Source organism: Pinus tabuliformis, chromosome 3_1, assembly GCF_031772625.1.
Source record: "Pinus tabuliformis cultivar Carrire ecotype Pingquan chromosome 3_1, CPIR1, whole genome shotgun sequence".
In the NCBI taxonomy this organism is placed as follows: domain Eukaryota; kingdom Viridiplantae; phylum Streptophyta; class Pinopsida; order Pinales; family Pinaceae; genus Pinus; species Pinus tabuliformis.
Window position 1 is genome coordinate 461,293,961 of NC_142301.1, and position 72,089 is coordinate 461,366,049.

At 38.8% G+C, this 72,089-nt stretch overlaps 1 pseudogene; it reads right to left on the reverse strand.

The window, feature by feature from the left end:
• Window positions 1-43,675: 43,675 nt before the first annotated feature.
• LOC149187737 (E3 ubiquitin-protein ligase RING1-like) lies at window positions 43,676-44,343 on the reverse strand (annotated as a pseudogene).
• Window positions 44,344-72,089: the final 27,746 nt, after the last annotated feature.

A 72,089-nucleotide genomic window follows, 5' to 3' on the forward strand; every position in this document is an offset into this window, starting at 1 on the left:
TTAGTTATAATATGTGTGTGAACTTGAGTAATTCTATGTAACAGAAGTTGCATATGCAGAATCAGAGGCGAAATACAGAGAAGAATGACAGAGAGGTGTTATGGCTTTGTACACACCAACAGTACAGGAGGAAGCCTTTAATGTTACAGTGGAGGTGAAGGAAGCATAAAGGTGCGAGCGGATTTAAGGAGGAGTTGTGACGCAGTACAACTAAAGACCAAAACCCTAGAAGAAACCTGAAACCACATGAACACTAAGAAACGACCTAAACGCGAAGTAGGCAGAAAAGAATGAGAACCGTCAGATCTTTTAGATCAACGAATATGAATGGTGGAAGCAGAATGGCGGAGGACTAGACCGTGGGGATAAGAGAGCGCGGAAGTTCTTGATTGAGGTTGAAGGCTCGCAATCGACCTTAGCCGTCGATCACAAACTCAAATACTTATGTGAAGTCAACTACGGGGGTTGAGTGTTTGGAAATCCCTGTGTCAGGCGAAGGGCCGCAGACCGTTGGATCATTGTTGATATTGACCGTTGGATTGATATTGCATCGCATCATTCATGAGTGAATGAACTGTGGCTTTATAAATTTCCATATGCGATGTGCAATGATTAGGGTGATTAAGTGGTGTGCATGTTTCTCGTGCAATATCATTAATTACCGTTATATCAAGTGTGCCTTGATCAAATGGTGGAGGATCAATGATTAGTTTCGTTGATCGGGTGAAACATCGACCGTCGGATTAATGAGGAGATCAATAGTGGAGAATTAATCAAATAAATTCTTTGAAAAAAGGCGAAAATCAATGTGGAAAGTCAACGCGGGAGCAATTGCTATTCAATCAGGTGCTTTTCAATTGCTGTTCAATCGGGCGCTGTTCAATTGCTGTTCAATTGTAAGTGCTGTTCAATTGTTATTCAATTGGGCGCTGCTCAATTGCTGTTCAATTGCAAGTGTTGTTCAATTTCTTTTCAATCGGTGCTATTCAATCCTGCATCATCTTACGTCATTTTTAGGTGAGCCTCGGGAAATGTGCCAAAGCCGTGGAAAAAGTGGAAAGGTAAGGTTAAAATCGATTTATGTATATTTCTATAATAAAGAGGATTAAGGGAAATTAACCATGGTATGATTAGTGTTGAGTAAATCCGAGACCAAAGTAAGAGGGTATGGTTAATGTGCACGAGTTTAAGAATTAACGAAAGTTTATGAGGTTGAACAAGATTCCGCTAGAGAGGTTAATTAAGAATTAGACTATTGAAGAGTCTTTGAAACATTTCTGCATGAGATTTTATTTAGGGGCCTTAAGCCGTAATTCATGGAGGTTTGACCAGGCAAGTCATTGAAATTCCTGGGATGAATGAAATTATGCATTTAATATGCATATTGTGGGGATTTGTTGGCTTAGCCGACATCATTTGGTATCAGAGCAGAATTATGGTTGAGACATTTGGTAATGCAGCACAAAGAAATCCTGTGTGAAAATTTCTTTGTGAAAATTTAGAACATAGTTATGTGTTAAGATGTGTATGCAGACAAGAAGAGATCAAATTCTAATTTGACAAACAATAGGCACACAGAGATAAATTATAACAGAATATTGGGAGAACTTACAGATGTAAGGAAACAAAAAACAATCCATTCAAAGTGTAGGTGAATGGTAGAACAAGATCGTGCAGAGGTATTGTTGCAGCTCACAAAGGCAATTCCATAGAGGATGTGGGTAGAATTGAGGGATAAAAGAAGCGGGTAAAAGTTTTTGAATGAAAGCATAATGTGGAAGAACCTTGAGGAATTTCAACAGAGGTTGGATAAAGAGGACAGTTGTGTTCTTAGAAGATGTAGATGAGTTGAAACCTAGAAGGAGTAGAGAGAAGCGCTCAAAGGAGGTTCCAGGGATAACGAACCAAGAGCTTTCCAAAAGACCAAGTAAAGAGGAAATCTTGGTGGGATAAGTGGCAATAGGTAGGACTTGCTGTTGCAGAGGCTTTAATGCAGCTCATAGTGAATGAGTGAGGAACTCATAGAGATGGAGAAGAAGATGACTAGTGATAGTCATAGTGGAGGTTCTGAGGGAAACCACAATAGAAGAAAAGTGAAGAAGGAGAATGCCAAGGCAAATGGCGAGAGGATGAGTCAAGCAAAGTTTGACAAGGAGATGGATGTGATAAGAGAAGAACTCAATGTGTTAACAATGCTGCTAGAGGAAAGTCAAAGACTAGGTTGGGTGTTGAGGAAGAAGCTAATGAAGTGGCATAAGTTACAGAGAAGGGTATGATAGAAGCAAGTAAAGTGGTTGATGGAAAAACTCAGAGAAGCTGAGTTGGAAATGGAAGTGTCCATTTGTGAACTAGAGCAGGGTGAAGTTCTGGGTGAAGATGAAGACTTGAAGACTGAAACTTCAAGTGAGACCAAAGGGTCAAATGATTTTAAAACTGATAATATGTGTATGTTTGCAGATGAAACATGCGAAGAAGGACAATTTCTTGATATTGTCGTAAAGGAGGAAGAAGATAGGCATAATCTAAATTTTGTTATGAAAGAAGAAGTAGAGAAGGATATCAAGCAATCAAGTGAAGGACCTGATGAGATTGAAGAGAAGACCATTGAAATAATTTTATGTCATGTAGAGGACTTGGAACAACATGAGGACTTGGTGATTGAATCATCAAATGAGATAATGAAGTCTTGTGGTTTTACAACTGACAAGTTGTGTGTGAATGCATGTATTGCAGAAGACAAACCATCTTATGGAATTGTCTTGAATCAAGCTGAAATTTGCCAAGTAAAGTATGATGATGATTGTCTTTCAAATGAAGATCAAGTTGAGTTATTACAGTAGAAGGAGTTCATAAATTCCTTGCTTAGTGGAAGAAATATCTTCAGTAGAGATGACATAGTTACGTCTTATGATAAGGAATTTGCTATTGATGAGGACAAAGAGGAATTGATTTTCTTAAATGGTCAAAGGGAGAGTGATGGACAAACATCTAAAACTATCACAGAGATGGAGGATTAGAATTTTATTCTAATCAAGAATGAAGAAGTAGTGTCAACAAGAAGTTATACATGTGACAGAGAAGAAGATAGCGAGGATTGTACAGAGCTTTTAGAAGAAATTCCAAGTGACATGGCAAATTTATGGCATGAGTTAAGTCTTTTGGAGAAAAGGATAGAAAACCAAAAAGTAAGTATTTAGGTTGTAAAATCAGAACTGAATGAGAATGAAGAAGTTTACTATAGTGGACAAGGACATGAATACATTATTAAAATGGATGGTGTGGAGGAGAGACTAGCTGATAGTCTTGTGAATTTTGTTGAGAATTCAAATCAGCATACTGATGTGCTGACAGAGGAGGAAGAATCAGAGCAACATACTAATGTTTTTCCAAAGGAAGAAAAGGCACAAAAGCCTTATGATTTTTATTTTTATAATTGTTTGGTGGGTGTAGGTTTAGTTGCAGATGCTGGAGAAAATTTGGCATAGGTGAGCAGCCAAATAAAAATGAAAGAGGAAGATTTTGTGGAAGTATTTAATCCATGGAACATAGATGTTCAATTGCTGGAGAGAATGCTGGAAAATCAGGATTCAATACAGAAAGAGATAATCATGAAAGAGGGTAAGGATGAAAGGGAGGCAGAACCAGTAAGAATGGCAGAACAAGTAAGAATGAGAGAACAAGTAAAAATAAGCAAAGAAAAAGTAAGCGTAGGAGAAAGAGTAAGTGATAGAATTCGACAACTTCAAAGTGAAGAACAAAAGTTTGAAGAGTTAGTAGACATCAGCAATGACCTGAAACAAAGAGAAAGAGGTAACAATAAGTGGCAAAGTATGGACCAGCCAAAGGATGTGCTGGAAATGGAAACTGAAAAATTATGGCAGTTGATGATGAAGCAATCCATATGGAGAAGATTGATAACAACTGGAAGGATGATCAATCAGAACTTGAAATTGAATGATAAGGAGAGGAAAATAAAATATAAGACAATAGACATACAACAACAATAAAGGCACAGAGTATTCAGACAACTACAAACTAAAGTTTGGGACCCTGGAAGTTTTCTATCAACATATGAAGACACATGATCAGGAGATCATGAACATTTTCTGCTTTGGGATTCTGATGCAGGAGCATTCAACTCAACAATATCATTGTATTTTAGTAGACATAGGGGGTCTTGTATTTTAAGGCATTTGGTTTCCTAATTATTTAGTTCATGTAATATTTTGAGTGATTTACATGAGACATTTAGAATATGAGTTAATCAAATATTGTGAGGATATTTGTAAATGTTCTCGAATGTAGGAGAACATGAGAGAATTAGGATAGTGGAGAGATTGAGAGATTTGAGAATTAATTGCAAATCTTAGATTAGGGGTTAGTTCATGATTTTGTGGATTAGAAAGGATCCTTAGAGATAAGGAAGAGATTTTATGGTTTTGTTGAGAAGTTTATGGATCTAAACCAGGAATTGGTTGTAGAATCCTTTTGTATAAATGTAAGCCTAAAAGGCATAGTAAGGGATTAGCTAGTTAGTTAGGAATTAGAGTGTGAAGAGTTTGATTGTAAGCCTACGGGCAGATTATGAAACAGAGGCCACTGATATTGGAAATCAGGTTGCAAAGAAGAAACTATGTAAATACCTGTTTATTAATACAAACAACTCAATTCTGAGTTTATGTGTGTGTATGGAGTAATTTAGTTATAATCTATGTGTGAACTAGAGTAGTTATATGTAACAGAAGTTGCATATGCAGAATCAGAGGCAAAATATAGAGAAGAGTGACAAAGGGGTGTTATGACTTTGTACACACCAACAGTATAGGAGGAAGCCTTTAATGTTACAGTGGAGGTGAAGGAAGCATAAAGGTGCGAGCGGATTTAAGGAGGAGTTGCGATGCAGTACAACTAAAGACCAGAACCCTGAAGCCACAAGAACACTAAGAAATGGCCTAAACGTGAAGTAGGCAGAAAAGAATGAGAACTGTCAGATCTTTTAGATCAATAGATATGAATGGTGGAAGCAGAATGGCGGAGGAGTAGACCGTGGGGATAGGAGAGCGCGAAAGTTCTTGATCGTGGTTGAAGGCCCGCAATCGACCTTAGTTGTCGATCGCAAATTCAAACACTTATGTGAAGTCAACTACGAGAGTTGAGTGTTTGGAAATCCATGTGTCAGTCGAAGGGCCGCAGACTGTTGGATCATTGCTGATATTGATCGTTGCATTGATATCACATCACATCATTCGTGAGTGAATGAATCGTGGCTTAAGAAATTGCGATACACGATGTGTGATGATTGGGGTGATTAAGTGTCATGCAAGTTTCTCATGCGATATCGTTAATGACCATTAGATCAAGCGTGCCTTGATCAAATGGTGAAGGATCAATGATTAGTTTCGTTGATCATGTGAAACATCGACCGTCGGATTAATGAGGAGATCAACGGTGGAGAATTAATCAGATAAAGTATGTGAAAAAAGGGGAAATTCAACGTGGGAGCAATTGCTATTCAATTTCCGTTCAATCAGGTGTTGTTCAATTGTTGTTCAATCGGGCGCTCTTCAATTGCAAGTGTTGTTCAATTGGGCATTGTTCAATTGTTGTTCAATCAGGCGCTGTTCAATTGTTGTTCAATCGGTGCTGTTCAATTGCTGTTCAATCGGTGCTGTTCAATCCTGTGTCATCTTGCGTCATTTTTAGGTGAGCCTCGGGAAATGTGCCAAAGCCGTGGAAAAAGTGGAAATGTAAAGTTAAAAGTGATTTATGTATATTTATATAATAAAGCGGATTAAGGGAAATTAACCATGCTATGACTAGTGTTGAGTAAATCCAAGACGAGAGTAAGAGGGTATGGTTAATATGTGCGAGTTTAAGAATTAACAAAAGTTTATGAGGTTGAACAAGATTCCGTTGGAGAGGTTAATTAAGAATTAGACTATTGAATAGTCTTCGAAACATTTCCGCATGAGATTTTATTTAGGGGCCTTAAGCTGTAATTCATGAAGGTTTGACCAGGCATGTCAATGAAACTCATGGGATGAATGAAATTATGCATTTTATATGCATACTGTGGGGATTTGTCGGCTTAGCCGGTGTCAATGAGGAATTGCTCCTAGGGTTACAAACAACAAAAAAGATTACTATCGAATGCTTAGCAGTCTATGGAGATTCTGAAATGGTCGTAAGGTAGATAAAAAATAAATGCCAGGCCAAACACCCCAGGCTAAAAAACGTACCAAAATGAAGTGTGGGACTTAATTGACAATTTCTTCCTGGCATTTAACATCCAGTTTCTACCCGGGGAAGAAAACAAGATGGCTGACTCTCTTGCGGTAGCTGCAAGCACTTTCAGGACCCTATAGAATCCACTCCTTAGATATGAGATAGAAATCAGACACATGCCTTCAATACCTAATAATTTCAAACACTGGCAGGTATTCGAAGATGACGAGTAGGTCAAAAGATTCATAGAAGTCGTTGGGGAGTTTTCCCACTCCACTATCGATCAAGAAGAATAAGAAGCAGAATAAGAAGCTACTCTATGGAAAGACATAGTGGTTGGGCAAAAAGTTTTGCGATTAAAAGGGAACACCATCCCTCGTGGACTTGTTACACTTGAAAGAATTTTCAATAAAGATGACATAGCATCCAAACAAATGGCCCCAAAGAAGGATGAGCAAGTAGAGGAATACAACTTCGGATCAAAGGAGGAACCCTAGATGATCATGCTGTCCAAAGAAATCCCCTTGTAATATAGACAAAGGTATTTAGATCTATTCAAAACTTACAAAGATGTATTTTCTTGGTATTATAATGATTTGAAATCATTTGATGCAAATATTATTCAACATAAAGTTCCTTTTGTAGAAATTTTGAATAATATGACACATATTCACAGAGATTATCCTGATCATACAATTATAAGCAGAACATGTATAATACATAATCTCCTCTACGTTGATCATCAATATACAGAAGCAGAAGCATTCACAGGCGCACATAGAAGCATCAATAAAACTCATTAACACAGTATGTATCCCAGGGAAAGCATCTCGCTAAAAACCCCACACTATCTGTATATTATATTGATTGAATCATGTAACAATACACATCATAATACTTCTCACAAGTATCTCCACCTGTTACACACAATACAGCTCAGATCTAATCTCCAAATCTATTCCACTGCTTGCCTGCCTCTCCAGCTCAATACCTGCTCAAGAACTGATGAAAATGGCTTCCCAAACTCGTATTTCACCTGCAAAATAGTCACTCACACTTTGATGGACGTGAGCACAAGCTATAATGTGGGCAAATACGTGAGCAAACTCTTTGGCATACTCAATCCCTTTATTGTGCAAGATCTGGTGCACAACTATAGTCACAACTGATAGCAATCTGATCCTCTAACACTTGTCCCTGCTGAACTGAACATGCACTGACATGCAACTGAGTTAGCTGATGTATTCTATAGTTGTATTATGAGTTAATAACTTGTGAATTAATTAATAACTAATTCACCCAACTCATCTCTAGTCTATTGATCAGTTAGACTAAATACAACCAGTTTAACAAAGCTAAACTGAACACAACTCCATCAACTCCACAATCAACTCCACCAAACTCAACTGATTGAGTTCTAACTGAAGTCATGCATGCAAATATTAGGCATCCCATAGGTAACCACGTATTTCCCTCTGGGATTTGCATGTACCACATCTGTAGCTCATCCTGAAGTGCTCCAAGAGAATAAGATCAAGTTTATAGTCCAAATATTATTATGAGACAATAATATTTGACTTTTCTATTTTTGACAGCCAGTCTAAAAATAGACTTTGATCACTCACACTGTGATCACTCACACTTTCATCAAAAATAGAAGTCCATCTATTTTTCCCAACTTGACCAATCATCCATAAACAGCAACCTGCAATCCATAGACATGATCCATATGTCTAAAAATAGACATAGTCTAAAAATAGACTTGCGCCAAAAATAGCCTGCGGGCCCACTTAGTGAAGGCGACTCTTTTCACTAAGCTCCATCATCTTGTTGCACTCTCAACAAGCATTCCTTGTTGCACACTTTTCAACACCTTTGAAGGGTGGGATAAACCCATGCAAATAGAAACTCAGACAAATAAACCCACTCTTACTCCCGTCCATTGAAAAGGTGTTAAGGAAGTTGCTGCAAGCCAAGATCATAGTCCCTCTAAGATACTCTGAGTGGGTAGCTAATCCGGTCCCTGTTCGTAAAAAGAGTGGAGAGATAAGGTTATGCATTGATCCGGATTTAAACAGGAACGCAATAGATTACAGAGATAACCATAAATACCGAGATGCGATAACCATAAAAACAGAGATGCAGCGGAAATAATACTTCATTTCATTACTGTAAAATACTAAAATATGCTTACAAATAGAAATATCCCAGCTAGGGCGATGGTAGCTTATCTCTGAGAAGAGATGTGTCGGCTACATGCCTCTGAACTGTTTCGAACTGTCTTACAATGAGGCTCGAAGGCCTATTTATTGTTGAGAAACAATGAAAAACCCTTCACATCCCGAAACCTAACCCTAGAAGATGAAACGCCAAATTGTGGGCCCCGTTTGGGTAAATTGGTACATCAATTTCCCGGGGTCGTAGCTTTGGCATACGATCTCCGTTTGACGCGTACGATAGCTCGTTAGAAAGATCTATCCGAGTACTACCACTTTGGGAGGCAACATCGGTCCATGGACCCATGTTGCCCCAGATTCCCAAAAAAACGTCGTTTAGGGCCTCAAAACGGCTCCGGAAGTTCAGGACCCGAAAAACTGCCAAAAATAGTAAGTTGTGCTACAATTAAGGAAACTGAAAATGCTGAGAAAGACAATGGTGGGGGTCCAGGTGGACTTGGCAGGTGGCCACCAATATCCACCTGGATCATTCCTCCCCCCTTAGGAAGCAATGGTCCCCATTGCGTTGAGCTCCTCCATGAGATGAGGAAACTTCTGCTGAACTTGTTCCCTGGTGAGCCACTTGCCCTGCTGAAGGAGTTGGCCTGCTTTGATAACTCGATACAATTGGATATTCTGTTGGCGAGTGTTCTTGATCTGTGTGTCCATGATCCGATCAGTTGCAACTTGTTCCATGCAATCTGGATTTAATTCTGTGGGTTTGAGCTGTTCTGCAATGTCGGATGTCTCTAGCAATGGTGGAAAGTATGGCCGAAGGCGGTCCACATTGAACACTGGGTGCAGGCCAAGGAATGGGGGAATGCTGAGCTCAAATGCATTGTCTCCCGTCACCTTAGTAATGGTGTAAGGACCATATCGGAGTGGTCTCAATTTCCGATAGGCTCCAGTAAGGCGTTCCTTTTGCAAATTCAACCAGGCTTTGTCGCCCACCTGAAACTTGTGTGGCACCTGGTGTTGATCATGTCGCTGCTTGTACTTGGCATTTGATTTCTCAAGAATGTCATGGACCTGCTGGCGAATGTGTTGGATGCGCTCAATGAAGCTGGTGGCCTTATCTGTTTCGGACTGGACATGAGCTGAATTCATGTGAGTAGCTGCAAGTGGTATGGCCACATCAATGGGGCATAGTGGCTGGAATCCCAAACCCACCTGAAAAGGGCTATGGCCAGTGGAGCTGTGAAGAGCTCGGTTGTAGCTGTGCTGAACATAGGGGAGGCTCTCGTCCCATGTGCGTGGATGCTTTGAGTTATACATGCGCAGAATGTGCACAATCATCCTGTTGACAACCTCTGTCTGGCCATCAGTTTGAGGATGGAAGGCTGTGGACTTCGTGAGTTTGGTGTCCAGCATTGACCAGAGACTGGACCAAAATGTGCTGAGAAACTGACTGTCCCGATCTGAGATGATAGATTGTGGGATCCCAAAGTGCACCCACACTCGTTCAAAGAAGAGTTTAGCAGAGGCTTCTGCTGTGATATTCTTCTTGCAGGCCATCATAATGGCCATCTTCGAGAACCTGTCGACGACCACAAAAACACAATCATTTCCATGCTTAGTGGAAGGAAGGCCTGACATGTAATCCATGGAGATGGATTCCCAAGGTCGACTAGGGGTAGGCAATGGGGTATAGAGGTCGTGCTTCTTAATGGTCGGTTTGGCAATGGCACAGGCAGTACATGATCGAATGTACTTCCCAACATCCTGTCGAAGATTCGGCCAATAGAAATAATTTTGCAGTACTGCCACTGTTTTCTCGACCCCGAAATGCCCAGCAGCCCGACTGTAGTGTGCTTCCCAAATCATCTTGGCACGCTCGCTTGAAGGAACACAAAGGTGACCGAGGTGGCATAATAGGGCATCCTGGAGGTGAAAATATGCAACATGCCGACCCTCCAAGAGTGTCTGGTATGTGTGGCCGAATTCTGGGTCGCTTTTGTAGAGAAGTGGCCAGTCAGAAGTCTCGTGCCCACAAGAGTTGAGCACGGTGGTTAGCGCCATGATCGGTGGCCGACTGAGGCAATCTGCAACATTATTGGTGCTGCCCTTTTTATACTTGATGTTCAAGTGAAACTGTTGCAGGTATGTAGACCACTTCTGATGGCGATCATTCTGCAATTTCCCTTGGGTCTGTATGAACTGCAGAGGTCGGTGGTCTGTGTGGATGACCGTTTCCTTCCCCAAAATGTAATGCTTCCATTGTCGGCAGGCCTGTACAATCGAATACATCTCTTTATCATAAGTGGGGTACTTCCGGACTATGTCTGAAAGTGTTTCACTGTGATATGCCACTGGATGTCCATGTTGAGTAAGGACTGCGCCAATAGCATAGTCAGAGGCATCTGTCTCGACCTCAAATGGTTGTTGTAAATCTGGTAACGCGAGCACTGGTGCCGTGCAGAGGCGATCCTTCAACTCCCTGAATGCCTTCTGTTGAGATTCAGACCAAAAGAATTTTTCTTTCGCCCCGCCCTTGGTGACTTGACTCAAGGGCCAAGAAATATGAGAAAACCCCAACACAAACCTGCGGTAGAAGTTGGCAAGACCTAGAAAGCCGCGGAGCTCTGTTAGAGTGGTTGGAGAGGGCCAATCCCGAATGACTTGGATCTTGGCTGGATTGACATGCACCCCCTGTTCATCAATGATGTATCCCAGATACTGAACCTGGGTCATGCCAAAAGTGCATTTCTCCAAATTGGCACATAGCTTGTGTTGCCGCAGTGTTTGGAGAACCTGTCGGATGTGGTGGAGGTGCTCTTCCCAACTCTGGCTAAAGATCAGAATGTCATCCAAGTATACTACTACAAAGGAGTTGGTGAATGGTCGCAAGATGTCATCCATTAGCCTCATAAAGGTTGCAGGAGCATTCGTCAATCCGAAAGGCATGACCAACCATTCGAAGAGGCCCTCCTTGGATTTGAAGGCAGTCTTCCACACATCGGAGGGTTCGATTGGTACCTGGTGATATCCTGACTTCAGATCGATCTTGCTGAAATATTTCGCCCCCTTTAGTTGGTCTAGGAGGTCATCAATCCGCGGGATCGGGTACCTATTACGGACAATGATCTTGTTCAGTGCCCGATAGTCAATACAGAGTCTCCACGTCCCATCCTTCTTCTGTACCAACACGATCGGGCTCCCACAAGGCGATGAACTCGGACGGATGTGACCTTTCTGCAGGAGCTCCTGAATCTGCCTCCTGATTTCATCGTTCTCCAGAACGGAGCGCCGATAAATTGGTCCATTGGGTAGCGGCGCACCTGGGGTCAGATCGATGGAGTGCTTGACTTGACAGTGCAGAGGAACCCCTGCCGGGGAGGTGAAGATGTCCTCGTACTCCTCCACAACCTTGTCCATCTGTAGTTGTCGTGCAGAGGGACCCCGTTTGGAGGCCGCGACCACTGTCTTCTTCTTTCCTTGAGGGCGTATCATCAGGAAAACAAATTTCTTGGTTTTGGAAATGATCTTACTGCATTGTTTTGCAGTAATCAAAGAGATGGTGGCAGGTGGTGCTACCTCTGGTATCCTGAACAACTTATTTCCCAATGTAATAATAACAGCACGGGGCCTTGATTCATACACAGCATGTCGCTTCCACAAGTATGGTTGTCCTAGTAATACATCACAAACTTCAAGGGGAGGAATGTCACACAATACCTCATCCGTGAAGGGCTTGATGTTGTATGGAAGGCGACACTGCTGGCTCACGCGAAGATCTCGTCCTTGGTGAAGCCACCCAATGGTGTATGGTTGTGGATGTGCTGTGGTCGGTAAGCCCAACCGCTTCACGACCTCTGCCGAAATGAGGTTCTTTTGACTCTCGCTATCAACAATGAACTGTATCGGGGAGCCCTTTACCCACATCTGGGAGTGGAAGAGACGCTCCTCCTCCTCTGGATCTTCGGGTTCATTTTTCTGGATCTTTGTGGTAGCAACAGTGGCACTGGGATCCGCATCAATGATCTGCTTCCCTTTTTCATACCCCTTATCGGGTTCTGACTCAGAGTCGGAACATGCATCTGATTCTGAAACCTTTAGCTCAGCCACCAGTGACTGCTTGGCCCGACACTCACTTGTGTTGTGAGTGGAGCTCTTATGGAACTCGCACCATTTTCCAGTGTCCTTTCTCGGCTTCGGGGCGCTGTTCTTTGCTTGCAGCTTCGGCTGGTTGTCTTGGGCTGTCCCGCCTTGGCTTTGTCCTTTGTTCTGTGGTTTAGGGGCACCTTTCCCCTGCTTTGGATTCGCAGATCCAAAGTCTCGCTTCTTTTGTTTAAACTTCTGCTCGACCTTGACGGCATATCGGTATGCTGCGCCGAGCGAGGGGATGTTTAGGAACTGTATTTCTTCTTGGATGTACTTGTGTAGGCAGCCACGGTATTTGAGTATCAAATGTTGCTCCGAATCCTTGATACCCAACTTTGTGCGAAGGGTATGGAAAAGATTGGTGAACTCTGGCACGTCTTGGTCCCTTCCCTGCCGCAGTGTGGTCCACTTTATGTATTCATCCTCATAGCTTCCGACAGGGTAGTACTGCTCCTTGATGGCATCCCGGAACGAATCCCAGGTAGGTGCGGCTGAAAATAGTGAGCCAGTACTTTCATCCTTCTGCTCGCAATAGGTTTCCCACCAGTCCTTGACGTGGGGGGCTGCTTTGAGAAGGGCAAAAACAATCTTTTCCCGACTCGAAAATTCATGAACAGAAAAATAAGGCTCTAGCAGATTTAACCATTTATCTACGGCATCTGCGTCTATCTGACCCTCGAATATGGGGATTTCAAAATTAACTTGTACCTTAAAGGGTGTGGCGTTTCCAGAGTAGCTGCTGGAAGCGGATGCATTGCTTCTGGGTAGCCGCTGAAGGATCTGGGCAAAGCTGTCCATCATCGCGTTCCGTTGTCGCTCGAGGGCTTCTTCAAGCAAGATTTTGATGGGATCTCCTGCCCCCTCGTCTTTCTTCTCGTCCGCCATGGGAGGCCGTCGGGATTTGCGAGGCTGGTCTTGCAAAGGTTCAACCAGTTCAAGCCCTAACTCCTTATATCCCGACCTTGTTGGGGACATGCAAAGAAAAACAGAGAAAAAGCAGACTGCTCTGATACCACTGATCCAGATTTAAACAGGAACACAATAGATTACAGAGATAACCATAAATACCGAGATGCGATAACCATAAAAATAGAGATGCAGCGGAAATAATACTTCATTTCATTACTGTAAAATACTAAAATATGCTTACAAATAGAAATATCCCAGCTAGGGCGATGGTAGCTTATCTCTGAGAAGAGATGTGTCGGCTACATGCCTCTGAACTGTTTCAAACTGTCTTACAGTGAGGCTCGAAGGCCTATTTATTGTTGAGAAACAATGAAAAACCCTTCACATCCCGAAACCTAACCCTAGAAGATGAAACGCCAAATTGTGGGCCCCGTTTGGGTAAATTGGTACATCAATTTCCCGGGGTCGTAGCTTTGGCATACGATCTCCGTTTGACGCGTACGATAGCTCGTTAGAAAGATCTATTCGAGTACTACCACTTTGGGAGGCAACATCGGTCCATGGACCCATGTTGCCCCAGATTCCCAAAAAAACGTCGTTTAGGGCCTCAAAACGGCTCCGGAAGTTCAGGACCCGAAAAACTGCCAAAAATAGTAAGTTGTGCTACAATTAAGGAAACTGAAAATGCTGAGAAAGACAATGGTGGGGGTCCAGGTGGACTTGGCAGGTGGCCACCAATATCCACCTGGATCATGCATGGACTTCAAAAATTTAAACAGGGCGTCTCTAAAAGATAACTACCCTCTGCTCAAGATGGATAATATATTGCAGAAGGTAGTAGGTGCAACCAGAATGTACATGATGGATGGTTTCTCAGGATATAACCAAGTGGCGGTCCACCCCGAAGACCAGAGAAAGACTGCTTTCACCACCCCGTGGGGAACCTTCATGTACACACACATGCCGTTCGGGTTGATAAATGCAGGGGCCACATTTCAGAGAGCAATGGACATAACCTTCATGGGTGAGCAAGAGAAATTTGTGGTAGTCTACTTAGATGAAATCACAGTCTTTTCTAAGACTGATGAAGAACACATCCTCCATTTAAAACTCACTTTCAAGAAGTGCAAAAGGTATGGCCTCTCTTTGAATCTGAAGAAATATCAGTTCGCCCTGAGTGAGGGGAAGCTGCTTGGACACATAGTAGCGCAGGAAGGAGTAAAGATTGATCCTAAATGAGTCAAAGCCATCAGCCTTATTCCCCTGCCCAAAAATAAGAAAGAAGTCCAAGCCTTTTTAGGGAGGATAAATTTCTTAAGGTGATTCATACCCAACTATGCTGAGATAGCTAAAGGTATCATAGATATCCTCAAGAAGGAGAACGAAGTTAAGTGGAGCTCCGTCCCCCATGATTCTGTCACAAGGATCAAAGAAACTTTGGCTAAGGCCCCAGTGCTAGTCAACCCTGATTATTCAATGCGCTTCTACATATTTTCTTTCACCTCTCGACATACCATTGCTGCTGTGCTGTTACAGAAAAATAAAGAAGGTTATGAGCAGGCCATTGCCTTTTTCAACCAAGTCTTAAGGGACGATGAGTTGAAGTATGCTATATTAGAGAAACATGCTTATGCACTGGTCAAGGCGCTGAAGTCATTCTGTATGTATGTACTACAATCCAAAATCACAACATTTGTTTGAACGACTGCAATCAAAGAAATTCTGGTGCAAGGAAACAACGAAGGAAAGAGGGGCAAATGGATAGCTAAAATACAGGAATATGAATTGGAAATCAAGCCTACCAAGCTCATCAAAGGCCAAGTGTTGGCCAAGATTTTGTTTGTATCCAACTGCCAAGCTCTAGGGATAAGCCTGATCACAGAGGAGGGTAGTCCAGAGGATGAACAGAGCAGAATTAAAATGGATGAATAGAAGATCTATGCCAAGTATGAGGGATCACCCAGGTATAAGAACATTGTTCATTACCTCTTGTTTCTAAGATGCCTGTTGGGACTGGATAGATCAAAATACTGGAGTCTGAGATTGCAGGAACATAAATACATTATATCCAACAGATTGCTCTATTGGAAGGACCTGATTGGGGTATTACTACTACATTTTGTTGAGGGAGAAACCCATGAAGTGATTGAGGATTTCCATGGGGGAGTCTGTGGAGGACACTACAATTGGAAGGCAACAACACACAAAATCCTCAAGGAAGGATTTTACTGGCCCATGTTGTTTGGAGATGTTTATTGTAAGGTCAGGTCATGCCAAAAATTCCACGTGTTTGTTGAAAGAAATTTTTTTGCTCCTCTCCCCCTGATTCCTGTGCATGTAGAGGAGCCCTTGAGACAGCGGGGATTGGAATACATTGAAGAAATCAACCCACCTTCTAGCGGCCAACACAAATGGATTTTAATAGCCACTTACTATTTCACCAAGTGGGTAGAGGTTATCCCAGCTATGAATGATACCGATTCAGTGGTGATCAAATTCATGGAGGAGAACATACTGTCCCACTTTGGGTGTCCTTTTAAAATCATCACTGATAATGCACAGGTCTTTAAATCTGCCAAGTTCAACAACTTTTGCCAAAAATTCAACATCATTGTTGGACACTCCACTACATACTACCCTCAAGGGAATGAATTGACTGAGTCTTCTAATAAAACTATGATGAGAGTTCTAAAGAAGACCATCACTGAAAATCAAAGGAACTTGGACTCTCAACTAAAGTTTGCTCTGTGGGCTAACCATGTAACACCCAAAAGATCCATTGGGAAATCTCCTTTTGAGCTAGTATATGGCAAGGCTGTTGTCTTCCCTATCCAATTAGCAATGCTAGTAGCTAAGTTGTTGCAAGAAATCGAGGAAGAGCCTAACACCTTGACTAGAAAAATAAATCAATGGGTGGAGCTTCATGAGAACAGAGAGCAGGTGGGGACCAAAATGTTAAACCACCAATAAAGGATGAAATCTCTATTTGATAAGAAGGCTAAGGACATATCTCTTCAGCAAGGAGATTTAGTTCTCAGGTGGGATGTCAGACGAGAAGACAAAGGCAAACATGTAAAGTTTGATCCCCTATGGTTCGGCCCCTTCAGGATTGTAGAAGAAATGGGAAGTAACACTCACATGCTTGAAAAATTGGATGGTGAACTGTTGGAACTTCCTATAAATGGTCAGTTCCTAAAATTTTATTTTCAAAATTAGAGATATCTGTCTCTTGCTCATTGTAAATATCTGGTGTGCGTGTTAAAATTGTTATTTGATTTTTTCAGTTTATTCTCAGAAAAGTCCTTTTTCACAGAATTATATTTTGTTTAAGGGTAACTCCATGCCCAATGGAAGGAAAGGCTACTAGTCTGCAGGTCCTCAGCTCCTTGCCAACAAGACACTGTCCCTAGTTGGAGCCAACGTTGTCACTCACTGCATTGTGGGTTTCATTTCGTTAAGGTTGCTCGAGAGCAGTGAATTTAAAGCTATTTTTCCGGCCATAAAAGCCATCAAAGCTTAACCAGACCCTACCCATTGCCAAGTTCTCAGAAAAATCTTTCTAACGATATATGGAAGTCCAAAAATGGACTCCTAGAGCAGAAGATAAATAATTTTGAAGATTACCTTGGAAAAGCCCAGTTGATAGAAAAAAATGACTAAGTATAGAAGACAAATCGTAATCAGAGGTTTGATGCTGATTGTAATCACAAATCAGGCTTGCTGGCAAGTAAGGAGCACTAGTGGAATTAGAAATAGCGATCCTCTGATTGCCGATATCACATATCGACAGTCGATGGATCAGGGCTCAATATTCATCGATGATCAGTGGGGTTTGAAGCCCAAAACTGCACAGGGGGCTGATATTGCGATGCACTGTTAAAGTTTCGGGGAAGGGCTGAAAAAGTTAACAAAGGAAATGATCGACAAAACCAAGGTGGGCGACCCCCTTTCTCTCTCCTCCACATGGCATCGACGATCAACAAGGTTTCAACTTAAAAAGACTTGCAAACTGCCGATATTGTGATAAAGCGGTGCATCACTCGGGGGTCAAGAAAATTGAATACAAAGGAAAGCGTGAAAAAACAGGGCTCGACGGGACTCTTTCTCTCTCCTCCAGGGGGCCACGTGGTAGCCTCTGATTGGTCCACCGAGCTGACAGGGCAGTTGAAGTCAACGATGATGTGGCAAGTACAGATGATGGCGTGATGGTGGACACGTGTCACTCATTTTTGGCCTTTTCAGGGGTCCAATGGGGCTGTTTTCAGGTGCCACGTGGCACCACTCACAAGTTGACACATGGCAGTGATGACATCAGTAATGATGTCACCCATCACAATCGGTGATCTCAAAACGTAAAGCTTTCTCTTCTGCTAAATCTCCTTCCTGGCTGCAATTGCGATAAGAAAAAGGCCCCCTCGGATGTAATGTTCCATAGGCTATATTCCATAAATATCTCACGTCCAGACTGCCGGCCTGCACTAAGGAAAAAAGTAAAGGGGTCTCCCTCTCTGTGGTTGCGATTGCGATAACAAACGAATAAGGCCCCTGCACAACTGTTGAGACCCTTAACACTAAGAGGATTAAGCCCTTGGTTCCAGGCCCTGATCATATGCGAAAAGTTACAAAAGGGGATGAAAGCATAGGGGCTAAGGAGAAAATTAAAGTGCCCGCTTGTTTTCTTCCATTTTTAGTGTTTATAGGCCCATGACTGAGAGATTTGGCTGTCACACTTTAGCAAGGCACGGATAGTACAGGATAGAGGGAAAAAGGGCGTGATGGGTTGGCATTAAGGTAGACAGTGACCAGGAACCAACCAAGAGAGGATTAACCATGACTTAGTAGGAACACGCCAGGACCAAAGGCCAACAAAGAAGAGTGGCATGAAGATTATTCCAGGATTAATTCTGTTTTGTTGTTTTTATCACTGTATTATTATTCTGTTTTGCTTTCAAGAAAGGAATCTCCTTGTTGTAATAGTTAGAGGATTCACGTTGAGACACCCATCCATAAAAGAAACTGTATCTTCAGCCTGAAAAATATTTTCTGTAACTGATTTTCTTGCCCTCCCTCTCATTATAAAAGGGAGGAAGAAAGGTTATGAATTCTCAGAAAAAATTGTATGTGCTTCTAAAGTTGTATGGATTCCAGATCTACATCTTTGTTAATATGAATGAAACAATGGTGATTCCCATGTGCGAGTATTATAGTATGTTGTTTCTCTGTTAAACTTCCATTATGTTTGCACTTCCTCTCTAATTTCAAGCAATTGTAGCTGCTAGAAATATCTCTTATATTCTTATAGATTAATTGGTGTTAACTAGTTAATACATATGTCTGTATGCAAGTCTGGGATTTTATCTTTAAATGTGCGCTTCCTGAAATCATAACATTCACTCTTCTTACATCCATCTTGTCTATCTTTAGCTCAGATAAGTATATAACTCTTGATGTTTCAAGCTCTATGTGATGAGTTATTATTCTCTTTCTCTTCTTTCATTATTCTGCAAAATATGATTAAACTGTAAGTCCTTGATTACTTGGCCTCCACTTGTTTTTCCCTTATTATTGTGAGTTGTATATGTGAGAGAATACCAGAAATACATGGCTTATATCCTTGGATGAAGGAACCAACCCATGCTGTTATGTGTGTATTTATATATTTGTAATTACTATGTGTAGAATATGCATATGATGCCTTCGATTTCTTGAGGATGATATGAGATACATAGAATTTAGATGTGCCCAGGCACTGGTCTTGTAAGCAATCCAAGGTTGTCTCTAGGAGAGACAAAGTCAACCATGACATGAAAGCATTCTATCTCATCCTACCAACAATACGTGGTAGCAACAAAAAACCCTTAACATCTTCTTGCAATAAACTCAAGTCAAATATATGCATCACAATCTCCTCGACAATAAACACAATGCCCACAATTTCACTCTCACTAGCAACATATGCAACTAGCTCATTAATAATGGTAGTTATCCATGGCATATCATGAGCCCAAATAACCATCAATCTGGAACAAATTTATGCCTCGAGATAATACAAAAAACTACATATTAACTCATACAAAACTATGAGGAAGCACATAATCCATGCAAAACCAAGGAACATACTCATGCAACAAACCAATCTCAAATAAGCACATAACACGGGGAACATATAAAGCTCCTCCAAACAATGTCTTTCTCTTCTTGTTCTAGCAAGGAACCATGATGCAATCGATAAACTACTGAAACACTGGAAGCATATGAGATGCTCCTCTTGGACATGTGCCATCTCCATACACTCTCCACACCTTGGAAAACTCTCTCATACTCACATCTGTTGGACACCTAATCCTCTATGGGTTAGTGTGGAAGCCGAATAGACTAAGGAAGTCCAAGAGACCTTGGGATGTGGAACCCAACGGTCGCACCATGTACTATAAATGTATATGTTTTGTTAATAATAAATGTACTCTCATGTTTTATCTTTCCTATTTGTCCTTTCCATGAGTGTGTTTAACATGTTATCAGAGCGGGTACCTTCCTAACTTGCTCAATCTTGTGTGAGCCACTAGTTTTGTGGCATTAGTGTGCATTTCAGCTCTACCATCTATTGTTTGTTGTCATTCTCAGCTTGGCATGAAAAATGATCCTCCTCATTGTGCACCTACTCTAATGCTCTAAATTCTATCTAAAAACCTTGGCACCCCTCAGAACTATATTTTTAGTATGCTATTCCTATGCATGCGCTGCTGTGTCCTGTCAGATAACAATTCACGCCTTTGAAACAGTCCATCGACCAACCCATGATCGACATTTACAAATGTCTGCAACAACTCCTTACATGTGTTGGTTCATATGCGTTGGTTGAATGCTACGTATATGCTGGTTAAAGCATTCAGGTGGACTGGTTAAGCGTTTCTTCTTGCATCTGGTTAGCTCCCTTTACAGGACTGTTTAAGAGGTTGTTATATGATGGTTACATTATGAGCTACAATAAAATGGCGATTTGAATGATCATGAAGTTCATTAGGACAATTATTATTGCAAACCCTGGTGCATCGAGCGTTACTTCTTCTGGAATCGTTGGAACGTTTGCTAGAACTTGCGACACCTACCACATTGTAAAACTTGGCTCTCAAACTGCGGTTTTTCCTATCAAAGTATTCTCAAATATCTGAACAAGAGCGCTTAATAGCTGCACCTTGGACCCACTGTTGTTAGAACGCTACCTTTTTGACTTCTTTCAGTTGATCCCTGTTTCCATAATGGAAAAGTCCGAACCTATAGCTAAAGCTTCGCTTGCTGCATCCTTGCGCAAATATATTTATACCACCAGGCATACCACCATGGAGGGGAAATACCTGGCTCACCCACTCGCTTGATTAGAAATTTGGAGGAATCCCATCCTTGTTAAAAAAATTAAAAATAGATATATATAGCACACCTTCTCCAGACATTTTTCACTGAGAGGCTTCAGAACCTTGTTATATATCCCAATGAATGCATGAATAAATTCTTAACTCATCCAGCCTTGGTACTCTATCTACAGCCTTGAAACTTGTAAAACCCCTTACCTACTTGTCCCAACACGGCTTGTTTAGCATTCTTGTCAAGTAGAAACTCATAGCCTCTGTCTCGGGTTTCCTCGGTGCAATTCGAATTGATGCTCTCCAACAAGTTTTCTGAGGCACGTAATTTGGCACACAAGACAACCCCTCAGAGTTGTGAATGCCGAAGATGGAGAAAGGTCTTGCATCAGTGCACCACTCCTCCTGCATTGCCAACATTACAGCTCCTGATTCCTGGCTCTCCAGTTCTCCTCCATTGATACGCTGCTCCGATGCTATTGCTATTGCTGTCTAGAGCCTATGCGTGAGAGCCTCCTCTCCTGTGCAAATGAGAGGTTGAAGGTTCTATCATAGATGTTATTGAATTTCCAAAGACAACTACAACACAATGTTCTCTGACAAAAACACCATCAAGAGTTGATCCAAAGCAGCTTCTAGAACTTTTCTATTCCTTTGAGAAGTTTACTGACTAGTGAAGCAGTTTAAGCTGGTTTCATAGTTTATAGTTTTTGTTCTTAATAGTACAGATGGGTATTTTTGGCATATCATTGTGCTGGGCTTGGTAACAACAATCCACACATCCACGCATAATGTTTGCTAGTGAGATTTATCTTACAATGGCAGTGCATATTTTGTTGGTTAGTTTTAGCTTCTACTCTGATTAATTGAAGAAAGGAAGCTCAAATCAGATCCTGATGTACTGTTACAAGCAATTTTGGAAGGTATCAATGTCATGAATATGTTAACAATTGGAACAACTTATGCCATTCTAAACTCATATTTCTAGAACAAATGAGGTATATAAAATGCTCTCTGCTATTGTGAAAATGTGCTTGAAATAACTGTTCTTGGACAAAAGATCAATAGTTTCATTTCGTGGAGAAAAGATGATTATTTCCTGTAAGGGCTGATAGAGACACCACAAGAGGCACTTATCAGTGATGGCCTCCTGAATGTGCTAAGTTTTTGTACTTAGGATGCGTGTTTTTTGAGTGCTGCCATTCACTACAGTCTTGCTTATTTTATATGATGAAATTGATGATATTGTAAGCACTTTTTTTGTAAAAACTTGTAACAAAGTTTCACCCCCAGGGTTTCGGGAGTGAGCACTTCATCATCTTCCATTTCAAAATTGGCAAATGTAAGGCGCTTCTTATGTGCTTTCAGCTTTGCAGTTTATGAGATTATGCACAGGTTTGTAAGCCACCTTATATGTGAAAAATTGGGCTAGACTGGGAAAGGACTGGTGCAACCAATATCTTGTGCAGTGAAATTCTTATTTATGGACATCATGTTTAGTTTAGCAGAAGAGTTATAACATGTGGGGTTTTCGAGATTTGAACTAATTTGGAGAGTGGAGACCATTGAGAGCTTCTTTGTCTTAGCATTCTATTAGAGTTTGGAGTGCGTTGAGATCTTCATTGTTTTACTATTTTCTGAGGTTAAAAATGGCTCCAATTGGTGCAATATTAGAGTTACTGGACAATCTAATACTCTCTACTATGGATAATACAGCCAAAATCAGCAAGGATTTTCTCACGATATTCATAGTTGTTTACAAGATGTACATGAAAAGATTGATTTTTTACAGCTTGAATCTTAGCTTCAGCAAGAAGAATTAAAACAGAGGAATCATCATTCTGAACCTGTTTCTATTTAGAACATTGAGACAACAACCCATCAGCAGCAAGTCAATAATGTTACAGTTCATTCAGATTTAGTACCCAATAAAGCAGCAAGGTTACATGCAGATGCAAAAGTTCAGCTTGCACTTCCCAAGCCCATCATCAAACCTTGGGACAAACACAGAACTGGTCTTGGATATGATAAGGACTTGTCCTTCCATATTCCAGACTACTTAAAGCCCATTCAGTTTTAGAGTGCTGGATTCCTTCATGACAATTCACCTCCAGCTGTTCCAGATTCTGACTCCCTTCCACATCAACAGATTGTGAAATGCCAACACTATGATCGAGTTGGCCATCTGAAAGATCACTATTTTGATCATCATCCATGTAAGAAATGTCATAAAACCACCCATTCTTCACACAGATGCTTCAGAAACAAGCCTACTGCAAGAACAAAGATTCATCTTGGATGGATCGCTTCTTGGCAATGGACATCAACAACCAAGAAGATATTCCAGTCACATGTCAAAACTTGTTCTAGAGTATTGAACAGTCTTGCAGTTGAGTTTTCTCCATCATCTCACCTTGTATCTGATAGGGGGGGAAATGATGGTCATCTATAAGCTTCAAAGCCACTTCAAGCGAGCTTGAGCCACAACCTGCCATACCAGATTCAGAGTTGTAGCCAGAGACAAAGATGCCCCTGAGCATGCCTTCAGTTGGTAATTTGGGACACTTCCTCTAATAGAAGACTTCAGCTTCTTGCCAGTTTCGGAAGAGTTCCAGGAATAGAATTGGGGACACTTCCTCTAGCAGAAGACTTCATCTTCTTGCCAGTTTTGGAAGAGTTCCAGGAATTGCATTAAGCATTCCAGAGTTGGTGGTAATCCTTAAACCATCACAGGTTGAGACCTCCCTTTTCAGGTTGAGATTCTCCCTTTTATGTGGGGTGAGACCTCCCTTTATTGGTTGAAGGTTTCCCTCTTCAAAACATCAGGAGCACTTCCTCTAGCAGAAGACTTGAGCTTCATGCAAAACTTGGAAGAGTTCAGGGAACTACCCTAAGCGTTCCAGTGTTGGTGGTCATCTTTAAACCATCGCCCTTTATACCAACATTTCAGAGAGCACATTCAGCCTAGTGATGCCATGCATTTTTTGCACATTTTGTATTACAGCTCTCTTCTTGGACTCATACATAACCCTTCGGAATAAGGGGGTAATGTTGGACACCTAATCCTCTATGGGTTAGAGTGGAAGCTGAATAGACTAAGGAAGTCCAAGAGACCTTGGCATGTGGAACCCAACGATCACACCATGTACTATAAATGTATATGTTTTGTTAATAATAAATGTACTCTCATGTTTTATCTTTCCTATTTGTCCTTTCCATGTATGTGTTTAACAACATCACAAATTCCCGATCACAATAACTCATGAAACACCCCCCTGAACTCATGCATAATCTTCCTAATATGTAGATTTATCTTCATCCAAAATTTCTGATATGGATGCACCTCCAATGGTCTAAATGCAACTCAAGATGTGACCATATGCTCCCCTTGATACCATGCAAGCCTCAATTTTTTGTGGGAGCCTCTTGTTGTTCCTTTCTCCTCCAAAATTTGGTGGATTTTTCTTTGACATGTACAATAATTTATTTCTCCTCTTGTGGATGGCCTTGCATTATTTTATCCCTTTGATTGGATCACCTGTAACACCTGTACAACTTGAACTCTTTAGCCTGATAGACAATATTGTCACACACATAGCACCTTATGTGACCAAAGAACAGAGGAATATATCCATATCTTATGTTGATATGTTTTTTACTCCTTGCATATGCCCTATAGTCAATAGTCCTATGGAAAAAATCATTGCATGAGAAATATTAACCATAAACATGACTATTATATCTGACTATTGATGATATTCGTGATGGAGGTAATCTTCATTACATTCTTTCTTGAGGGTGCTTTTCCTTTGAATGCTCCTTTGGTCTAGAGGACTTTAACTCTTTACTTCTACAATTTTCTGTTATAAGTCCACATTTTTGACATCTAAAACACCTGACATTTCTCATTATGGGAGAAACATATTTTCCTGGTGAATGAATCATTCTTGGCTCATTCTTTTGCTCCTTTCCTTGCTGTTGGTCTCGCTAACGACTTTCCTTTTTCATGCTACTACTGGTTGCTGCAACATTTTCTGATTTGCTTGTAGTTGCTTGAGCACCAGATCTAGTCATCTCTAATTATTCTCTTACAGAGTAAACCTTGGAATTCATTCTTTGACATTGATCTTCCATTTCCTTATACTTCTTCCACATTACTTCTTCGATTTTCCTCTCTTCTTCCAGCTGAGTTTTCAAATATGAAATTTCTGTCGTGAAATTTTACTCTCTTCCTTCAAGAATTTGAACCAATTTCCTCAAATCTATATTTTCAAAAGAGACTTTTGTATTACACCCAATGCTGAGATAAGTTGAGTTTGGTCTTCAAATGGTCTCTCCTTTTCTTCAATAATGCTACTAATTTCTTCTCCCAAAGGGTTACCTCCACTTCAATTTGAAATATCAATCTCAATCTATTGATTAGCATCTTCTAACCCACCAATCTCAAGAGCACCATCATCATTGCATGTGCAAGACAAATCTAATAATTCTTCACCATTATTGACCAACAAAAACAAGGGTTCTTATGAATCTTGAATTTTGTTGACAAGTTTTCTGCTCTTCTTCTTTTGAGACATCTTCTTCTTATTCTTGTCCACGGTCCACGATCTACTCTTAATCAATTAAGCTTTAGTGGAGAGAAAAGACTGTTATAACACTTGTTAGAAATGTAGATCACTACCCGGGGGGGGGTGAATCAATAGTGATGGCACTTATAGAAATTTAAAACCTTTTTCAAAATCACTAAAACACCATACACATCATAACATCAATAGATAAATGCATAATAAAATCAACACATAAGAGCAATGATAAACATCACGACAAAATTGCAAAAGGAGACACAATTATTTCTGGTGGAAACCCTCAAGGGGAGAAAAACCACCCATTGTTGTTGTCCTATTTCTTATTCTCTTATTCTTATAAATCAAATATTTTAATTCTTTCAGCTGACCACCACTAGATAGCATCCACTACCCTCATGAACAATATTGTTGGCGACCATCAACAAGGAAGTCTCTACTCACATGACTTTGTAGGCCACCACCTACTGGAAGCCACCACTCCCAATAAGCCTTGCCCGACGCCTAATGGAATATCTAGCCACCAATGGATGAAGATACCACTCCCAATATACTGTTTTACCGAGCAGCACCAACAAGGAGCCACCACCCATATCTTGTTCAACAACCACTGGATGTAGGCATCCACCTCCTCAAACTCACGGAGCCACACTTTGATTCATTTTGAAATTAGACTCCAAGGAGAACTTCACATCTCAACAACAACAAATCAATCCTCTACAAAATAATAAATCTATCCAAAAATAATCTCTACATACAAAACAACAGTATGATGAATACACTAGAAACAACCATACAAAAAATGATCTTCAATCAATCCTTTCTCTATGTCCTCGCTCTCTACATAAAGTTATAATTAAAACACACTTCTCCTACCTTTTGCTACTTCTGTAAACTGCGTTAGATATTTTCCATAATGTCCCTCATAGCTTGTACACTCTTTTCTTCTCTCACACTCAATCAACCAACAATGTCTGTTAACACCAGAAAATCATACACATGTTTTCACAATCCAGAAGACGATAAAAGGTGTCCAACAGAATGCACAGGGGAAGATTTTCCAGCTGAATACATCATGAAGTTTAAAAAAGTTAATTTCTCGTAAGGCCCAAAGTTTACAAAGATAAAAAGTGGATGTCGCCGCGACTATTTATTCGATAGCCGCGTGTGCGCAGAATATCCTTCAAAAGCCGTGTGGTCGGAAAAATGGATGACTGAGTGATTTAGGACCACTCCACACACTTGGAGCCGATTCTTTGACATGACCTGAGTCCAAGACAACTGAATTTGAGTCGCCCTGAAGATATGCAACCCTCAATGGAATCATTTTGTCCTACTCATGTGTCATTATCATGAATGAATCAAGAGGGGGAAGATGGATGCAAAAATTCATATAAACAGGCCATGGGAGAGCCAAAATATGAGACATTATTATGCTATCCAAATTTATATCGGAGCAAATCACCATTCCACTGTTGAAGCCAAATAAGGGAAGAACACTAGCATGTTGGCCATATTTCTTTTAAGGAATCCATCATCTTAGTGAGAAAATATGAATCCACCATTGGACAATCTTCATACTTCTTTGAGAGAGAGGAGAAACTTGCAAAGAGATTGAGGAAAAGCACCCCTTTGCTGAGGATTTTTGAGCACCGTAGCTCAAATAATTCTCTTCAAGTGTCTACGATTCATCTATTGTATTCAACCTCTACTACCAAAAGTCAATAAAGGGAGTTTTTTCCATTATTTTATTGACTTGTTTGCTCCATTGAGCATTGTTTGTGTATTTACCTCTTTGTTTTAGTTTATGTTTATGTATGCATTGTTTCCACTATTTACAATGTTGTGTTTATCTAAGTCTATCCACTAACAACACCAATTATGTCTGTGATCCTTTGTAGGGAACACTCAACTGTTAAGGAGGTGTCTTTTGGTACACCATTGCCACAAAAACACTACAACAATGCCACCAACCAAAACTCCTCAAAGCAATTTCTAATATATAAATTACTAGAGTGATTAAGACAATAATTACAAAGGAGTACCGAGCTCAACAAATTTGTTCATACACTCATGAATTGGTTCAATATTTTGAACATTTCTCCTCCTTGACCTAATCCTCCATGATCTTCATTAAATGAAAGAGATTATCAACTTTAGCTATCTTCTAGATGATTTCTTCGAACTTCTTGACCAATTACCCAGTGAAAAATCTAAATAAATGCCCTTGAAAATAACCCGAGTACGTGCATAATTCGAGAAATGCCACTTACAGGATGTAACACAACCCTGACACACAAAACCTGCGTTATAACACACTTAATAAGTTGATACATGTGTTATGGATATACCACACTTTATGCCTTAAAACCCATGTTATAAAGTAGTTAATGCCTCAATACCTGCATTGTAACACACTTCAAACCTCCAAACCTACGTTACCTCATCAATGCATCCTTTTTGCCAACTGCTCAGCTTCAGGACTTCTAGAACTTGTTCATAAACCTCTTCAAGCACCTCCTGAACCTATAGAACCTCTACAAACCCATATCAAGTGTATGATAATCATGACAAGGCCTCCAAACATGTTCTCTGAAAGCATCAAGACATCAACATAAGCCTCCACCTTGTCCGGAACCTTTCAATTCTCCTGCAACATTTCTGCAATCACAACAAGTGAGATATAATCAAGGTTGACATCAACACAAGACAAACTCTTCTAAGGTCCTTTTGACATCAATTCCAATACTACAATGCCAACATGCTCCTTCTTTGGCATTGATGTCAACCTCAACCCGATCTCCATAACTTTGAGGTTGATCTAATTTCCATACTGTATCCATCCTCTCTCCATTTTCGCTCTCCCTTTGAAATCAATGGCAAAGGGAAATACCAACATTGAAGAACAATTCCAACAATCTGAGGGAAGAGAGTCTTTGTATTACACCCAATGCTGAGATAAGCTAAGTTTGATCTTCAACTAGTTTTCTTCAATAATGCTACTAATTTCTTCTCTAAAGGGGTTACCTCCACTTCTATCCAAAATATCAATCTCAATGGATTGATTACCATTATCTAACCCATCAATCTCAAGAGCATAATCATCACTAGTGCATGTGCAAGAGGAATCTAGCAATTCTTCACCACTCTTGACCAACAAAAAGAGGGGTTCTTATGAATATGAAATTTTCTTAACAAGTTTGCTACTCTTCTTATTTTGATACATATTCTTCTTATTTTGGTCCATGGTCCACGATATATTCTTAAGCGGTTAAGCTTCAGTGGAGAGAACCAACTCTTAAACAACTTGTTAGAAATGTAGATCACTAATTGTGGGGGGGGGGGGGGGGGAGGACGGTGAATCAATTGTGATGGAACTTATAGAACTTTATTTTTATTTTCCCAAATCACTAAAAAACCATACATATCATAACATCATTAGATAAATGTAGCATAAAATCAACACATAAGATCCATGATAAACATCAAGACAAACTTGCATAAGGAGACACAAGTATTTCTGGTGGAAACCCTTAAGGGGAGAAAAGCCACCCACTTCTGTTGTGCTACTTCTCGTTCTCTTATTATTATAAATCAAATCTTTAAATTTTTTAGCTGTTCAACACCAGTTAGGGGCAGTTATTTTTGTTAGGGTAGAAAGAAGTAGAAAGTTGATAATGAAGAATATTTTTAAAATCAAAATTATTCTTTCACCATAATATTATAAAAAAAGTGAATATTATATTTAAACTAAAAACTCTATATTTTTGTGAAAGGTTGTAAAAGACTATAAACATAATATTATATAAAAAGTGAATATTATATTTAAACTAAAAACTGTATATTTTTGTAAAAGGTTGTAAAAGACTATAAACATAATATTATATAAAAAGTGAATATTATATTTAAACTAAAACCTGTATATTTTTGTGAAAGGTTGTAAAAGACTATAAACATAATATTTTAGCATTAATATGAAATTCAATTATATAAAAATATTGATTATATATATATATATATATATATATATATATATCTTTTTCTTCTTTTTTTTGTTCGGTTTGTAAAATGAATTTTATTGATCAATCAGAAATAAAATGCATCACAACCGTAGATCATCTTAAATACGGATCCAACATGAGCTAAGAGGGATCTAATTTCTTCACATGCAATTTTTTTAAAGAGTCGACATTATTTAAATGTTTTGCATACTTATTTAATTTTTTATTTTTATTTTTAGATTTTTTTTTTGACCGAGATGAGCAAAATTTCAACTTTGATGATGCACCATAGTGGTACACATCATACTAGGCTGTAGAATGAGCCTCTCGACTTAAGCATGACTTTTTTTTTTGGCACAAAGTGCAATGAATTTTTTCGTGGCACAATGTGTAATATATTGATAGGAACATTGTTGATATGTATGAGACTTAGAATAGAAAAGGAGGCATAGAGGAATACATAAGAAACAATTGCAAAAGAGAATCACCCAAATTGGGGAAAAACCTCAGAGAAACCTTTCTTTCCTTTCTTTTTCAAAACCTTGTCTCAACCTTCCAAAGGCGGCTTTATCAAAGTGATATCAAGATTATTATTCCATGCTAAAGGATAATCCTTTTTAGAGGCCGAAGAAGCCGACTCATGAGCTTGCTTCAATGTGCTTGAATAAGCATTATTATTCACTGTCTCTATGCTTGCCAAAGGAGCATGGTTCACAATAGGATCCTTACGAGACTTTTGAGTAGTTGAAGTATGAACCTTGTCCAATAAATGCATTTCATCGTCAGATCCTTCATCATCGTTGTTTGAAACTGAGGAAGCCTCGCCCTCCCTAGGCGACCGTTCACAGGGCTTCCAAATTTTAACTCTAGAATTTCAAATGTCCTACTTATGGTGAGATTTGAATTGAGAATTTTTTATTTATTTAAATGACATGTTTGATGATAAAATCGACAACAAAAAGAAGTATTCTCTTAGTCTGGAACCTCGATCCAATGAAAATCACCTATTTTTTAAATTGATTTGGTTTGGTAGCCCTTTACTGATATCAATTTCAACACAGATTCTGCCATAGGGTGTAAATGGCAAACTACCCATGGGAAGTATCAATTGCAAGGAAACAACCTAGGGAGTGTCCAATGCCTTGAAAGATTGAGTAATGCCACAAATGAACATACATATTAGGAAGCCAAATCCATATTGGCAGCTTGGTAATCACTGTTATAGAAGGGTTAAAATCTAAAAACTTGAGGGTTAGGAACAATCTAACATTGCTCCAAAACCAGAGCCCTTTAGAAAAGAATTTCTAGTAATCATCCGATTAAGCAAATGCCACAATGAAAAAATCTTTAAAACAGAAAATAACCTTGCAACTCTTGATCCATGAAGAATGGATCCATTGGTAACGATCGATTTAATAGAATTATAAACCATTAAAACAAAAGATTAGAACTGAGTGTGCATATATATGATAGAGGTTATCAAAAATAGGATGAGATATTTCTAAAAAGAAAACTTCCTTAGATTTTTCAAAATGAACGGTCTAACTTTCATGTCAACGGAATATTCTTGATGTCATAGAGCCTTTGATTGCTCGGATTTCACAAAGTCCTTGGCTCTTGCGCGTTACATAGACATTTAATTTAATAATTAAATGGAAACGAATCGCTTCTCTTCCTTTGCCAAAGTGGTCGCTGCTTCAATCCATGAAGATAAGCCGAAGAAGTGTCGGTTGTTTAATATTTTGCGATGAACTCTCTTCAATGTTTTAGTGGCTAAAAATTACTTTATTCTGGAATGCCAGTTAGACTTAGAATTTGGGTTACAATTACTATTTCTTCAAAGATAAATGTAGGTTTATGTGTAGTTTTTTCAAAGATGAGAGTCTTTGATTTTGTTTTTTTCATTTTTTTTGAAATAAGAAATTTTTGGAATCATACATTCAAGATTTTGTTAAATATTGTATCATCACATTTCGAGGGGAAAAAGAATTTTTGAAATTAGGCATTTAGATTTTGTCAAATATTATATTACCACATGTCCACCACATGTTTATAGAAAAAACATATATATATTTTTTAATTTTTTAAAATTTAATTTATATTTTTAATTGTGAAATTTAATACTTTGATATAATTATTATTATTATTTAATTTAAGTCCACTCTCAAACCAAATATCAAATTAGTATATAAAACTCTGAGATAAAAATATACATACTCTAATATCAAATTAGTATATAAAACTCTGAGATAAAAATATACATACTCTATTTTGGTTATAAATTTTTAAATTTATAACTTATTGTAAAAAAACACGCTCTTAATCATTATAAATCCTATACATCTAACTTATATCAACCACTTATCAAGCACCTTTATGTGCTTACCTAATACGTATGCATGCTGTAAACAAATAATCAACGATATGTTTTGTAATGAATAATCTCTTGTTTCCTCTGTTCTCTGTACTGTAATTAGTTCTGGTTTTACTGAAGAAGAAAACGACATCGAGGACAACGTTGAAGGATGGAATTGCCTTTCAATTCGCAAATTTTATTGCAGAAGAGATTGATAATGTCAAACGATGGTGGTGCTGACGAAAAATTTATTGAAGGCAAATGAATGCTAATGTTCTGCCTGTCAGTGATAGTTGTGCGCGCAGTTATATGTAGGAAAATCCTATTAGGATTTTCCAGGTAGGATTTTCCGTTATATGTATGTCCAGGAATGAAATCTTAATGGCGACGAACATTATAAATAGATAGAGATAGGAATGAAATCTTAATGGCCACGAAAGCTATAAAATAGACGGCGATTGTTTACTGGGTCGAATGACAGCTTCTACGTGATGCACTCCGTTACGTAAATAATACAAATGGTTTCAGAATGTTGACTTGGCAGCATCCTCAGTAAAGTAGTTACGTACTTAAAACTGATTCCCGATACCGCCATCAATTCTGCGGCGTAGGGAGGGCGGCAAGGGATTAAATATATGGATAATAAATTGTTGAATTATTAGGAATGGGATTAAATAATTGGATAAGGTATTGTTAAATTATTATTTTAATTGTAATGAAAACAACTGATAATGATAGTGTTACTTAAAATATGATTTGATTATAGATTAATATGAGTTTAGTTTATAGCAAATGGTTTTTTTGGTTGGGGAACGGTGAATTATCGTATTAAGTTGTATGTAATGAAAGTTTTTAATTTTTTTTTTGAAATTTTTATAAATTAGTAAAATTGTATTAGTAAATATGGTTAATAATCGTTTTCATTATTTATATTCTTATTAATTTTATAAATAAAACTAATATATTTATTGATATTAATATTAGTATTATTTATAATAAAAAGATTAATTTCATATTAATATATATATATATTTTTTTTTCTGAATAAAGACTAATTCTATTAAGAAAAGAAATATGGTACAATCAGAGCTTTTTGAGAAGCGAAGCTAAAGAGCAAGGGAGCCGGAAATGATATGATATCAACCTCGGTCCCAAAGAGCAACCACGGCATAAGCAAAAGATGACAGAGAGGACAAGAGGAACAAGCTGGTCTAGGGAGTCTACCCAGCATGGGCAGAATCTTCCAATCTACATTTTTTACCTTTCTTTTTACTGACTTTGACCCAACCATTTGGATCTGGCTGGACCGAAACTACTTGCAGATTGTTCTGTGCTAAAGGAGGAGATTCCTTGTCTGAATCTGAAGGCGAAGACACATGTGAACGTTTCTGCGAGAACAGAGGCACAGAATGATCCTCGGTGCGGGCTGAGGGTGCGTCCTTCGGTTGCTCCAAATTCTCCTCTTCCACTTCAATGTCCTCCTCATCAGAGCTAGAGGACTCTATGTCATCCATAGGGGGAATATCACACGGTTTCCAACTCTTGGATTTGGATTTACGAGTGATATTCTTCTTTTTGTCAAAGAACGATGCACATGAGTTCTGGAGATGCCCCGTCTGATGGCAATGGCGACACCTGAAGGATGTGTTCTCATAGTCCAAAGTTTGCGTCCAATGGAAGTCCCCGACTTTGAGGATGATCTGATCTGGCAACCCTTTACTAATGTCTATTTCTGCACAAATTCTGCCAAAGGTATATATTCCTTTCTCTGCCCTTGAGGTATCGGTAGCCAGGAAGCGGCCTAGGGTGTCCCCGATTCCTTGAAAGACAGCAAAATGCCATAGATGCGCAGGAAGATTTGGAAGCCTGACCCAGATAGGAAGCTTGGTGATGACTGCAGAGGAGGGGTCAAAGTCTGGGAACCAGGGGGAGACGAAGAGTCCAGCTGATCCCCAGAACCAGGGGCCTCCCATTAAGGCTTTCTGGTAATCTTCGTTGAAGGCGAGGACTACAATAAAGAAGCCTTTTGAGCAGAGGAAGACTTTGCAGTTGTTGGTCCAATTGGAATGGATCCACTGGTATAGATCAGCCGTGCGGGGCCATAGGCCATTAAATCTGCAGATGAGGGCTGTTTCTGCAAATGTTTGGTGTTGATCATCCAGAGATGGATGAGAGATTTCAATAGCAGGGGTTTCCTCCATTTTGTCCACCAAGAAAGGCTTGGGAGCCTCGGCAGATTGCGCAGACTTCTTGGCAGGCTGTGCATGTACTGCATCTTTGTAGGAAAAACCTTTGGAGGCAGAGGATTGCCCAACTGCACCTCCCCTTAGTCGAAGTGATAGGATCACTGTGGCATTTCTTTCAATATTATAAAAAGAAAGAGGCAGATTGTTATCAAGCTGCTTACCTGCAAAGAGGAGTCGCATAAGGGAGGAAGGGATCCCCAGCCTCTGTTCAAGTATCTTTGAGAGATGGCTCACTGTGAAAGACGGCTGGACCCCAAGGAGCATGGTTTTGCCAGTCAAAAGAATTATTTGAATCTGAAAATTCACTTGCTGGAGATGAATAGGATCTCGGCTGCCTGAATGAGGAGACGAGGTTGAAACAGTGAGATTGCGGTACTGTAGAGCCAGCTCCAGATCCTGGCAATACTGCTGCTGCATGTGAAAGAGTGCGGTAGTTGCCAGAGGTATTTCGTCAAACACTTGACGCACATAGGGAGGGGATTTTTCCTCTGCAAGCAAAACTGGCGGGTTCAAGTGTTCCGATCCTTCGCTAATCCTACATTCGGTGCATTGGGTTCTGAGATCCGGCGCCCACCACTGATGAAGGTCGTGCACCCTCTTGACATCCGGCGCCCGAACCAAAGTAACCATGAGCCTCGCGGAGGGAAAATGCCGCACTGCGAGGCTCGCTTTTCTGTCTGCTTCGATTTTCGGCATCGTCTGCTGGTTGGTGAAATGGGCATCATAAGCCGAGCAGATATCATCCCTGGGATTAACATAGAGGCACTTGTCCCACTTACACTGTCGCACCGTGGACGCCGGGTGTCGGGGCCATGCTTTCCTGAAGCTCTCGGCTAGGAGGATTGCAGGCTCTTTTAGATCTACAGCATCAGTATTCGGGGTATGGAAATCTTGTGTGCCCGCCTTTGAGTGAAGACCCCGAGATCTCAGCCCAGATCTCTCCAATCTCTTCGCAGCCGGAGCTATCCGTGACCCAACGGCGACATGGGGCCAAGAGACGTCAATGATGGAGTTCGAGCTGGTGAATATGGCATGGTCGTGATGCTGTTCTGCAGCAGAGAGACAGCCCCTGAGTCTTTGCGCCGATCTCTCAAACCCCCTCTCACACAGAGCAAGCCGAGGGCCGACGGCGGCCGAGGGCATGGAAACGGTGGAGCTAGGGTTCGCCATCTCAATTCTCTAATTTCATATTAATATTAACATTAATATTCAAATCAATATTTAAAGATATTAATATTAAACTTAATATTTATCAATAACAACAACTAATAATAATATTGTTATAAGACTAAAATAATTAAAAATCAATATTATTAAAATGCTGAAGTAATCAAACCTAAAACATAAATAAATTTACCTAAATAACATTACTAACATTATTTAACATTATCAATATTGTCTTAATGGTATTATTAATAATATTAGTTATGATATTATTTAATAATGATGGTATTTATTATAACCTTAACATTATTATGAAACTTAAATTTATAAAAAAACTAATATTATAAAATGTAAATTTATAAAATTAATATTATATTTCACCACCATACCAAATGAAATTAAGCAACACCAAATTCCAATTTTAATTTTCATAAATATTTTTTTAATAAATTACAAGGATAGCTACTTTTCACAAATGATTTTTTAATAAATTAAATAGAGGAACAAATTTTAAAAACTGATTTTTTTCATATTGTTCATTACATGATGTATTAGACAAAGAATATTCCTTTAACTTACAATCTCAACCATTCATTTGATTGAAAATATAATTCCTAAACCCAATTCCAATATAAACCATCCTTTCAACATAATAAATAAATAAATAAATAAAACTTCACTTGAATAATAATTTAACCCATACATAAATAAATAAAACCTCACTCGAAAAATAATTTAGCCCATTTTAATTACCTAGTAATAAAAAATTATCTTTACTTTTTTAATATTGTAACCCATTAACAAAAAAGATGAATTAACGAAAGGAACTTTGAATAGTCTCATCCACCTTATTGTTGTGTGTATATTCTCACACTATTTTTAGATCAGCAATAAGCCCGCGTTTAAGTATACTATTCCTGTAGAAATATAACCAAAGTATCCTCCTTTCGTTAACTATTTATTATATAAATATTGAATTTTGTAGATTGGGTTAGGATGTTATTTATGTTTGAAAGAAGAATTTTAGCGTAAATTATATGTAGAAAGATTTTTGTCTACACGATTTCGAACCAATTAGTGTGATTCATCGTCACGAGAAGTTAAAGACACAGATCCAGCTTTGCATATTAAATAGTTTGAGCAGAGCCTCCAACGGATCAAGGCTATCTTGATCAACAACTAATTTTGACTTAGAGACCAGAGTCAAAAAGTCATTTTTATAATTTAGTGATATTAGGTGACCATATCTTTAAAAATATTTTATAAATAAATAAAATAATTGGTGCTTACATTAATAGTTAGTTAAAAAGGTATTATTTAATAATTAAAAATTATAAGCTATTAGAAATATTAAGTTTTATGGAAGACCTTAAAAATATATATAAGGTGTTCTTCTCCGAAGGTGGTAAAACCTATCAACTCAGGTGTCAAACCAACAGTGAGGACAGCCATCTCTGGCTGCTATCCGCGAATGCTGGGTTTGACTCATCACTGTTAAATAGGAAAACCACGCCACCTGGCATAACCCTACTGGTGGTCCGTAATCGGGAGCAGGCTCTCACTCCTGCCAGATGCCTCTGGGTCTTGGGCCGTTAACCTGTTTCCTTACGTCCGAGGAAGACGAGCTCTTAGCCAAGCAGAAGCAGTTTTACGGCATACTCCAGGCCGAATATATAAGGTGTTCTTAAGATAATGGTTAGTTAAGAAAAAATAAAATAATAAACATAAAATAAAATAAAATAAATAAATAAAAATACATAAACAAATATATAAAAATATAAATAAATAAATTTAATTAAGAACGTATTTAGTAAAGGTAAAAGTTAGTTGAAAAAAATAAATAAATAAATAAAATAAAACTAAAAATAAAAATAAAAGAATAATTAAATAGATAAAACTAACAAATAAATAAATATACCCGAAAGGAAGAAAAAAATAATAATAATAATAAAAAAACGCGCAGGGGAGAAAAAGAAAGACTAAGACGAAAGGGCAGGGATCCAACAACTATTGATCTTACTACATGTGATTTACGAAGTTATTCTTTCAACTATTATGGATCATAGAAGCCTCAATTCAACTATTGATTCCCTGCATGGTAAAGCCATTGCTTCTAAGGTTCATCGATTTGAACGGGCATGCTTGCAGGTCTCGAAGTTGAAGTCTGATCTAACTATTGATCTTCCAGCCATCATCTCTATTGAGATTGCTAGGCCTTCTTTCAATCTCAATAGTTTCCCTGAATTTACGATGATGGAATTGAGCAACTTTGGCAACAACCTTGGCCTCCTCTATATAAACCTGATGATTGGTCTTTTCCACATGCTCTACTAATGCTGAAGACTTGGTTCTCCCATGTCTTAGGTCAGCTGCATGTTTGCTGATCCTCTGATGGATGGAGCGCCCTGTTTCCCCGATATAGGGGGTCCCACAAGAACAAGGGATCAAGTAGACACCCTTCATGTCCTTAGGGTCAACAGGATCTTTCACCGATCAGAGGGATTTACGAATGGTGTTGAGGGGCCTAAAGGTTGAGGGAATATCATACCTCTTAAGGATCCGAGCAATCTTGTCTGTGGTTCCTTGGACATAGGGAAGATGGACACCTAGTCGGTGCTCCTTCGGTTCTTTATTAATTAATGCATTTTTAGAGGCTTTAAGGAAAGCCTTCTGACCTAGGTGCCTACTATAGCCATTCTCCACAAAGACATTAAAGAGATGGGATCTCTCCTTATCAAAGCTATTATTATCATAAATCCTAAGGGCATGAGTAGTGAGGGTATTAAGAACACCCATCTTTTGAGCAGGGAAATGATGGGAATCGGCATGAAGATACTGCTCAGTATGCGTTTTCTTTTGGAATACTGAGTGGGAGAGCGAGCCATCCTTATTCTTCGATATAAGAATATCCAGGAAAGGGAGGCAACCATTGACCTCTTTTTCCATGGTGAACTTAATGGCAGAGGATTGACAGTTGAGGTGATTGAAGAAGCGATCCAGCTCCTCTTGGCCATGGGACCAGATGACATTAGTGTCATCTACATACCTTTTCCATAGCTTGGGAAGGAGACGAGCCGAGGCTAAAGCTTTGGCTTCGAAATCTTCCATAAAAAGATTCGCAACAATAGGGGAAAGGGGGGAACCCTTTCCCCTATTTATATTATCAAATATTATTTTATAAATATTGTGTTGGTTTTTGGGTTGAAGTGTGAGGTGTTAGTTAAATTTTTGTTTGCTATTATTATTATTGGGTTGAGAGGTTTTTTCTACGACCCAATATGATGTGTGATGGTATCTGTCCATCATCAAAATTGAAATTTTGTTCATGTTAACCAAAATAGAAATTTAAAAAATCTAAAAATAAAAAAAATTAAATAACTATACAAAATATTTAAATAATGTTGGCTCATAAAAAATTTTGCATGTGAAGAAATTGGATCCCTCTCAGTTCATATTAGATTCGTATTTAAGATGGATCTATGCTGGTTACGTGAATGTTTTTTTGTTTGTCAAGTGTGGTCTGGGTTCATCAGGTTTGATTTGTGGCTCGAGAAACCATGACATAAGGGCATTTAAGCTGCGAAAATCACATGGGGATTGCACATAGCTTAGGCCATACCAGCCCTTAACATGAATGGATTTTTTAGAGTTTCAAACCAGTGACCTTCTCATCACAAAGTGACTTAACAATACACCCCATCACCGTCCTTCACATAACAAAGTGACCTTCTCATCACAAAGTGACTTAACAATGCACCCCATCACCCTTCTTCACATAACAAAGTGACTTAACAATAGCCCCATCCATCAACATCTATTCGACGCCCTGTGGGCATAACAAAGTGACCTTCTCATCACAAAGTGACTTAACAATGCACCCCATCACCCTCCTTCACATAACAAAGTGACTTAACAATAGCCCCATCCATCAACATCTATTCGACGGCCTGTGGGCATTATTACGTTTATTACGTGAATGTTTATTTGACTTTTGTGTTTGTATTGGGTGGAAGTTATTTTTTAATTAATTAGATATTTATATTATTTAATAAGTTAATTATTAAAATAAAGTATAAGTTATATTTATTCATAATTTTATAATAAAGTATAAAATTATATAATTTTTTTTTTGAAAATTTGATATTTATATTAATTTTTTTTAATTTTCACGTCTTTTATAAATTAATTTAGTTTTGAAAAATAATTTAATTAATAAAAATTTAATTATAGAATGTTAAGTAAATTATGAGATTAAGATTCAAATGTTTAGATTGATCTTGTTTATGTAAAAGATATATATGTGTAAAAGAAATATGTAAACACCTAGAAATCATAATAATAGAGGTCTTAACTAACTTGCGCAATGACATATGCGCTCATTCGGATCATTTCATCCATATAACTCCAAGACTGCGGTCTTCAAATTGTATTCACGATCCATATATTTTTCTCAATATATAACATGCCGATTTTTTCTTAGTGAAAAAAAAAAAAACTAACTTGCGCAATTACCATTTCCTCTCGTGACAAAATTTTTTTACGAATTAATTTAAATACAAAACATAAAAAAAATTATTTATTTAAATTATTAACTACGAGAAAAGAAATAAAAAGGTTTTAATGCTTCCCATTCTACTTCAATCTTTACACTTTTGAGTGGCCAATGAAATCACCAATTGATTCCAATACTACTTCAATCTTTACACTTTTGATAAGTAAATTGTACTGGGTGGGTTGGTTTCAATTTCTCATTACTACATATGTTGGACGTATTTTTTAATGTTGAGTTGATATTACTTCAATCTTTACACGTAGATCGTATGTGGTGGCTTGGCTTCAATTTTTCATTACTAGACATGTTGGATGTATTTTTGAATATGGTGTTGGTATTAAGGGATTTATTTTTGAATGTTGTGTGATATTAGGAGATTTGTGTGTCTTACACAATTCATAAAATTTAAATACAATATTAAGACTACTTCATATTTATTGTGCATTCATACTTTTGGAGTTTTGTTGTATAAAGCTTTTATTTATGTATTCAAACAACAAATGACAATGGAGGGTCATTTTGTGCAATTTAGTATTCTTTTTTATGGGTATTGTATTAAAGTGTTTTTTTTTTTTAATTAATTATTATTATTTTTTTTCTTCCAAATTTTTTAATGATAATTTATTTATTTTTTAATTATATATATATTTTTCAAAAAATGTTGTTTTATAAAAAAATTATCTTAATAATTAATTAAGTTAATGAGTATTTTTATTTTGAAAATAGGATAGAGGTTATTAATTAGAGGATAAGGATTTAACCAATATTTATATATTTTTTCTATGATTTAGGTGATTATAGAGTTCTTGAGATGATAATTGTCACATTATCGCGTTGTATGATAACATAAGCAGAATGGTAAGGTAACGACTATTTCTTGACCTCACCTCAATCCACAATTAATGCTACCAGATCATGATCACTCAATCAAGGACTGAGCATTTATGCCTTGCGCATGATATAGATTCAAATACCACTGATCAATACATTCTTTCTTGTAGACTCACAACGTTGGATGGTTTGGTTACTGGTGGTCTTGAGTTGCTGTGGAACACATACAACTTGAACAAAACAAAAGCAATTGCAACATTATGATTATCATGGTGGGAAAGAGAGCTCGAACCAGAAGGGGTGACATGGGACAAGGATGTCAACCTCTCCCCCTAACATGCTCTGGGCGAGGAGAAATTTGTTGAGGATATTCCAATGCATATTCATTGACTCGTGGCTGCAATGGACGTAGAGGAGAGATGAAACACCGATAACGCTCTCTGCTCACCAGGCAACTTAGGGATCAGGAAGAAACCAGAGAACGCTTCGAGAGCATAATGGCAGAGGCCAACGCCTTTCTGGTCCATATGCACACAACTCTTACGAACCTATACATGGCGACGATGATCCCATTTCCTCCTCCTCCTCCTTCTATGCCTCCAATTCTCATGATAGGTCTGAAGTAGTTGGCTCCTCCCATCAGGGTTTGAGATCATCTCATTTGGGGCAATCAGAATCACAATGAAAGAAGCAAAGGGTGATAGCCAACCATAACTCACTGGAACTCGTGGAACAACCACAGAACCTAGCCAGTCAGACTGGCACCAAAGACACATCTAACAGAGAATCCTTCAAGAGACAAGAGGAGTTTTATGGTGCATTCATTGAATGGGAGTGTCCTCCCTGGCTGCCAGAAGGATACGTCGACCCATTCCTGTATTTAGAGCAACATGAATAGGCCAGAAGGGAGAAAGAAAAATGCAACAAGGTTTTGGTGGGACCAACTCATCCAACCTAGCCCAAATATGACTATGAAAAGGTGTAAACCCATTAGGCATGATGGATCTCCACAATTATCACTCTCCACGGTTTTCATTCTCATGTTATTTTGTTTCTCTAGACTGTCTAGTTTCCGCCATGTTCATTTTATATTTGTTGTTTTATAGTCAATGTCATGCACTTGAACTGATCGAGAAACCATCTGGTTTCCCTGTCATGTGCATATGGTCCCCGTGCTCCTTTCCTCAAGACTATTTGGTGCTACTATCAAATCTATGGCTTAAAGCTCCTAGGAGACGGCCTGGTTTCCTTTTCATGAGTAGGGAGTTTTCATCGGGTTTGTCTGTCTGAAACATTTTATTGGACACATACATTTCCAACTATTCAAGGTTGTATTTTATGTACATGTTTTATAATTTACATTTTTTTATTTATTCATGTGTTCTTTTAATTTCCATTTTCCACTTATTCCATCATTCAATTGTTAATTGACATATGATAGTTCATATACATGTTAAATGATGATCCCTATCATTATTCACCATATGTTTGTTTCCCAAGGAAAAATCGCAATTTTATTCATAATGAACAAAATTAGATATTGTAGATGCTAGAAAACATATGCGTAAAACAACATATCTTGGTATCCAAGATCAATAACAACTCATCAAAGAGTTAATACAAAACTACTTTCTTCTACCTTTATTTCTTTCCACTTTCCTCCAACCATTAGAGTTTGGAGTGGAAGATACAATAGTCATTTGAGTCTCTTTTACATTTACAAGAATTTCTTTGTCATTCTGATGCATGAATTCTTTTGGTACCACTGACTTCTTCTTCAGATGGGATTTTCTCTATTTGCTGCTACTGAAAAAAAGGCATTGGAACTATTGAAGGATCATGTTCAACATCACTCTTCTTCATGGATTCTTGGGGTTTTCGGACATTGTTGTTTGAGGTTTTTTCTAGGATTTCTTCATCCTATGCTTCAACTTCTTGGGATTTTGAAAACTACCAACCTTTTGGCTTTGGAGCTTGTCACTTTTTCCTTTTAGGATTTTTGTTTGCTTGTGGACACGCATTTTGAAGATGATTAGTTTGTAAACTATATGGCAGCGAAATGTCGTATTCTCGTAATCAAGAGGCTGAGACCACTGCAGATTGTTGTGTAACAAAATAATTCTATTAGGTAAACATTTATTGAGGTCTACCTCTACGCAGATTCTGGAAAAAGTGAAAATTCCTTTTGAGACTCTATCTACATCAACTTTTAGGAACTTCCCCAAGGAATTCCCTATTCCTTCTAATACTAAGTGATACCAAAAATGCAGGGAAGCTTATGTAACTAGACCCATACTGGCATTTTGGAGACCACCATGGTATTTGCATAAAATATCGGGAAGAAAGGTATCAAGAAGAGACACGCATTGCCCCAAAACAATGGTCCCTTGTTTAACACATATTCCAGATGTGTTGTTGTGTCAAAATTTACAATAAAAAAACCTTTACAACATAGGTGAATTTCACAGTTTTCTGTCTAGGTAGAGAAAATCCATTGATGTAGGCTCTCCGATTTGGTCCAGAATCCATTGAATTTGCAGATTTTTGCTTTTGTATGGAAATCAGAGTACAGTTCATTTACATTTGGCAAGTTGATTGTCAATGCTCGTACCTAGTTCATTTGCTCCACAATATAGGGACCAGGAAGATTTAGACATTGTTATGTGTTTTTTCTTGGTTTTGTCTTCCCTTTAATTGCACCCTTGAAGGAAGCTAGACCTTTGGAACTAGATCCAGGACAACCTCCAAGAAATCGCATGTTCATGATTATGGTTGAATCATGTACAATGCCATAGTCCTGCAACTTGAATCCCTCTTGCAGAGATTTCCCCGCATAAATCAAATTTTGGAGTCTTACTGGAATACCTATCTGTTCTTGAATCTTTTGCTTCAGATCTTGTACCCGATCCTAGATCCAAACCCTCATACACACTGATTTCCCACTCAATGTTTTAATAAAAATTTGGATCAGAGCCCCCTCAATCAAATCTCAGGGTTGGAAACCTAGATCTGTCCTCATATTGGTCTCATCTGATAGATTCGAGGGTAGATTTATTGCATCGAGCATCTTGGCGTGACAAGAATCTACTGCTACTTCCCTGTAGATTAGATACGAAACTTGGAAACATAATCATTGTTTTACAGATCCAACACCCAGAGCTGAAGAAGAGATATTGCTTCAACCCCGGGCGTGCATTTGATCATATTCCAGATCATATGGTGGCATCCCATATCGACATACCAGGCAAGAATTATGCCATGCAGGCCATGGAAGAATGAAATCAACATGATACATATGATTATAGGGCATCCACTTTCCATATTTGCCCAATTCGAACTCATTGTTATACACCGCACACTTCCCCGCCACATCCTTTCCGCTAGACGTCACCTCCTACAGAGCGTCCACTGAGGCTCTCGACGTCGGGGCAAGCCCCTTCTGCCGGTGTTGCTCTCCGACAATTCCTACAAGAGCTTCTCTAGCACGGGGCTGAGTAAACAATTCCCCAGATTCCCTTGCATCATTCTCCTCATGGCCATGGGGAGCAATTCATTGTTGTGCACGTGCCTGTGGGGAGGGAAGTATAAGTGGCTAAAGGGCCAACCCGAAGCATGCTTGGAAAGGGATTGTACCACCTGGGCCACGACTTTGTCTTATTTTTCCGCACCATGATTTCCATTTTCAAGTTTTTCGACAAAGCCTCGATGGCAATGAGGGTAGACCGACTTGCTTGCACCGTGGGACTGTCTGATTTCCATGTTGCACAGATGGCACCACCAAATCATGGCAGACGACATCATTGACAATCCTCACCAAAAGCCCGTCGCCTATTTAGCGAAACCCTTGGAACCCTCAATTCTCCCGTGCCGAGCTGAAAAGATCAGATGGACACCCATGGCATGTTTTATTGCATAAACTAATTGAGCAGTAACATCTGCACATTGGTTATCTGATATGAAAATTTTTAATCCCTCTCAAATAATCCATATGCTACTCTTACTCTCAACTATGGATCAAACATTACACTATGTATACTCATCCAGTTTGGAGATTAGATATGAACCTCCATGGAACATTCAATGGACATGTCACACAATGATCCTTGATAATATTTTCCTTCATTCTTTATTCTTTATTGTATTAGGTAAGAACCACCATGTCCATGGAGACTTTTATATAAACCCTTCGGAGGTAAAGATTCCTCAAATTGCGCAAAACAAAATAGTTGGGATAACAACTTAAGAAATCTTGAAACAAGCTCTTCAATAGGTATTTCACTACCGAGCTCTTCGTTAGCGTACTCACCAAACCATTCACCATATGTTTTTTTGTTTTTTGACGAAAAGGCGCAATTTTAATTAATAAGATTTAAGAAAATTACATGTTGTATACCAGAATATATGAAAAATTCTTTCACTACTATCCAAATATTAACAGTCCAAGAGTCATATGCAAAAATATTTACAGACCATCCTTTTAAAAACAGTAGAAACGATGGCAAACTAGGATCATTAAGTCTAAAAACTAGATAAGCTTAAAGAAACTGGAAAACTACACCAATAAAACATAAAGATTGATCTCATAGATCATTCCCGAAGGATTCCTGCCCCTTCAATGAAGGGCCGATGGTAGATTTGGAAGAAAGCCCCATCCCTGTACTCATGAATAAACCTGTGTCCTCTAGTCAGTTGCGCGATCTCTTTGGAAAGAAGATCAACAACTTCATTCCTTTCCCTGTATATATGAGGGCAGACAAAAAACTCAAACTGAGATTTTAAAAATAAAGCATCCTCTAACAGATCCCTGAGTGTGTGCAAGTGACAGAGGTAGATCCCATTGATCCAATTTATGATAAGCTGAGAGTCCCCAAAGATCTGAATTTTGTGGTAGTTTTTTTCTCTTGCGAAAAGGAGGAGGTGGCTAATGCTGTTTAATTTTGCATAGTTATTTGTTCCTTGCCCGAGACCCACTTTGATTTTGAAAAAAACAGAGTCATTTAAATGAAAAACAACCTTCCCCACCACAGCCTTCAGGTTGTGCCGAGCCATTAAAATAATCCCAAGGCTGATTTCTGTCTATGATCTCTGGGTTGATGATTCTGATGGAATGTTGAATCAGATCCTCAGGGATTAGATTGTAAATGGCCAAGATATGATTGCATGAGACTACCCAGAGGATGGGATTTTCTAGAAATATCTGGTGATTTATAATAAGCCAAATGCCCCAGCAAACGATGAGAGGCAGGTTTCTGATTTTATGAGTGGCAACACTCGTCCACCAACCATGCCAAGTATCGTTTATATTCTGACTAGCCCAACGAGTTTTAATTGAGAGGGCCAAGTTTATGTGATTCCAAATTTAAGACGAAACCAAACAGTGAAGGAAAAGGTGGTCAATATCCTCCGACTCCGCATTACATAGGCAACAACGATAGGGGCCATGAAGCATGCATCTTCTTAAATTTATTTATGTGGGAATATTGTTTGTGAGGATGCCCCACATGAAGAGGCGAGATTTGCGGGGGGCCTTCAGCTTCCAAAGATGCCGCCACCACCAAAAATTTTCACCCGCTGACCGAGCCTCCATGATCGATGCAAAGCCAGATTTTGGGGAATATCTGCCTGTTGGGGCCTTTGCCCAAATAATTTCATCTGCCCTGTCAGAAAACTGGACGTTGGCTTCCTCCAAAGCCCCCACAAACCACAACTAGACCCTGTTCCATCTTCCCTCTATTCCCAAATTCTCGAAATCCATCCACTGCAGACTTGGCCAAGCAGGGCGCCCCACTGTCGCAACGTGAGCAAGTCGTGTGAATCCTGCCTCCAACAAGTCCTGTCTCATTTCTCTAGGAAGGATGTGTGCATTCCCACTTCCAGCCCAGGCATCAGAGCCAATTCTAATCTGTGAACCATCACCAACTTTCCAAGCTAAGCCTTCCTTTATAATGCCAAAGGAGTGAGTAATGGCTTTCCAAATTCTCGATGCACTTGGGATGTAGTGATAGGGGCTGTGAATCTAATTAACAATTGATAATGGATAAATGTATTTGCCGTAAACAAATTCCTTCCACAAGCTGTTTGTGGTTATTATTAGCCATCCCATCTTTGACCCGAGGGATTTTGCGAAATCCTGGGGTTCCTTCAGCCCCCACCCACCCCATTTTTTGGGCTTGGCAATCCTTTCCAGTTTTACCCAAGCAAAAGTTCTTCCCGCATTTTGGCCCCGCCAAAGAAATCTGCAAAAAATATGCTGTATTCTACGTAGAATGCCTTGAGGAATCCATGCCAGGGACATCCAGTATACTAGGATTGCCTCTAATATTGATTTTATCAGGGTGAGCCTATCAACACAAGAGAACCATTTCTGCTGCCAGATATTGATGCAGTTTTCAATTTTTGCTAAAAGCCACGACCAGTCAACAATATGGTAACTGTTTGGCTTAAGCTTGAAACTCAGATACTTCAGACCTGAATCCAACTCTTGCCTGACGAAAGAGAAGTGTTGGGATGCATATCTTTAGTCATTTTGTAGAAAAGAATTAAAAATGATAGTTGATTTGTCATAATTTGGCTCCATACCTGTGGCTTTACAAAACAGAGATAGTATGGACTTGAAGCATGAGGAGTCATGAAAAGAGCCATTTAAGAAAATAAGAACATCATCTACAAATAAAATATGTGAGAGAACAATTCTGTCAGTGATTGCAACCCCTCCCAAGCTTCCATCTGATCTCGCCTTTTTTAATAACCTACTTAAGCCTTCCATAATCAGAATAAACAACAAAGGAGAGAGGAGGAAACCTTGTCGGAGACCTCTCTCAGCATGGAATAAAGCTGAAGCCGCCCCATTAATTAGAACACTAAAAGACACAGAGGTGAAGCAACACAAAATCTAGTTGATAAACTGGTGAGGGAACTGAGGTGAGTAAGCATGTGTTGGAAATAGGACCAACTCACACGATCAAAAGCCTTGGATAGGTTTCTCTTGAGGATAGCAACCTTTTTGGAAAGAGTGTTAATTGAGTGGAGCACTTCCTAGGCAGTGCTTATAGCTTCATGGATTTGACGGTGACTGAGGAAGGCAAACTGTTCCTTTGAAATCATCCTAGAGAAGATTGGCTTGATACGAAGGGCAATGATTTTGGAAGTGATCTTGTAAACACAATTGCAGAGGGAGATGGGCCTAAAGTAATCAAAAGTTTGGGGCTCGTCCACCTTAGGGATGAGCACAAGGAAAGTAGAATTGAAAGCCTCCGACATCCTTCCCGAAATCCGACAGTCCTCAATGGAAAACAACAGGTCCTGCCTAATGAGCTCAAAAAAGGTAATGTATAATTCAATTGGCCAACCATGAGGCCCTGGGATTTTGTCTTTGCTGAAACCTTTCATAGCTGCTTCAAATTCTCCCAAAGTGACAAGCTGATTTAGAGACTCTTCTTCCTCTTCCTCAACAAACTTAGGCATAGTGTCCACCACCAATTTAAGCAATATTAGTTCCCCTTGGGATCTTATAGATGTTTGAGAAGTGCCTAACTCCCATGTCAGCAAGCTAGGTGAAAGAACTGGCCTCTCTGCCAGTATGGTCTTTCAGTTCCCAGATTGTATTAATAGCTTTTCTGCCCCTAGCGAACTGTTTATTTTTTTTGTATTCTCATTACCTGACTTCAACCATAAAGCTCTGCTTTTTAGTTGCCAAGTCTCCTCATTCCTTCGCAGCAACCTGATCTTTTCTTTCTCCAGGTTTATGGGATGTTCTTTCCCTTGAAGGGAGGTGAAGCTGGACAACCCCAATGATTCAAGATGTTTTAGCTTTCTTTCGATCCTAATTAGTTCCCCACCCTCCCTTTTTTGCTTGGCTTTTGCTCAGCTGATAGTTTTTTCCTTCAGGTGGGCTAGATTGTTTGAGATGACCACCGCTGGAGGGGGATCGGAATCCTGATTACAGTGAGTCCAACAATCCTTGACAATAACATGGAATTCCTCCTCAGTTAACCATGAAGCATTAAATTTAAAGGGGGATCCAGGTTCTAGGTTTAGATCCTCAATTTCTAGAAATGCCAGTGAATGGTCCGAGCAACCCCCTGAACCAACCCATTGATGAATGTGTGCATGGCGATTTAGTAATGGGGATTTTATTAGGAATCGGTCGAGCCTTCGAGCCAGGGCATCCTCCCCCATTCTACGATTCGGTCAGGTTGGCATGATACAAGCCGAATCAATGCTTATTAAGTGATGGGCATCCAACAAGTTTTCAGAAAACCCTGTTAAAACGTCCCACTGAGTTCTATGGTCCCATGATTCTGCGAGCTCGAGTGAGAAATTGAGGTCACCACCAATGATTAGGTTCTCACCTTGCATAAAATCTGCATGGAGCAAATTCTCCCAAAAAACCTCTCTATTCTGGCACGACCCATAGATGTTAATAATCCTCAGGGGGATATTGAGCGAGATGGAGGTGAAATCTTCTTCAAGAAAAGCCTTACCTCCACAGGCATTTGAGATCCTGATCATTTTATTATTGAACCCAAGGGCACAACCCCTCGACCTCCCTCTCACATCCAAGAAGAAGAAATCCCAATCTGGCAGGAAGGATTTTAGGGCTTTATTTACAAGGGGACCATCACTGAGGGTTTCTTGCAGTAAGAGAAAATCCAACTTTTCTGACAAACACAGTCTTCTTAGCGCCAATTTTTTATCTGGGCTAGCCAAACCCTACAATTAAAGGAGATGCCTTTCATGGGGCAACCTTTGCAGGGTTCCCCTTTGCTCTAAGGACCTAATCTATGGGAGACTGGATACCTGAAGCCACCTCAAGGCTTGCCCTTTTGATAGCTTTTGAAAGACGAGATTGTCTGCCTCGAGGGGCCTTGGGAGGAAGGGATGGGTGTGGATCCTCATCCAGTTTGAAAGCATGGATGGAGAGGGGAATGGAGCGCAAGTTATATCGATGGGAAGTGCTAGAGGCCAAATCCCTAGAGGGGTCTTGAGAAAGGTCATTTTGGACAATAGAGCAGGGGGTACTGAGGAGAGGGTAGGGGAAGAGACCACATGGCAGATAACGAGGCTCAGCTTACCAGTTTTAGAAACAATATTTGACGTACAAATTGAAGATGCAGAAATAGATAGCGTGCAATTATTTGTAAAATGAGGATGGGGGGAAGAAGAAGAGGTATCCGATAACACATTGTTCTCCCTGGAGTGTGATATAGTGATGGGGGCATCCATGGTCCAGGCGTCCGACTTAGACCACACAAAATTTGGCCCTCCTTGACCCTGCCTCAAACCGCCTTGAAGCACACTGAGATCATCCATCCCTAGCTCTGTTTGTGTGCTTTCTGCGACAAAAAATTTCGGAGGGCTCAACCTTCTCCCTATTACCAAGGGACATGTTTTGTAAAGATGGCCAACCTCATGGAATCTCTAGCACTTGAAGGGAATTCCCTCATAATCCAGCTCTTGCAATCTAATAATGTCACCTATTTGAAAGCGATAACTCTCCACCAGGCCTCCTCTGGTATCCATATGGACTAGAATTCTGGCCATTTCCAGACAGCCTGAGTCCAGGTATGATCTATCGTGTTCAAGGTAAGTGCCCAAGTCATCACCTATACACTGAAAAATGTCTTCGGACCATAATTACAGTGGGAGCCCCGACAAACGAACCCATATCAGCCCTACACCTAGGTTTTCCTTCTCCGGATCGAATAGAGGTGACCAGCGTTTAAGTAGGACGGGGATCACTTCAAGATGCCAATAACGCGTCAACGCCCAATCAACCTATTCTGGATCTGAAAAGATAAGGGCGAACCAGCCCTTGGACATCGACAAAACCGCAGGAAGTTGCTCCATAACATTACCCCATACCTCCATTGTCAATCTCTTGAAACGGCCCTGGGAGTAGTTCCTACCTCGGACCCTGCCCACTAGCACAATGCTTTCTGTCAAAGCTGCTTTATCCATGCCTACGCCTTTCCCAAACACAAGCAATCGACCCCTCTCTTTTGATTTGGACAACTTTGATTTCTTGCCAGCCTTCTCCTTTGAGCCAAAGCCTGAAACTTGCTCTCATTCAGCCCCTAGAGGGTTATCATCCGAGTTCGAGGCACGGGCCTCGTCCACCTCGGTGTCCTTGTTTGCTATGTCGTCGAAAAAACCGGAGGGTAGAATGCTGCTCCCTGGTTGTATGATCATGAAACCTCCCATGAAGAGTTCTAACCTGTTAATGGGAAGGTTCAGTACCACTTGAAGGTCCACAGGATCATTTAAGTCAGTCCCAGACCCCCGGTCCCTATTACCAGAAAACCCTCGCTATTCTGAAAAACCTCAGCATGGTGGTTTTGCTCATTCCACGTTAACAACTCCGATGGCGATGGTATTAAAAGAAAGGGCGAGCTTTGTGCCTTCTCCAAGGTTTATAAACCCCTCAGAAATCGCCGCGACTGGTTGAGCGAGGCCCATGCCCTGCAAAGACTCCTCCATATCAGCCAAAGTCAACACTAAATCACTTACTTGGTCTTCCAATGGAGTGGGTGATGCCGGTCTAAGCCCAACTCGTGACTCCACCTAGATTTCTGAAGGCGTAAGACTGTCCGAGGAGTAATCGACTAGTTCCTCCTCAAAATCCTCCTCCATTCATGCAAACCACAACTTAACTGAGATAAAAAGATAAATTTGTCTTGGGAAACAACGAGATACGCGGGTCAAACCCACATAAAAAACTGCCTTGGAACCCTTCACACAATTCCCGTTTCCTCACCGAGACCTTCACAGACAGCTCGAGAACCTCAGCGAGCAAGGGAGCCGTGCCAACAAACTGTTATGATAAGTGGTAAAAAAAGAAGGTTCGAGCAAGATTAAAAACTATGACCGATGCAGGCGTAAACCCTCAAAACCTATAACTGTTGGCACCTTAATAAACTGAATAAATATGTCTTTCCCCACTAACCCAAAAGTAACCAAGTGCGCACAGAAGCACTGGTCCCATAACCCATGGGAGTCCTTAACCAGAACTCGGGCAGATGAAATCTCTAGGTGAAATCCTGTGTCCTAAGTCGAATTCCATTACCGTCTTTTTTTTTTTAAAATCGCCAGAGCTCCTCTTCATCTTTTTTCTTATATTTGACAAAGAACTCTTCACCAAATGTTATTATGAAGATGTGCTAGTTTTTGTAAACATTTTCTTATAGTGAATTAAATAAAAAATTGTTTTTGTTTGCTAAGTTATGTGAATTCTGAGATGACTAGCACGCCTAAGCTGTGGCTTGAGTAGCCTCTACCCAAGGACATTTAAGTTGTCAAAGTCAACCTATAGTTTGAGTAGCCTCTACCAAGGGACATTTAAGTTGTCAAAGTCACCTATAAATCACACCCAACCTGGGTTACACAAACCCTTAGCATGGAAGTCACCCATGAATTACACCCAACCTAGGCTACACCAACCCTTAGCATGGCTAGATTTTTGTCCACGAAATTTCGAACCAATAACCTTTGCACCACTGAATACCTTTACACCACAAAGTATCTTAACATATCACCATATTACCATTTGATCTGAATCAAATAAAATTTCAAAAAATACTTACTTCTAATTATATTTTTGAAATATAATTTATTAATTCTTTTTAATAAAAATTCCAAAAAATTTCCCAAAACATTTTTTAACACATTTTTTAAATAGATATTATGGCACCAATATTATTCTGAAGAAATTTCAAATACGCCCAAGGATTCTGACCCATTAAATTTCTTAATATTAAAAAAAAATAAAATTCAAATTCCTTTGGAAAGATGTCTCCTCTAATATGGATAGTTTTTCAAAGTATTGACTCAACATCATGCTTATCGACAAAAAAATACATTCTAAAGATAGAATGGTTTTAAAATCATTACCTGGAGTCATACTCGGCCATGACGTTTCTCTAATTTTGATCATTAGGGCTGGTTAGGCTTGACGATGACTTTTTATAAATTTCTTCACAGATCCGCTATGGAGGGAGGAAGCGAAATAAATAGCTTTCCTTCCCGATCTTAAGGATTAAAAAACCTATTTGGTATTTTTGTTAGGCGGTCTCACAGCTGTCTTTTGCCCATATATATTAGAACAAAATGAGAGACAATATCTATTGGGAATAAAAATGAGATTTTAGATGTTTTATCAAATTTTTTAATTTTTGAAAATGAGTAAAGTGTTTATCTTAAATGTCTAGGCTCTTCAAACAACAGGTTTCCAGAAGTTCTCAATATTATTAAACTATTAAGAAGATTTACTATAATTACATGGCAGGGAACAATACAATTTGGTTTTTTCATGGTAGTATATATGATTAACATATGCTAGGGTTATAGACAAATGATTTATTTATTTTTGTATAAATCCATGACTTTGTATTAGTTTTTTTTGTTAAATGCCATATGAGATGGATGAGTCACTTTGTTAAACTTGGATCATGCTAGATGAAAAAAGAAAGACATTTTTAGATACATGTAAACAATTGCAAATAACAAAAGTCTGTTGTTTTCTTCCTACTGAAAAAAAATAGGTTATAAATTATCTAATCAACAAATTGGTTTAAAAACATGGTCCATCCTCATTGATGGAAGACAAAATGCACAAGAATGACACATCAACCTGGAGGTTTATAAAAGGATTAAATTTCATGAGATTTATAAAAGGAATTAAACTTACAAGGTGTAGACTAATTGGTTTCTGTGGGGTTTAGTTCTCATCACCTCGTTGATTCAAATATTATGGGGGAGGGATTGCAGATGAGAGACACTTTTGGAGAAATTAAACTATCCAAGAGGAGTCCAAGCTCAACCTAGCTTCCACAATCTTGATAATAACATCCCACTGATTCTTCCATCTAACATTAGAACTAGCCTTGACCTAAACTCAACTTAATTAGGATTTAAATTTTTTTTTATTAATTATAAAATATTAAAGAGTGTCATTAGCAAAATTAATTAATTGTATTATCATTAAAACATGAAATATTATAATGATATATCTTTAATCAAGTTTAAAATTAGATAAAAATTCATAATCATTTAAAAATTCATAATCATCTACATATGATCCCTCCTTTGACCACCTTCCTGTTTTGCCATGATAATCTGTCAACAAATCATATTTATAAGAACAAATACGTAACTATCCCTAATAACTTATCTTCTCTCTTTAATAATCCAACAAACAATACAATAAGAGATATACACGGAGGACTTTGCATCAACCGAGTACTTCAAAGCAAAAACCTGCAAAAGATTAGTGTGTATTTAGCTGGGTCATCTTAAGATACTTCATCCTAAATTTGGAAACACCACAGATTCGACCTAACAGAGCATCCATTGAATTTGAAAAAAGGAGAGAGTTTATTGAGCATAAATAATTGCTAGAAATGACGTCTTCAAAATCAAGCACAATATGAACATTATTTTGCAAGAGAATATCAGCTGGAAAGATATAACAAACAACTTTGATTGAAACAGAAAAAAATACTTGCAAAATATATGAGATGAAACTTGATATCTTAGAAAATACTTAGTAAGCTAAAGATCCCAGACATCATCCCCAAATAATTATTCATGGTTAACTTCTTTTCATTAAAGTGGCGTCCAAGTAGATTGAGGCAGAGATATTGATCAAGGAGCTAAAATGATTTTAACGCATCTCCATTAAATTATATTCTTGAGTGTTTAATACACTATCGTTACAAATTCCACCAAAGTTTCCCCGGGTCAAAATAGGGAAAGCTGTTTCTCTGTATAGGATTAAATAAAATAATCTCGCGAAAGTGAGAAATTATGCCGTGAATATCTTAAAACTTTAAAGTTATGTAATTCTCAAGTTTAATGGTATTTAAGGATGTATTTTGAGGAGATGAGTATCGATGAGAAGGAGCGCAGCTGCCGAGTGGAGGTGTGCCGGTAGTGTCTGTCAACCAGAGAATGAAGATGGCCGTCTCTCGGCCTATCAGTTAAAGAGCAGGTGAGTATATCGACCAATGCTTATCCCATACCACGTCTCAGCTCATCATGCATGCTTTGGACACCATTCTTCACTTTAGCTGACATTTGTCAAAAAAACCGTCTGCATGTCTTTGGTCTAGTCTCATCTAATCTGCTGGTGAGTTTTTCTCTGAACTCTTCCAGTCTCATACATTCGCTTCTCCCTGCGTTCTCTTTACGCAGTGGAGTTTTCTTACCATCTGTCCAAAGGAACTTTGCACCTGCTGACGAGTTTATTATCCAGTTTTTTAGATTTTCATCCTTCCGCTCCTCCCTGTGTACTTCTTACGTAGTGGAGTTTTGTAGAATTCGGACTCCCCCTGGTTTTCTCCCCCTTCATCCTTTGGAGTTTTGTCTGGCTGGACTTGCGTTGTTGGATAAGGTGTTCCTCTTTGACTACCACTTGCACCCTGCACTTGGCATGTCTGCGGCTCCAGGTTAGTAACTTTTTTCCACTTAATATCATTGGTTTCATAAAGAGGTTGTTTATCAAATACGGAAAGCAGAGCATAGGATTTGAGTAAAACTCCTTCTTGTCTTCAGTTTTGATTGGGATTAAATAAGGAAAAAGCTGAGTCTGTGTTGTGATGGTAGATAAGCTTTGTTTTAGTTCCTGATATTTTCTTTAAGAGTTGTTATGTCCGATAAAACATCCTCAAACCGGTCATGGTTTTTGGGCTTAAAGGTTCATGATTATATTGTCATTTCCAAGCCATGCTCAAATTTTCATTTTAAGGTGGGGCCGTGGTGGTGTGTCTGCGAGATTTTTTTGTTGTCCTCTTTGTAAAGTGAATTTAGGCCCTTAGTCTATACACAAATCTTGTAAGGGAAGATTCTAGGAAGCCAAATTGTATTTTCCTTCTGAAGCCATGCAATAGTAGGTCTTTGCTCTCTGGTTTTTCCGGCCCCGAAAATTCTCCGAGAGCTTGGAAGCTGCATTGAGGTACAAGCTTTAACTCCATGAAAAGATATATATCTTATTCTGCTCAGAATATTAAATCGGGTATGGGTCAAGATGAATTTCCGGATTGAAGGAAGCCGTCATTTATTTAAAAAATATCCCCTTTCTCAAGTCTCAGCTCATGCTATCGTCATCTCTCCTTAAAAGTGGTGGACAGGTGGACTACTAATAAAAATATCTTCTTTCGGATATAGAGCCAGTTGTTTCCTGAGTCTTCCTTTGTCAGTACTTTTGTCAGTGAACTTAGATTACCACGCTATGAATCCATCTCCTCCAGGTAGTTTATTCAGTATTTGACTGTTATGCATTGTCTGACATATATCCTTGTGGATTTTATAGTACACCCAATTTAAGAGTTAGGTGGGCTCTTTGGGAATGGAGTTCCCATCCGACTCATCTGCTATGGAAGCCATGGTCCATGCGGCCATTCAGGCGGAGTCCATTCATGACAACGCCAAGCTGTCTAGTGAGTGGCGTTCCATGCTGGAGGACATGTTTATTCACCCATCGGCCCCACAAGATGAAAGAGCTTTCCGAGAAAACACCCTAAATGAAAACAAGACAAAAGGAAAGGCTTTCACCGCAGTTACGAACTGTTCTCAGAAAAACACAAAGCCTGTTAAAATGGCCCCTCCTCCCGCGGCTATTAAACTAGAAAGTGTGTTTTTGACAGAGCGCATAGAGAGTCTTCAGGACTTGGCTCTGGTCGGTCGTCGACATTTCCCGGAAATGGAGGACTCCAAGATGAGGAGTTGGCTTGAAAAGCACTGGAAGCCCTTGTTAGGATATGTCCCTATTGTGGCCAGACTGTTAAAAGAGTGGTATTGTTTTCATTTCCTTAGCTCTTCTGATTTGGAAACCATCCTTAAGCAGCAATGGGTCTCGGGGAGAAGTTTCTTGGCTTTACACAGGTGGTATATGGGATACAATCCGTTAAAAAATACGCCCTCTAACAACTTGATATGGGTCAAGCTGCCAGGGCTTCCCCTGGAGTTATGGTCAAAAGAAACATTAGCGGAGATAGGAAACGCTATTGGAAGGTGTGTGTATGTTGATTCGAGATGTTTAGGTGAGAAAGATAAGCGTGTTGCTTGGATTCTCATAGACAAGCCATTCAGAGGTGGTTTCCTGGACCATATTGATATTTTCTGGAGGGATTTAAAAATTTGTCAGAGGCTGGATTTCTGGGGAGTTCCCTTTAGATGTTCAGCCTGTCACCGGACTGGACATTTAATTAAGAATTGCCCGAGATTCCTTTCAAAAGGCCGAAAGCAGCATGGCTCTCCCCAAATAGGGGCAAAATATTACAGGAGGAAATCTCCATCCCCGGAATCAGAGAAATTATCAACAGAAAAAAGCTTGTCTCCTCCTATGCAAGAAGATCAGAGAAGAGGCTCTTATGAAGGATATCAACTTTCCCCAACGCAGCCCAAATTTCCTTCCCCCTTGGATGCCATCTCTCCTTCTATGCCACCTCTGGAGCCGGCCTCTGATCACAAAGTCCCGCCTCCCCCCTCCGCTCCTCATCCTTTCATGTCCTCCAACAAGGAGATCCTTGCTGTCACATCCTCATCTTCGTCTCCTAAAAAGAAATTTTCTCCGGGAGGAAAAGGAAAGGAGCCTTTGATCACGGCCACTCTCGTAAATTCCCCTTCATCCTCACCAACAAATTCTTTTGGAAATGATTTAGACTATCTCTTAAATAAAAAACTGTTGGAGCTCAGGCCGTTAACTATCCACAAACCTGGAAATCATTTGTCTCCCCATATAAGCCCAAACTCTGCAAGCAACATTACAGTGAGAAGGAAGAACAATAGGGGCAGTAGACATTTTAGGGGAAGGGGCGAAGGAGCTGGCAGGGGGTTTCGAAACTTATCTCTCATAGATGTCCTGGTTATTGACATGACAGAAGAAAGGCCTCTTAGAGCAAGCATGGCCGGAAAGTCTCCAAAATGAATTTTATTCTATCCATGAATATAAGAGGTCTGGGGGCAAACCAAATTTTTTTGGCTTTAAAGGACCTGTTCCGCACAGCAAATCCCAAAATCATTTTAATTCAAGAGACCATGCATGACTCCTCTGCTGCAATTTCCTATTTCAGGAAAATGTTTCCTTTTTGGCACATAACGGCTATAGAAGCAACCGGCCTCTCTGGAGGCTTGGCGGTGTTATGGGACCCCGATTGGATCCAAGCAAAAGCATACCGATGTATGGCCGGCATCCTCATCTTAGCGAAATTTAGGGGGCATAAAAATCCAATTAACATTTTTAATATGTATGCGCCTTACAAGAACAGGTGGCCATTCTAGGAAAAACTATTCGAGTCAGAAATTCTTGACATTGATTTTTTGCTGATTGCAGGAGATCTAAATGTCACTTTGAATATGGAAGAAATATGGGGCATCAGGAAAAAAAAAAGATATGCTTGTTGATAGAATAAAAAATGAGCTCTTGAGCAGGAATTTGGTTGATATCCTCCCGCCAAAAATGCTGCCGACATGGGAAAACGGAAGAATAGAAAGTGCATATATAGCTAAAAGGCTGGATAGATTTATTCTTCATGATAGCTTAATTGATGAGATGGGCATGCCTTTCTCAACAATTGAGAATGTGTTCATTTCTGATCACAGGCCGATTCTGTTAGGCTGGAGAGAAAAGGGCTTTAGAAAGGGATACTCTTTCAAATTCAACAGATCTTGCCTGGAGGATCCGAAGTTTAATGAGATGATAACAAAGTTCTGGAATGAGCTGTCATCAAATAAATTCTATCCATGTTTAATGACCTTCAGGGATAAAATGGATGCTATTCGAAAAGTGACAAAGGAGTGGCAGTTCCAAAAAAGACAAATGAACAGAAAGACTCTTCGAGAGGTTCAAATAGAGTTAGACAGCGCATCGGGATCCATGGATGTCCATCAACTCTCTTTCAAGATGCGATGCCGGATTAAGGAGCTTCAAAAGAAAAAGCAAAAAATTTTGGAGCAGGAGGAAACTTTCTGGAGGTTGAAGAGTAGGGCGATCTGGCTAAAGGAGGGGGATAAGAATACAAAATTCTTTCATAAATATGCGAGCTCCAGACGAGAAAAAAATCTATGTGGAAATTAAAGGATGGAAGAGGAGGTTTCTTATTTGCTCAACAGGACATAACAAAAGAGGCCGTGATCGGAGGAGGAGCTCTTGGCAACAATGAAATCATTTAAAAAGGACAAAAGCCAAGGTCCAGATGGCTGGACGATTGAATTCTTAATTCACTTTTTCGATCTGATTAAATGTGATCTGCTAAGGATGGTGGAGGGAACAAGAATGTCTGGCAGTATAAACAAAAAAACTTCATCCACTCACATAGCGCTAATTCCAAAAAAGGAAGATGCAGTATCTCTTCTGGACTATAGACCGATTTCTTTGTGTAATATTTCTTTCAAAATAGTCTCAAAAATTATTGCAGAAAGAATCAAAGAAACTCTTTCAAATTTTCTAACAAAAGAGTAACACGGCTTTCTAAGGGGGAGAAATATTTTGCCATTCATTCAAAAAAGAGTGATGATGTCATCTTCAAAATTGATCTTCGCAAGGCATATGACTGCCTGGAATGGAGTTTCATCAGATGTTTACTTGCAAAGATTGGGTTGAGACCCAATATGATTAACTGGGTCATGGCTTGTATCGAAAAGGTGAACTATGCAATTATTATTAACGGAATCCCATCATCTTTCTTCCCTGCGGCCAGGGGACTTCGCCAAGGCTGTCCCTTATCGCCTCTGATATTCATCCTGGCAATGAACTCGCTCAGCCTCCATATCAGCAAAGCGGTAAAGGAAAACAGATGCCGCCCTTTAAAAATCTGCAGGAATACATCTATCTCTCATAACCTTTTTGTGGATGATATTATTTTGTTTGGTATGTTATGTAGACTTACTTGGTTATGTTTTCATGATATCTTAAGAAATTTTCAAAAGGCTACTGGTCTGCAAATTAACAAGGAAAAGTCAATAATTTATCATAACGATATCAACCAAGAAGCGGTGGACTGGTTATCAGCTCTTTTTGGTGTAAAGACCCAATCGATTAAACAAGGAATTAAATATTTGGGGTTCCAGCTTAAAGCAAATGGTTATTCTAAAAAGGATTGGTAGTGGGTAATTGATAGATACTACAAGAAGATTTCCTTATGGGAATACAGATGTCTTTCGATGGCGGGTAGAGTAATCTTGGCGCAATCTGTGTTGAACCAGCTAGCAGTATACTGGGCCCACCTGTTCTTTCTTCCTGCGAGCATTATTCAAAAAATGGACAAGATTACAACGAATTTCATTTGGGGAGGTCAAGCGGAAAAAAAGAAATACCATCTCTCAAAATTATCAGATATTTCTATTCCAAAGAGCATGGGAGGATGGGGTCTGCTAAACCTTCGAATTTTCGGAAAGGCTCTATTATGTAAATCATTGTGGAGGTGTATTTTCGGAGAGGGCTCCTGGAGCGAGACAATAAAAAAAAAATATCTGGGTGGAAAGGACTTTTCTCTATGGTTCAGGGAGGGAAGGATTGGCCCCTCTTATGGCTCATCAATTTGGTTAAGTCTGCATAGGATGGAAGGATATTTCTTGGAAAACTTAACATGGCGTTTTCAAACAGGTAGTAAAATCCTAATTGGTTTTGATCAATTTCTGAGTGGAGACGAGGTAATAAATGTGCCAGAATCATTAATAAATTTTTTCCACAGAAAAGGTTTCTTTTTTTGGGAAAGTCTGATAGCTGGTTGGCATGGGTCGATCCCTCTGTGGAAAGATGCTAAATTTATGCAGATTCCGGACGATATTGCTAATCTATGGGAGCCCATAAGGACGAGTCTCAGAAACTGCGGAATTTTTCGCTCGGAGGGATCTGATGACATTATATGGAAAAATTCAAAGGCGATGAATCTTGTCCGAGTAAAAGATGTTTATCAGAATTTAATTGGGATGAAGGGTTCCCAGCTCAATCCTATTTTTCCTGTGATTTTTTGGAAATCTGAATGCCCATCGAAAATGATCTACTTTGCCTGGCTGTTGTTCCACAACAGAAATCTATCCTGGGAAAATTTGATGAAGCGGGGTTGGCAGGGCCCTGGGTGTTGTCCTATGTGCAGATCAGAAGAGGAAAGCAACTGTCATTTATTTTTAAATTGTCAAATAACTCAACAACTATGGCAGTCTGTGGAGAATTGGTACGGTGTTCAACATATGCCTCACTCCTCCATTATTGATGTGTTTCTTTGGTGGAGCCAGCAAAAAGATATCTGGAGGCCTTTGTTTATTATCAGCCTTTGGAGCATCTGGAAGTGGAGAAACAATTCCATTTTCAATAATTTTTTTTTCACATTTATGGATATTTTCTCCAATGTTGTGTCCATATATGATAGTCTCCCTAAGAAGGCGCTCAAGATTAAAAAATAAGCCTATTCTATAAGTCCTCAGGTGATCCCAGCTTTCCCAAGTGCTTTTTTCGATGGTGCTGAATAGAGAGGCATCTGTGGTTGTGGGGTTTATATTCTTATAAATGAAACCAGTCAATTCAACATCCATTGGAATGGCGGGATGGGATCAAACACCAAAGCTGAAGTGATGGCTCTTGCTGGTCTGTTATATTTTTTCTCCTTTCTTAACATCCGGCCCGTATCGATTTTTGGAGACTCTAAGGTAATGGTGGACTTTGTGAAAAAGAAAATCAACATTTCCAAGCCTCACCTCGTTGGATGGCTAAACAGGATCAGGTCTTTTTGGGATGGAATGGATGGTTTTTCTATAAATCACATTAGCAGGGCGCAAAACCAGCAGGCAGACTCTCTGTCAAAAAAGGGTCTTCTTTCATATCCCGGTTTTTGGTTTGTGCAGGTTTTTGCTGAGGAGGAAATTTTCACTATTCAGGAATTTTCTCCCCCAGTATTCTAATTTTGTTAAGCAGATTCTCAGATATGCTTGATCTTCTCTTCATATTAGGTGTTCTCCAAGTTTTTGTTTTCAGCTTGTAGCGTTTTGTGGATCTTGTATCTGTATAAAGGTGACTTTATTAGTGCAGTATGCCAAGGATATGGACAACATAAAACTTGATGTTAGATTATATGTGATGTTTTCTCTCTCTGGACGGACTTATAAGGTCATATCTCAGAAACATATGCATATGTACTTTATTGTGACCCTTTATATTCCTTATATAATACAATATGGCTTTTTTCTTAAAAAAAGTTTAATGGTATTTAAAACCTTGAAAATTTTAAATTAGAGGAAAGATAAGATGTATTATTATGATATATATGTTACAAATTATTTATATATATATTACGATGGGATTTTTTAATTTATTAAAAAATTGTTATAATACAATGAGTTAATAATATGACTTATTAATATCACATATTTAAAAAAATGTACTTCATTTCACAATCACAATATAGTAAACATAAAGTAACTACTTTTGAAATAAATGTCAATCCTCTATCTTAACTATTATTAAAACCTGCCCAACCATATAAATTAAAGGAGTTGTTGGCTCCACGTAAAAAATTTCAAAAAATCTTGTAGATGCAGTGTTTGAATCATGTTTTTGATGGTGGAAATGGATTTAGCACCATCAAAAATTTCTAGGGCACCTAAAATTATGAATTTTGATAGCTTTTACTTGGATATACAAAAATCCCTCCTGGATTTTTTCAAAATATAACTGGACACGTATATATTAAACGACTAGTTTAAAAAAAATAATATTTAAATTAATTTATTAATATAAAATATTATTAAAAATTCTACTAATAGAAAATAATCTAAAAATAACTAACAAAAAAATAACTAACAACAAAAAAATTCAATAATATTTAAATTATAAGATTAATTTATTAAAAACAAATATTATTAAATAAAGACTATATTTAAATTATAATATTAACAAATATTATTAAATAACAATTATATTGATGATGACGATGATGGTTAATGTCCGCTGAGACCAAACAATGGTCTATCGGACCCAAAGAAACAAATTATTTATTTTGATTTAAGATTTTATTCCTATGCTCAAAAAGCTTGGAGAGAAGCCTCCCGAGCTCACTATAATTTTGACATTGTAAAAGGCTAGGAAGGTCAGTATTGTAACAAAGATTGAGTATTATAAGTATCGTAAAAATAAAATACAAAATAAATTATATTCAAAGTTCAACATTGTAAACAAATTTATCGGCAATACATTTGACAGACAAACAAGTTTGCCATATATATATATATATATATATATATATATATACACTTTTAAGGTCACAACCAAGCCAGACACCGAATTGGTGTATGAGATCCCCTTGTTTGTGGGACAAGGATAGGGATTTGACTGCTAAGTCTACTACATACTCTATCCCCCTCTCGTTTTGAACCCGACCTCTTAGGAGGAAACACATGCTATATTAGTTTATCTTTCAAAATACACATTGTTATTGGTTTACATAATTATTTGAATTATTTATTGATCAATGCTTTAAGAATATCTACAATCGTTTATAAAGGATATTTTCTCAAATCCCAGTTCCATATTTGATGACATGACCACATTTTGTCACATGAAGAACATTTGCCTTACTTTCCCATTGAATACTATTAAATAAACATTAACTAAATTATGCAATTTATAATGTTTAACTTTGAAAAAATAAATATTTTTTCTATATTATTAAAAACTATTTTTCAAATATTTGATTGGAGCATAACTTGAAGGCCTTATTGCAACATTTACTCAATAGAATCACTTCACATATTTTATCCCATAATTTTTGGATATTGTTATTAAAATCTTTAAAAATAGTTTAAACTTAGATAAATAACACATTTACTATTACTTACTTCCCACTTAATTTAAGCAAGTATTTGCATAAAAAAAAAGAATAAGATGTAAATAAATATATGTACCAGGGGTTATTCTCACTATATTTTTTTTCAACATAATTTATGCAAGTTGTAATATTTTATGTTATTTTTTTACAACATAATTTGTGAGTTGAGTGTCCCACGCCGAGTAGAATAGATAGTGATGGGGTGTCTTGTTAAATCAATGTCACCGGTTGGAAACTCCACGGATAAAAAACTAGCCATGTCAAGGGTTAGTGTGGCCTAGGCGAGTGCAATTCCTGGGTGACTTTGACAGCTTAGATACCCCTAGGTAGTGGTTTTTCAAGCTACATGCGAAGCTCGATGTAATCTATGGAAAACTAAGACAACACAAAAAAAATTTCTAACTTGAATGGGGGGCACTAAGCGACCCTGCAACACTTAATTTGAATGAATTGTTAATTTTGCATCCAATACATTTATATATAATCAAAGTATAACTTCTTCTTGAGTGTTCTCTACCAGTGCTTCGAAAAATATACTAATTATCTTATCATATTGAATTCGAATTCCATTTCAATTTTTTTTTAAAATCTAAATTCAAACTGGAAATTTTTGTAACTCTACTTCCAAGAATCAATGTGCTTATATAATAGAGAAGTGAATATCTAACTAAAAAAGTTTATCATTTAATCAAACTGGGTCACTATTGTAAGGACCTGCTGTCCTGAACGCGTTTTGCCCTAAGTGCGACCGCAACCGGATGGAGAGCGGGCACGGTTGGAGGTTGAACGAACAGGGTCTTGGGTGACTCAGGTGAGCGCCCGCCCATCGTGCAAGTGTGCACGGTGTGACTTTTGGTGAAGTGTTGAGATTGTGAACGGAGGTGCGACTCGTGCAGAGGTGCCCGCGTGTGGCGACTTGGAGGCACGCCCAAGTTCGGCAAACAACACGATTGTGCGACAAGGTGAACGAAGGGTTGGTGAGTCGTGCGGTGACCATGCAGAGGTGCCGATGAGCTAGGCAACCGAGTTTGCCGAAGATTGTAAAATTGGCTAAGTATGAAACTTGGTGTTTCCAAGTATACTTGTAAAGCATTGTAATATTGAAAGACTGTATAATATATTATCGGGCAGACTCATTATTCAAGGAGTTGCCCTTCCATTTATACTGTGCAATTGTGTTCTTCATTTATAATTGTTGATGATAATGAATGTGTATGGGTGTTCATTGGTATAAAGGAAAACATTAATAATACTTCGTTGTGAAACACAAACTAAGTAGGAAAGTGGTTAAGTGTAGTCCACGAACATAAGTATTGGTGAAAAGAAAGTGTTCGGTGGTGCCGCACCTCGCCAAGCGCGGTTGAAAGACTACCGCCGGCCTGGGGGCGTGACAGTTGGTATCAGAGCTAGTCTGAAGACTTGGAGGAGTCTTGCAGGAAGCTGGGTGAAGCAGGTGTGGATACACTTGGAAATCGAAGACAGTGAAGCAGGTACTTGCAGGTGAAAGAAGATGTTTCACACAAGTGGAACAAGGGTTGGTTCAAGTTGCAGGCATCTTGGTGAAGCTGTTGGATGGTCAAAACTAGATCGCAAAAAGAAGGAAGATGTTAACAATGGCAGCTGAATCTCAGGTTGGGTCTAGTCACGGTGCGAAGGATGCTACTATGGCATTCATGGAAAAAGTGTTGGAGAAGATGGAGGACTTGAAAGCTTTTCTGGACTAAGAAGATGGACTTGGTCGATAGAGATCAAGAGGCCAATTCGAAGATGAGGGAAGAGCTCGAGGAACTCCAGACTCAACATGAGTACACTAATCTTATGTGTACACAACTTGAAGTAAGGGTCAAGGAGATTGAAGAGGAAAGAGACCAAGGTCTTGCAGAGATCGTGGGCTTGCGAAAATCTCTTGACGAAGCTAGAGATGAGATCGCGGTGTTGAAGAAGGCCGTGAGGCATAACTCAGGTGGAGGAGTGCCTCATGTGAAAGTCAAGGAACCAGAATCTTATGATGGTACAAGGAGTGCAAAGACTCTTGGCAACTTTCTATGGGACATGGAGCAATACTTGGAACGCTTGGGTCTGTCTGATGATGAGACGAAGGTCAAGGTAGCTGCTCAGTTCTTGACAAAAGATGCTAAGTTGTGGTGCCGAAGGAGGATGGATCAGATTGTCAATGGCAGTGCTGGTGACATTACTTCGTGGGATGAGATGAAGAAAGCTTTGTAGACCCATTTCAGTCCTCAGGATGAAATGTGGGAAGCAAGGATGAAGATTAAGTTCATAAAGCAGATAGGGAACCTACAGACATATCAGTGGGAGTTTGCAAGTGCTGTTCTGGAACTTCCTGACATGGTGGAGAGGGACAAGGTGTTCAATTTCATTTTTGGGTTGAATCCTTGGGCACACAATGAAGTGAAGAGGAAAAAGATCAAAACACTTGAGGAAGCTTTTGCTGCCGTGGATAGGTTGGTGGAGCATTATGATGAGACTTCTGATGATAGGAAGAAGAAGTCCGATAAGCCGAAAGAGAAGAAGAAGGATGATGCTTCGAAATCGGATGATAATTCGAAGACGAAGAAAGCCTTGAAGTGTTGGATATGTGCTGGATCACATACGGTGAAGAATTTCCCTTCTAAACCGAAAGTGGCTGCGATTGCACAATCTAATGCGAAGAATGAACAAGCTTCTGTGGGGATGATGCAGATACTTGGTGGTGGTGCTGCTACAGAGGTGGTATCTCGGAGGGATCCTGAGAGGAACAAGTTGGAGTATGTTCGGATGAAGGTTAGAGGTGCTGATATACTCACTATGGTGGATAGTGGGGCTTCTCACAACTTCATGGGTGAAGATACTGCGAGAAGAATTGGGCTGAAATTTGTACCGGTGAAGGCACAGATGAAGACAGCCAATTCTCCTCTTGACAATGTTCTTGGTGTAGCTGAAAAAGTGGACACAACACTAGGTGAGTGGATAGGGAAGGTTGACTTCACTATAGTGCGGATAGATGACTATGAGGTTGTGCTGGGAATAAAATTCATGAAACAATTTGATGCTATGATTGTTCCATATTTGAGGAAGCTGTACATTTACGATGGAAGGGAAGATGTACCCATTGGTGTTCCAACCATTGGAGTGACAAGGCTTGATTGTAAGTTGGCAGTGATGCAAATGGAGGATGAGAAGCGGGTGGAAGACATGAGTAAGCGGTTGTCTATGGTTGAGACAAAGCTTACTGAGCAGTCATTGGTCATCAGGACACTTTCAGATAGTATCTTGGATTTGTCAAGAAGGCTAGAAGTGGTTGAGGATGATGATGATGATGATGATGAGGCTTATGTGAGGCCGAATGTCCGGGGGGAGGATCGGGTCACTTATCTATAGAGGATGGAAATAGAAGATCCTGATAGATGGATTGAGATGATTAGTGAGGGTGAGCCTTCAGGCTCTACCCCCTCCACATCTTCTTAGATGACAAGAAGATGGGGCTCATTATTAGCTGCTCATGGCAGTGAGTCCTTAAAACAGGTTGAGCAGGTATGGCAGATGGTGCAGGGATGGCTTGGCATCAAGCATTATGACATGTTGCAGATGGGATGGAGTTTCCATGGACCTGAACATGGGAGATATTCTTGGTGAGTCCAGGATGTGGCAGAATCCGAGATAGACTGGTGAAGGCATAAGGATGGACATTCTTATGATTTGAGCGTGACAGTTGGACTGATCACCCGACTAGTTCAAGTCATGAGGGCTAGCAGTGTACCAGAGAGATGTTGACATCAGGTAGGAAGGATGACAGTTCACAGGATGAGGACGACACATGATGGAGATGGTAATTCTACATATGTTGCAGGGATGTTTGCAGTATGTGGAGGAGTTGACATCATGGACCGAGGATGAGACAGACATTGTTGATCTTGGTGGATGGCTACCAGGATGGTATGTTGTCGAGGACGACAACGACTTCAGGTGGAGGAGGATGTAAGGACCTGCAATCCTGAATGCGTTCTGCCCGAAGTGCGACCGCAATCGGATGGAGAGCGCGCACGGTTGGAGGTTGAACGAACAGCATAGGAGCAAGCTCAGACTTATGTGATGACGTTATGGGATAATGCGAAGGCATAAGAGGACGACGAGCCGGTTATATATGCGTAGAGGCATGGTTTGAAACTTATGGAGGCCGGCCAACAAACATGGTGAAGCCGGCGATGGGTGATACATTTGAAGGGAGGCCGACTTAAAGTTTTGAAGCGTTTGCAAAGATGGTTGAATGTGTGGGCGGGTCGGTTGGGTAGCTGCGACCTTTCCCTATGCTCATATATATTGAGGAGCATTGGAGCTCATTTAACAATCCATTGCTCATCGCTCAAACATGTAAAGAAGGCACAAAACAAGAGTGTGGATGCAGTTAAGGAGAAAGGCACAGATTTGGGTGATGCGTCCGTTCTTGGGCAAGGCCGCATGAAGGTGAATCACTTGTCTTGGTTTTGGGTGAAGGGCGCGGGCAGGGTCGTTCGCCGGTTGGAGAAAGGCGTGCACAGCGTGTGTGGGCACCCGGTTTGTGCGACAACTTGGCACGGGTTCTTGGGTGACTCAGGTGAGCGCTTGCCTGTCGTGCAAGTGTGCACGGTGTGACTTTTGGTGAAGTGTTGAGATTGTTAATGGAGGTGCGACTCGTGCAGAGGCGCCCGTGTGTGGCGACTTGGAGGCGCGCCCAAGTTGGGAAAACCACACGATTGTGTGACGAGGTGAACGAAGGGTTGGTGAGTTGTGCGGCGACCATGCAGAGGCGCCGACGAGCTAAGCAACCAAGTTTGCTGAAGATTGTAAAATTGGCTAAGTATGAAACTTGGTGTTTCGAAGTATACTTGTAAAGCATTGTAATATTGAAAGACTGTATAATATATTATCGGGCAGACTCATTGTTCAGGGAGTTGCCCCTCCCTTTATACTGTGCAATTGTGTTCTTCATTTATAATTGCTGATGATAATGAATGTGTATGGGTGTTCATTGGTATAAAGGAGAACATTAATTATACTTGGTTGCGAAACACAAACTAAGTAGGAAAGTGGTTAGGCGTAGTCCACAAACATAAGTATTGGTGAAAAGAAAGTGTTCGGTGGTGCTGCACCTCGCCAAGCACGGTTGAAAGACTACCGCTGGCCTGGGGGCGTGACAACTATGGTTCCAACCATTAGTGCTCATGTTATAGAGAAGTGGTGCTTTGAGTCAACAAGCTCATCATTTAGTTCCCGGTACCTCCTTCCCCCTAATCCTCTTGCAAGTGGTTAAGCTTCCATTCCTCCGTCGGAATGCTTATTTGGAAAGATGTGGACTATCAAATCAATCAATAAATCCATTTGCGGCTCCGAAAAAATATTTTACAACTAAAGCTTCTACATATGGGATAATTGTTATTAAATTGGTAGAAAAATTATGCTATTCACGTTCGAGGACCATTGGGTGGGAACTTCGCAGTTCACGTTGGAGGACGGCTCTGTCACGTTAATATAATTTTCTTAAGTAATTATTGTTGGGGGAAGTGTTTTTATTTTAATTTAAAGTGGATGAAGATTTGTTGAATTTTTTTTTTTAATTGAAAGCTTAGATTGATTCTCAAGAAAATATGCTCAATATATGTTTAGTTTTAATCTTTATCAAAACTTTAGTGTATTAAAGAGTGTATTAGATTGCATTGATTTTTAATAAATTTAAAAAATCAGGTGGCTCTTCACTCACCAATTTCTTAGAGATTTGAGATTATTCCAATTCTAATAAATTTTTCCATGATAAGTTCCTCATTATTATTTATAACATTCATTTATATTTTTTTCTTCTTCTTAAATTAAAATTGGTTCATAACTTTTTTATACACATTTAATTAAATAAATGTATTTTCATGTTACAATATTTCTTTTTAAATTATATCTATAAAACCTTTAATTATATCACCCATATCAATATTTTTAATATGATTATAGTAAAAAATAAACTATATATCCCAACAATAACCAATATGCAACCAATATGCCATGGAACATTACCGCGAGTTATAAAGAAAACCCGAGATAAGGGAATCGCAAGGCTGACGTCAATATGAGGTTTACAAGCCGGAAACGTTGGGATAAATGGAGTCGGAGACGTCTCATTTTTAGATGAAATTAATATTGTATAAATTCAACCTGTGATCCAGAAATGAATATTTACATGGTTTTTAATTTTATTCAATAACAAAATCTATATCAATTAGCGAGTTAACAAAATCTATATCAATTAGTGAGTTGACATGTACATGTATTTTTTTTTTATGAAATCTTTGAGTTGAATAAATAAAATACCCTAAAGTAATTTCCCAAGTAAGAATGTACCTTGTCAATCAATTGCCTATAAAGTATATTTATAGCATGTTCTACATAAGTTTGATAATCTTACATTACATATATCATATATACATGTAATATTTTAATATTAGTTTTTATTTTTAATAATATTAGATTTTATGCTTTAATATTTTATGTTGAGGTTTAATATTTTAGGTTTGATTTTTGATGGTAATGGTTATTTTTTATATTAATATTTCAGATTTGATTTAAAAAAAGTAAGAATGTACTTTGTTTATCAAATTTTTTATTTAATAGAGATTTCCCAACTGTATAATGGATTTTGATCCATCCAAATCAATTACAAGTCAGTATATTTATAACAAGCTCACCATACGTTTGATAATCTAACATTAGATATGTGTATTTCTAATATGTAAGGCATATTGTGTTAGAAATAAAAAATAAGAGGCCTCTGGTCCGCGTTGTGGAATACTGCGATTGGTATTGAACAATGTGCAAGTTCATGTATTTAGGATATTTTGAAATTTTATAGAGATTCAATGCAAACCAATTATTTAATTTTGTTTTTATTTATTAAATTTCAAAATATTCTTGAAAATCTACCATCCTTGTAAAAACAAAAAAAACATATCACACCAGCTAAAAAGAAAACACTCCATATTTATAAATATGATCCTGATATAAAGAAATCCGATATGCGAGCTTTACACAAACAATCAACAATCTGCTTGCTTTTGTATTTTGGGAAGCCAAGATGTTGATGTTCACAAAGATGATGAATAGTGTAACAAATTTACAGGGCAGATTAAATAATTATTAAACGAAACCCTCCATTAATTCCATAAACCTAATATGAATGACATTGTAGATTTATAATTTACAGGTAGCAGGCCATGACTTCATGCTATTTCATTGTTCCACAACAGAGATAGAGCTGACGTGGGCCGTGAAGAATGATATAAATATATTGTGTGGGTTTTCCCCAAAAATATGGCATATGATATGTCGCAATTATCATACAGAAATAATCAAACTCCTCGCCTAAGCATTTCCTGGTAGCGCTCCAGCGATCGAAGTCTCTTCATTTCCCATTTCTGATGGAACTTGGCAATGAATTCTTCCGCTAATTTATTAACATCTTCATCGACAAATTGATCGGTGTTTCTTCTCACATTATCTGTGCCATTAATTTGTCCTGCGGGATTGCCAATGCCAACAGCGGTCTCTTTATTTACATCTCTAGTTTCTTCTATTCTCTGTACTGCTGATTGAACAACCGTAGTTAGTTCTGCTTTTACTGAAGAAGAAGACGACATCGAGGACGACGTTGAAGGACGGAATTGGCTTTCACTTCGCAAATTTTAATGCAGAAGAGATTGATAACGTTTAACGATGGTGGTGCACACGAAAAGTTTATGCAAGGCCAATGAATGCTAACGCTCTGCCTGTCAGGGAGAGTTGTGCACAGTTATATGTTCGTCCAGCAATGAAATCTTAATGGCTACGGAAGCTATAAACAGCTAGATAGAGATTGTGGTGAACGAATGCGTTTACTGGGTCGGATGAGAGCTTCTACGTAATGCGCTCGGTCACGTAAATAATACAATGCCCATTTCTTCATATTATGATTAGCTTTTCAGTGTTGACTTTGGCATCATCATCATTCCCTGTAGACAGCGTTTGTAATTTGATATAGTATTCTTCATATAGGGTTTGTAGTTAAGACTGGTTCCCAATTGCGCCATAAATTCTGCGGCGGCGGGAGCAAGGGAGGGGAATAAACATGTGCATAATGAATTTTCAACCACGATGATATAAAAACATCAACTCGCATTAACTAGGAAGGTTAAAAAGTATTTAGAAAAACAGTTGTACATTTATTTTCAAATATGTATCAGTCGGTCTACACCTCAGCATTTTTTAATTTATTTTTTCTCCCCCTATAGGTGGTTGTACTTTTTCTTTATTTATTTATATTTTATAAAATATCAAAATATATTTTAAAGTAAGGGAAAGTTGAATAAACTGACAAAAATGAGAATGATACTTTTGACTTACCTTTTAAAATTATACTATATCTTTTAAATTTTTTTAAAATTAATTTAATTATATTTTTATTTTCAAACAATTTATTAATTATAAGAAAAATTAATGTATAAGAAACATATATAATTAAAAAATATGTAATCATATATTTAATAATTAATATTTATTGATATTTAATTATAGATATGTTTTGTTATAGGATTATGGTTTATTATTACCATGTGTTCAAAAATCCATAATCATATACATAATTTTTATTTTTTTAATAATTATTTTAAGTTAATTTTTTTTTTTTTTTTTTTTGTAAATAATACTAACCTTATTTAATGAATATTTTAT